This window comes from Sesamum indicum, linkage group LG5, assembly GCF_000512975.1.
Source record: "Sesamum indicum cultivar Zhongzhi No. 13 linkage group LG5, S_indicum_v1.0, whole genome shotgun sequence".
Classification (NCBI taxonomy): Eukaryota; Viridiplantae; Streptophyta; class Magnoliopsida; order Lamiales; family Pedaliaceae; genus Sesamum; species Sesamum indicum.
In genome coordinates this window covers 6,673,780-6,724,416 of record NC_026149.1, presented here as the reverse complement: position 1 = coordinate 6,724,416, position 50,637 = coordinate 6,673,780, and the positions used below count along the sequence as shown (strand labels likewise).

General features: G+C 37.7%; 2 protein-coding genes and 1 pseudogene across 2 annotated transcripts; 1 reads left to right on the top strand and 2 right to left on the bottom strand.

Moving 5' to 3' along the window:
* LOC105162215 lies at nt 16,349-21,048 on the bottom strand (annotated as a pseudogene).
* Nucleotides 35,835-40,179, bottom strand: LOC105162184 (probable xyloglucan glycosyltransferase 12). Its single transcript, XM_011080151.2, has 5 exons — nt 38,168-40,179; nt 37,735-38,043; nt 37,154-37,444; nt 36,957-37,070; nt 35,835-36,823 (listed from the first exon to the last, which is right to left on the bottom strand). The coding sequence occupies exons 1-5, from the start codon at nt 38,921-38,923 to the stop codon at nt 36,200-36,202; spliced, it is 2,094 nt and encodes a 697-aa protein (XP_011078453.1). The 5' UTR covers nt 38,924-40,179; the 3' UTR covers nt 35,835-36,199.
* On the top strand, nt 47,944-49,801 carry LOC105162214 (berberine bridge enzyme-like 18). The gene has a single exon (XM_011080207.2). It carries the CDS (start codon nt 47,981-47,983, stop codon nt 49,592-49,594), a length of 1,614 nt encoding a protein of 537 aa, XP_011078509.1. The 5' UTR covers nt 47,944-47,980; the 3' UTR covers nt 49,595-49,801.

Here is a 50,637-nt window from a genome sequence, read left to right as displayed (position 1 = left end):
GGGGGAGAGAGAGAGAGAGAGAGAGAGAGAGAGAGAGAGAGAGAGAGAATAGGAAAAGAGGAAGAGGGAAGATGAAAAATCAGGCAAGTGTTGTATATATATACAATTTTGGAACGGCCATGGTCGTTTCAAAAGTTGGGCCAAGAGAGTTACAATATTTGAAAAGCCGTTAAAAGAACCGTTACAAAATATGCAGTCTTATGTAAATATTTCAAAAATGTCGTTCCAAAAATCGTTACACAATAAGGATACGACGTTGTTTGGGTTACTTCCGTTACAACCGCTGTTACAAAATTCGTTACAAATAATTAATTAATCTAATTGAAAATATTTTAAAAAATAGATGCCGTTTTTAATGATTTAATGCTGTGGAAACGTATCATTGTAATGAAACAATATAATTGAAATACATTAAAATAATAAAAAACTTTATTTGACGTTGATACATGTATGCAGTATAAAATAAATTTGTATATTCATAAATATTAGTATTTACATTGATGTAACTGTCGTCTTACAATATTAAATTGCATGTGTTAATTGGGCTGTCAAAATTAAGATTAAACCATAAGATTGAAAGGCACCGCGAGGTGCGAGTGGATCGGCCCGGGAACGCGCAAGAGGAAGCAAAGATAACAAAATGCATAAATGAAAACGGAAACACAATAAAACAATAATTTCAAGGGGTGTACCCTTGGAGTTCCCGGGCGTTCGATGTAGTTAATAATAATAAATGACAATAATAATATTAATGGGCTAATGGTTGAACGAAATACGAGAGTTACTAGAACGTAAATAAAGAATTATCTCTTTCTTTGATTTACTTCGAACCACCTTCATTTGATCCGTTCATGCAAGGCTTTAATGTAGAAGCCCTCTAAAGTTGCATCCACACCACATCGGACTTGGGATCCCTCAATTCTCTTTGCTAGAAGAAGAGAAAAATAGACACCAAGTGTGGATGCAAGAGAGGTGTTCGGCCGTGTGGTGGAGAGTCTGTAGAAAATTATTTTTTTGTGTATTCATTTATTAGTTATTCCAAATAACTAATACACATATATATACCTTGAATTGATGCATTAAAATATATCTAGGTTCATTTAACCATTCATAAGGTAATAAATTCCATTATTCCAAATAAAGGATGACTAATATGACACTTTTCAAAAGTGAATTTGTTAGTCAATAATTTCCACCAACTTAGTTAATGGGCTTGGGTCGATTTTGATTAATTAAAATACAAGACCCAATTAATTAAAGCTCACTTAATTAAATCAATCATATATTTAATTCAATTAAATATATGAGCCCAATAACCCTTTTTAAATAATAAGTCCAACTTATTAAATAACAAGGACAAGCACAATATAAATTAATTCAATCAATTTATCCTTGGGCTTATCCATCTAATGGATCCATCTCATATATAAGTAATTTAATTACTTACGGAATTAGTTCCCAATTAATTCCTCGTCCCTTCTCGGTGATTTGTGTGTGACTCTTTAGATTCACCTTTCAGCTAGACTTGGGCTAGTGTCCAACACTATTATTAATTAAACTCAATTTAATTAATAATTCTCGATCAACCCTTAATCAAGAAAGCTCGCTACCATGGGTAGTCGTCTAGCAATAGTCTATGGCACTAAAGACTAGGCGAATCTCCATTTGAATTTTTAGGCTCTTGAGTCCATACGGGTAAGGTCCTTTTGCCTACTGTCTCCCAGCCATAGTTTAGAACATGAAATTGTGCGTCGGTTCCCATCATGGACTAGGCATCTATGCTTAATACTTGAGATTGCGTTATGCCGAATTGATTGACATAGGAACCTCTTCTTCCTATTCGACCAATGCCTGTGGCCACAACTTTATAGAGCGTAGACGCATCTCTAAGTGCATAGGAGATACCTCTTTCACATTTTGACAGGGGACAGATCCTTTTCTTGAAACTCACTGTCCTCACTACATACTTTGACTACACTAGATGAGGTTTACGATGACCATGTCTGAGACACGATCTCCTCTAGCACACATTTAAGATACAGCCATCGCATGCACGTGACTGCCATGATTCTTCAAGTCTGAGGACTGCTCTTGTACTATCAGAGCCTGGGACTCAAGTTATACCAGCCAAGCCTCCAAGGCTTCTATATGACGATCCCCGCAAGTTAGTTTCGTCGATTCGACACCTAGCCAATTGACCCATTAAGATTGCATAGACATCCCACATTTGTCGCTGATGAAACGTGGCAGTTATTAAATGAATGCGACTCTTAATGCAAGTCTTAGTAGGACTCTCGATGCCTAGTCTCGACGTCCTCGACTTGGAATATTTCAGACCCAACCCTAAACAGTTGGTTTCATGATCACCATCCAATGCACAGTCCAACTGTTGCACGGTTGTTAAAGTGGTCTATGGGCATCTATTGTGACGTCCAAGCAGTGCTGGACGTAATTTGGTAAGCACAACAAATACGTGTGCCGACGACGAATTCTTACCACATTCATCAGGACAACATTGCTTAAATAAAGATTGCTTGAATGGTTCTCAAAACCGCTAATCCAATGGGCTTTTGGTCACCCATTCCAACAATCTCCCATGTGACCTTAAAGCCAATTTATCATGTCTTCCAGACTAAACTAATTACGAGCAATTTGCGATATCGGCTAGGTCTTATGGGTCTACTTTTTGTTTCTACCGATGTCCTGCGGTCTAACCGAACGCTACATCTTTCTATCATCGCTCCAAGCAGATGATGGTGTCTAAGATCTTTTTTTGGACCTATGATGAGATCTCGAGCCTTTTACCTTGTGCCATAGCCCAGTTGTCATCCTCCAAGGTGACTATTGGCACGGCTATGCTAGGTAGCACATCCAACAATTGGGCGTTGTTTTTTGGTCCAATTGTTTTTCAATATAATTTTAAGATTGCCATGCATTCGATTTTTTATGATAAGGTTCCTTGTGGTATTCCATTTGGATCATTTTCAATTTTACCACATTATCATAAATCTCAAATGTATGTTTGTTTTGAGATTAAATATTAATCATATGATCCTGAAAGCTACTATCGCTATAGCCTTTCAGAATCAACTCTTCATTTATGTGCATAAATGGTTTTTCTTCAATCCTTATTCAGGTATTAAAGATAGCCTCTCAACAGATATTTGTTGCCTCATCGGTGCACATTTGATATTCGTTGTTATGCTCAAAACGCATAAGCAATATTGGTTTTAGTGCACTAAACAATATTCCATGCTGCTTACAGCGAAGACGTAGGGGATCATCATCAGTCTACCATGACTGAATCTTGGACAGCTTATCCCTATATAGGAATCCAATTCCTATTATGGAGAATTTTATGAATAACTTTCATGTTTTAGACTTCCACAATATCTTTCTATCATTCTAAATGATCAAAGACGTTTAATATCTAAAATACTTGAAACACAATTGAGCTCCCACTGACCTTCTACTTTGTTCTTGACCAAGTTATGTACCTTATGATCTTGTCAAAACAAGTATGTAGGATGTTCAAACCCAGTTTGAACGCTATAGCGGATTTTATGTCTCCAAATCATTTATCCGTATCGATGTCCTATATCGCTTCTCCTTGTTTGATATTAGAAACTCGTACAACTCGGGTAACCGGAGCTTTCTAATCATCCTTTGGAGAACTAAGACATGGTCAGTTAAAGTTTCGATTACAAGTGATGTTCACATTATTCCATAATGAACCTGTATAAATCAGACTCCAACTCTAACTTTCCTCCCACTAGTCCTTTGATGTATGCAGGAGCATTCCTCATACTCAAAACTTTTTTAAGTCACAGGTTATTTGCATTGTTCCATAACTAACCTGTATAAACTAGACTCCGAGCCTAATTTTTCACCTACTAATCCTTTGACGTATGCAGGACCATTCCTCATACTCAAGTCTTTTGTAGGACACAGGTTTGCCAATTCATATCAAATATGTTATCTGGATTGTGACTTAAGAAAGCGCCACATTTTACAACTGGATGATTTTTCGATAGTCCACATCCAAACGGTCCAACTAAGTCAGTGAAGCACCGATCGAAGCATGTCCATTCAAAGTTCGATATCTTTCTTACCAGAGACAGTTCAACATCGTCTCTTCCTGAGGAATTTCACTAAATGAGAATTCCATTCTCATTTTGGATGCTTCAAGAACTCTCATTAAATACGCACCTCCTCGATTACATCGAAGGGTTTATCTCCATAACCAGTTTGGTTCTCCACCTCAAGTCTAATTTCTTCAAACTTCCCAGAAGTCCTTAGACTTGTGAACCCTCATTTTGCGTATTTAGTAACTTACAGATAGATGTCTATTTTGGATCCAATCCAATAGATCCCTTTTTGACATACATTATTTGTCCCATAAAGTGCTTTCATGTCTTTCTTTCTTCTCAGAAAGGATTCAAAAGTTAGTAAATTCAAATTATCTATTACAAGACTCTTTGAATCCACCAACCAACTCATCCTAACTAAAGGGATATGCATAGCTCATGCATGTTATTCTCTGTAAGTTATGTTCTTGACCATCCATCATTTGTTTTGAGCCTGCATAATCCAATTATGCAGTACGACAATTTAATAACTCAGTAGACTCATAAGAATTTTTTATTGATCAAGCTTGTAGTCCAATTTGTCCAACAATTGACTAACAACTTGATCATGCTGGGTTACATAATCATATACTATATGAATACTAACATCTAAGTTTACTTAGTTTTATTGCCTTTCCAGTAATGGTCTAGCCATTCCTTAGCTTTAAGACTACTTAACTTAGCGTTCTATTCATTTTCATTTCTACGAATCATTTGTAGAAATGCTTTTGGAGAGTAAGTGTCCAACACTTGAGAATAAGAACAGTAATCATGTTTGCTCAACAAAAGCCATAGTTGGTTGAAGGAGAGTTCACGACACCCCCTCTTCTAATGCCCTTTTGAAATTTCATGCAAACATCACAAGCAAATTTTGACTGCCGAATCATTATTCTATTTTTTCTTTTACCCTCACCCGTCAAGGCGACAGGAGCACTCAACGTGCTTGCAGCGGCTGACTTTGCTTCATCCTTCTTTCTCATTCGGCATCCGAATCCCTTACCTTTCGCTTTTGAGGTTGAAGCCTTCAAACCAATACCGACGGCGCAGATTTTTCAATCATTGCCTCGTATTGGTCCAACCATTTTATCAACTCATGAGATGGTCTTCTCAAGCCCATTTAGAGTTTATGACAAATAGGTTGAAGGAGGGATGAAAGGGACCTGAAGGATCACGTCAATGTACATCTCCTTTCGAGATCAATATTGAGGTTGCCGATACCACAAGGGATAGCATCTCAACCCCATGTTTATGTACATACGATCCTCAATCATCTTGGCTTCAAAAATACTTCCGTCGTGGCATATCCAATATGCCGGTTCGACGCCGCATAAAGTTGATTTTATGTAAAGCATTTATTGAACCAAGAACGTCCAGCCTGTCATATTGCTCATGAGTGACAGAAGCAGGCATCACGCTACTGAGCTTGCAATTGTCCTTATGCCTTAATCCCGAACGTCAAATGTTCCTTAAGCAAGGGCTTCCTTTCGCAAGTCCGATGGAAGTGGTTTTTCCATGAGATAAGCCTAGGATTGAAAATCAAGGACAATCCTCCGATTTTCATAGTCAATTTTAAATAATTGTGTTCCATTTAAATGAATCTCAAAATAAAAAAAATTAAAAAACGGTATCCTAGACATACATTCTAAACGTAAAGCAGAAACAACAAGTAGATTATAGCAATATTGAGTTGAGGTAAGGCTAGGTCTTTAGTAATTAACTTCTCCCACTATTTCTACGAAATCCCACCACTCTCAAGTGGAGTTTCATAAAATCCTTTTTTAGTGGACTTGGGATCCACAAGTAAATTTGTTATGCCCCGCTTTCACAATTCACAAGGCAAAAGCCTCGTGGGAGGTATCTAATATCATTCTCATCCCATGATATTTTCAAAGTATTTTGCCTCACCTATTCACATAATCCCGAGGTCTCCAAGTGAATCATGCTACTCGATGTTAAGCTCAACCCATCAACCAAATCATACCTCAATTGTCGCCTAGCACGACTCGTGAGACAGGGAAACAATGAGCATATTCCTTTGTTCATAACAATAATACAACTTGCCTACTATGCCGAATATGTCACGACTTGTGAGACCACATTTGGATAGCAGTAGCTTCCTCATGATATTGCTATGGATGGAAGGTTTGGACAGATTGAAATGCCTTTTCGATCCAAGCCCATTTATGGGCTTAATATTTTTTTAGTGTTGGGCTCAACCCATCGATCAAATCACACCTCAACTGTCGCCCCCCCATGACTCGTGAGATAGGAAAACATTGAGCGTATTCCTTTGTTCACAATAATGGTGCAGCTTGCCTTTAGTCCAAATGTGCCATGACTTGTAAGACCACACTTAGGTAGTGGCAGCTTCCTCACCATATTATTGTAGATGGAAACCATTTTGATCCAAGTCCATGTTGGGCCCCTAGCACTTTAACTTGGTCCAACCAAGTAAGAGTTAATTATGAGTTGTTTGACCCAAACCTTATCACATATGAACATTGCATGCATGAATATCAAATATTAAAGCATTAAATAGATGCATTGCATGCATGAATATCAAATAATAAAGCATTAAATAGATGCATTGCATGCAATGAAACCTAGCATGCCTCTGTTGGATGATCAAGAGCCCAGCCTATGCTACCACTAAGCTCGTAGTGAGTCTATGGTTAGTCTAGGGTGGCCCTATGCTATTACAAAACTAATTTACCCATCAACATATAAATGGACTATGTGATATCTCCATGGCTGCCTTCTCCGTGTGCCTCATACTCCCTGGGCTTTCTTCTCCATGAATCTTTTTCTCCATGGGCTTGCTTAAAATAAAAACCTCACAAAAAATGTCCTACACTACACTCATTACAATTGAATAAGAAATCCCGATCAGAAGTCGGGGGGAGTACATTAGGAGAGAGATAGCAAGCCTTGTTATTCCAAGGCTAAAAACAAGGAGGAGGAAGAACCATAAAATCACAAGGGCACACGGGCCCACCCAACAAAAACTAAAAGACATATATGCGGTTTAGGACTCTGTGGTCATCCATTCACATTCATTCTAGTATATAATAACAACTAATCATGCTAGACAAGATATGAACATCACAAAAATATCGCAATATCCAATATCACCATAAATAATTATATGCAGAAAACAATAAGCTTAAAATTTGCAACTCAAATGGATGATCAAGCCTCGTGCATCCAATGCACGCAAATAAACTAAATTAATTAATTAAGACTCGTCCATCCAATGTACGTAAATAAGCAAAATTAATTAATTAAGTCTCGTGCATCCAATGCACACAAATAAACTAAATTAATTAATTAAGCCTCGTACATCCAATGCAAGCAAATAAGCCAAATAAATTAATTAAACCTCGTGCATTCAATGCACGCAAATAAGCCAAATTAATTAAAGCAATTTAATTCTAGAAAAAATCCATTTTTTTTCAAAATTAAATCAGCAATAATTAATATCTTTCAGAAAATGTGCAGAAATTGAAAAATTCAAATTTTCGAAAAGATGGTGAAAAATGGCCCAATCGTCGGCCTCACGTGTGTGCGCCTGGTCGCGCTGCCTGCTATCATTTGAAAGGCACTGTGACGTGCGAGTAGATCGGCCCGGGAGCGTGCAAGCGGAAGCAGAGATAACAAAATGCATAAATGAAAACGGAAACACAAAAAAACAATAATTCTAAGGGGTGTACCCTTGGTGTTCTCGGGCGTTCGATGTAGTTAATAATAATAAATAACGATAATAATATTAACGAGGCTAATGGTTGAATGAAATATAAGAGTTACTAGAACGTAAATCAAGAATTACCTCTTTCTTTGATTTACTTAGAACCACCTTCATTAGATCCATTTACGCAAGGGTTTAATATAGAGAGGTGTTGGCCGTGTAATGGAGAGTGTGTAGGAAATTATTTTTTTATATATTCATTCATTAGTTAATCCAAATAACTAATACACATATATATACCTTGAATGGATGCATTAAAATATGTTTAGGTTCATTTAACCATCCATAAAGTAACAAAATCCTTTATTCCAAATAAAGGATGACTAACATGGCACTTTCGAAAAGTGAATTTGTTAGTCAATAATTTCCTTTTCTAACAATTTCCACCAACTTAATTAATGGGCTTGGCCAAATTTTAAGTAATTAAAATACAAGGAGCAATAATTAAATCTAATTTAATTAAAGCCCACTTAATTAAGTCCATCATATATTTAATCCAATTAAATATAGGAGCCCAATAATCCTTTATTAAATACGAAATCCAACTTATTAAATAATAAGAGCAAGCCCACTATAAATTAATCCAATCAATTTATCCTTGGGCTTATCCATCTAATAGGTCCATCTCATACAAAAATAATTCTCAATTAATTTCCCATCCCTTCTCGGTGATTTGTGTGTGACTCTTTAGGCTCACCTTTCAGCTACACTTAGATAGTGTCCAACACTATTATTAATTAAATTCACTTTAATTAATAATTCTGAATCAACCCTTGATCAAGAAAGCCCATCACCATGGGTGGACGTCTAGCAACTATTCATGGCACCAGAGACTAGGCTCCCGAATCCATACGGGTATGGTATTTCCATCTACCGTCTCCCGACTTTAGTTTAGGGCACAGAATTGGGTATCGGTTCCCATTCTAGACTAGGCATCTATGCTTAATACTTAAAATCGCATTACGTCAAATTGCTCAACATAGGAACCTCTTCTTCGTTTTCGACCAATGATTATGGCCACACCTTTATAGAGCGTAGACACATCTCCAAGTGCGTAGGAGATACCTCTGTCACGTTTTGATAGGGGAAGGATCCTCTTCTTGGAACTCACCATCATCGTTAAATACTTTGAGTACACTAGACAAGGCTTATGATGACCATGTCTGAGACACGATTACCTTTCGCACAAATCTAAGATACAACCATCGCATGCACGTGACTCCGTGATTCCTCATGTCTGAGGATCCTGTACTATCAGAGCGGTGACTTCAAGTCATACCGACCAAGCCTCCAAGGCTTCGATATGATGATCCCTGCCAGTCAGTTCAGTCGATCGGACACCTAGGCAATCGATCCATTAAGATCGCATAGACGTCCCACGTCTGTTGACGATGAAGCATGGCACTAATCAAACGAATGTGACTCTTAATGCAAGTCTCAATAGGACTCTCGATCCCCGGTCTCGAGGTCCTCGACTTGGAGCATTTCAGATCCAACCCTAAACAGTTGGTTTCATGACTGCCATCCAATGCACAGTCCAACTATTACATGGTTGTTAAAGTGGTCTATGGGCATCTGTTGTGATGTCCAAGCAGTGCTTGACATAATTTAATAAGCACAACACATACGTGTGCGGACGATGAATTCTTACCACATTCATCAGAACAACATTGTTTAAATATAGATTGCTTGAATGGTTCTCAGAACTGCTAATCTAATGGGCTTTTGGTCACCCATTTTAACAAATAGATGATCACACTTATGAAATAATCAATTTGGCCAAGTTGAAGCCTTATTGGGTATATGAATTTCGAGATATCGTTCCTGGAACGTAATAGTAAACATTCAAATCGATGTTTTTCTTAATCGGGCCGTGTGATTTAAAATCATACAGTTTGATATAACTCAAGTTTGGACCCTCGTAGACCCACATAAAGGTGTTAAGTCTGTTGGGTGCAAATACAAACATAAGCTTATAGCTGACGGGAAGGTTACTGCTTTCAAAGCTAGGCTCGTGACAAAAGAATACACTTAACGACCAGGGGTCGATTTTGAGAAAACCTATTCGCTCGTAGCCTGACCGAATCCATTCAAATTCTACTTGTCATAGCAGCATCGTATGACTATGAAATATGGCAGATGGACGTGAAAATGACTTTTCTCAACGATTTCATTGAGGAAGGGATCTTCATGGATCAGTCGGAGGGCTTCACTTCTGTTGGAGAAGAACAGAAAGTCTGTGGTCTCTAAAGGTCCATCTATAGCCTCAAACAAGCTTCCCAAAGCTAGAACATACGTTTTGATGAAGTCATACGGGGTTATGTAAATGATTAATAGGAGCGCGGTTGCGTACTTTGTGCTTTATGTAGGCGACATCTTGCTCATTGGGACTGATGTCAAGATGTTGGGTGACATGAAAGCATGATTGTCCATACAGTTTTCCATAAAGGATATGGGTGAGGCCTCTTACACCTTTGGCATCAAGATCTAGAAGGATGTTAAAGTTGACCCAATCTTCGTATATTGAGAAAGTCTTGAAGAGATCCAAGATGGAGAACTCAAAACAAAGATTCATTCCCATGAGGCATGGGATTAAGATATCCAAGAGTAGTCTCCCAAGATTGATGAGGAACTTAAAAGGATGTCGGACATCCCCTATGCTTCAGCCGTTGGAAGTATTCAGTATGTTGTCTAATGCACTAGGCCCGATGTCGCGTACGTTTTGAGCGTGATGAGCAGATATTATGTGTGCGCCGGGGAGGCACACTGGAGAGTAGTCAAGACCATACTTAAGTACCTGAAACCAACTAAAGATATGTTCTTGATTTACGGCGGTGGAGAATTGATACTAGAAGGCTATCGCGACGGTAGCTTCCATTCGAACGATCATGATGCAAATCCCAATCGAATTTTGTATTCAAGCTGAATGGTAGTGTGGTTGCTTGAAAAAGTTCGAAGCAGGATACCTTAGTGGATTCCACCACGGAAGTTGAATACGTAGCGGCTTCGGAAGCAGCTAAGGAAGAGATTTGGATGAAAAACTACATCCAAGAGTTAGGTGTGGTACCTAGCATTGTTGAGCCCGTAGTTATCTTCTGCAATAACAACGCGGTGATAGCACGAGCAAAGGAACCGAGATCTCATCATCGTTCCAAATATATTTTTAGACGCTACCATCTGCTTAGAGAGATAGTGAGCAGAGGTGACATCAGTTTAGACCGAGTCAGCTCAGCAGAAAACATAGCAAATCCACTTACTAAGCCAATGTCGCAAATTGCCCAGGCTCGACATCTAGATAAGATGGGATTGAGGTCGATGGTTGAGTGGCTTTAGGTCAAGTGGAGATTGTTAGTATAGGTTACCTGAAAGTCAATTGGATTGGCATACATGTAATCTATTCTGACAGAACTCGATTTTATGTAATATTGTTAGTGAATAAAATGAGTATTCGTTGTTGGCATTTCATTTGTTGTGCACATTACATTTATGTTTACATTTCTTTCAAATATCACAATAAAGCCCATAGACCACTTTGACAACCGTGAAATAGTTTGACTACGCACTGAATGGCGGTCATGAAACCAACTGTCTAGGGTTGGGCCTGAAATATTCCAAGTTGAGGACCTCGAGAATGGGCATCAAGTATCCTATAGAGACTTGCATTAAGAGTCGCATTCATTTGATGAGTGTCGTATTTCATCGGCTACAGACGTTGGACGTCTGTGCAATCTTAGTAGGTCGAATGGCTAGGTGTTGAATCAACTGAACTGACTTGCAGGGATCGTCATATGGAAGCTTTCGAAACTTGGTCGGTATGACTCAAATCCCCTGCTCCGATAGTACAGGAGTAGTCCTTGGACTTGAGGAATCACGACAGTCACATGCACACGATGATTGTATCTTGAATTTTTGCGAGAGGTGATTGTGTCCCAGACATGGTCATCATAAGCCTTATTCAGTACAGTCAAAGCATGTAGCAAGGATGGTGAGTTCCAAGAAGAGGATCTGTCCCATATTAAAACGTGATAGAGATATCTCCTATGCAACACCGACGTTCGTGGAAAGCTGGTCCAAGGGCATCCCTAATTTACTCTTGTCTAGATTTGGATGTCTCAGTATTTTTTCTTTGATTTCTCTTTAGGTCTATAAGTTGTATCTTCAGATCTGTAAGATCCTTGTGTAGATATAGAAGGATCTTAAGGATCTTCACCACCATTTAGCTCAAAATTTTTGTTTTCATAGGTATATGGATTAACCTATGACCATACTCTTAAACAGTCTTTTGCATCTCTCTTAGATATTGAGAGATTTTTTAGGTATCCGGCTCAAGTTCTTTCCAATCAGTTCCTTTAATCATAATTTTTAGAACTGTATTGGTCACGAAATTTACCCGTTTCATTTCTCTTTGCTAGTATTCTACAAGTATTTCAGTGGAGTGTAAGCACCTCACTGCATTTTATGATAGTATCTATCGTACAGGGAAATTCCTCATCCATTCTTGTTATTCTTCTAGCGTGAAAAGAGTCGTATCGATCCTATACGGACTGCTTTCACATTTTTTAAGAATTTTCAAAACAAACTCCCTTGTTTGTATTTCCAGAGTTTGGAAATATTCCCTGTTATCATTACAACTCAAACTTTCATTCAGTTCCATATTTTTAAAGAGTCTCCTCCGCTAGTGGATAAAATATCTAAATGCAATATAAACAAATATTTTTTCAATAAACCTAGACTTTGATACCATTTTACGCGAGCATGGGAATCAGAATTCAAATAGGAATGAAGTTGGACTAAAAAGCTCATTCTAAAGTAATATAGGGGTAAATTTATCCTAAATTTGGTTTCAGGACTAAATATATCGCTCCTCAAAAGTTATAGGACTAAATTTATCGGTCCGAAGGATAAAGGGCTAAATGTGCCAACTACCCATACTTACAGGACCAAATCTTTCATTTCCCCTTACTAAAATATATCCGTCAATGAAAGAAGAGCATAATATGAAGTGACTATTTTGCCCTTGGAAGATACATTCCAATGAATTATCCCCATCACAATATATCACGAGGAGTGTAGTGCATAGAAAAATTCTAACTTGAATCGAATTTGGTCAAACATGAAATAATTATATGATAATATAATACATTTGTCATGTGATTGGTATACAACTTAGAAATAGTGATCAATTACATGTCAAATATACCACACTTAATTGTATGATCTATTGTATTTGATTGAACCCAATTTAATTGAACTTTTTTTGTTGTACATATATACAAATTTGAGTTCTTAGATGTGACAAATCATCATTCTACAAATCTAACTTCCCTTGTTTAAAATGACGCTAATTTCAAGTTGACAACTTACAAACTTAGAAACTAAAGTGATGAAAAAGAAAAACAAGACTAAACTGATCATTATCATCAATTATAATATGGTCAGAGCAATCAATTTGAGACAAAACTAAAATTTAACAATGCTAAAGTCAAAAAATAAACTTGATGTGCTAAAGTGGTCTTAAATGAAAACTTAGGGGATCAACGATAATATTTAATTTTAACAAAAAAGAAAAATATATGGTATTTCTAATTCCTCTAAACTACATAGAAAAATATTAATAATATATCTCACTAAAAGATAAAATAGGCAAATATTGTAATATGCTTAATTTGCCAGGAAAGATCTTAAATATTTATAAAAAATAATTTACTAGGACACAGTAAAATTTAAAATAAATAGCATATGAGCAACGCGTAAATATTAATCCAAACTTCAAAAAAGAATAATACAATATAGAATAAATATCCTTAATTTTTTATTAAATTTAAAGTGTTTGTGAAAAATTTAAATCACTTTGCTTTCGACTAATTAATTTTATTTTAATATTAATATTAAATAATTATTTTTAGATTGTAAATATTTTTCATAATATAATGGACATATCATTTTGATAATAGTAATAAGTGTAACTTATGATTAAATATAAAATAGTGAGAATCTCTTGAGTGTTCATTCTTATTGTGAGAAAATATCTGCATCTTTACTGGGGTATATTTTAGATTGTACCCTTGCTGGTCTATACTGTTAATTGTTTATTATCAATGAGATTTCTTGTAAGAACAATCCAAGGTCTAAACCCAAACATTTATATGACAAATTCTCTAAACTAAATAAGAACTACATGATAGGATGAAAGAGAAATAAACTTACTTTAATAAACACGTATAAAACTGCTAAATTTGGATGTTTTATAATTCCACAAAATTTGACTCAAAAAGTAGGCCTCAAACCTAGCATTTGTATGGTAAATTTCTAAGCTAAATAAGCATTACATGTTAGGATGAAAAGAAATAAACTTGTTTTAATAAAAACACGTAACCCTGCTAAAATTTCGACTGTCCCAAAATTTTTCAAAACTTGACCCAAAAGTAGACCTAAATCCTACCATTTGTATGGTAAATTTTTTAAGCTAAATAATAATTACATGTTAGGATGAAGGGAAAATTAAGAAGCTTTGACTTATTATTTTTGTTTTTACTATGGAATTTTTTAATATTATTATTTTTATTTTCATATTAATGCCACGAGATATCACAGTGGGGCTAGACTAGAAGAGTCCTTTGGCAGTAAGTGCTTTAGTCCGGGTTTCACCAGCGGAAAGGGATGTCGAAATCAAGTTTGCCCCTTCTTTAAAAAAAAGTAGGGACATGTAAAGCTAGTTAGAGAAGCTCTTAGGCCCAGATCACCCATTTTTGTCCAGCTTTTGAGGAGTAGCTCGCAACCAAAATGAAGGTATGATTCAATCATCTATCTTTGATAATGCCTTTGATAGTGCGATAGTCTCTTTAGCAAGTAGGCTACCTTACCGCCCGCAGCACTAAGGTAAAACCCTTAAGAGGTAGGAAGAATTGAATCATAAATTGACTTATGATGCGAAATAAGTGGTCTTGGAGGAAGAGCATTGATTAAGGGAGAAGCTCTGATTGTTGTTCTTAACTAATGCTAGAATAAAAAGCTTATTAATCAGTATGTCTCCACCGTGGGCATAGTTTAGCTGTACTTCTTTGGTTTCCCTTTGCCTCTCATCTCACACTCTGAGTAAGGCATCTATTCAACCTGAGCTCTACGAAAGTAAAGTAAGTGTGCTATTTCCTACTCACCTAGATCTACCCTCATATTTGAGCATATTTCGTAAAAGCCGTGTATAGGGGGTACTTTTTCGAATACCCTTCTTTATAATTCAAATTTCTTTTAAGTACCCCTTGTAAGAATTATCTCCCCTGACTTTGTTTTGTTCTCGATCGATCTTGGTGAGAGAAAGGGATCTCTTGGTTAGGCGTCTGCCGATGCAGATGCGAGGGAATCGGCTCCCTAAAAGGATCTAACTAATGCTAGAATAAAAAGCTTATTAATGAATTTCATATAAGATAATAAAAAATAATCATTAATGAACACAAAATACAAAATTTTAATTTTGGCGAATATCTTTTATTTCATTGTACCAATTAAATTTAGAAAGTGAATTACAAATAATAATAGAAGTAAATAGTTTTCTTATCAATTAAAACAATTATTATCAATTTATTTGAAAAATATAGTTATACAATACTAATGTTTCATGAACTAAATATTTTTATGATTAACTATAAATGATAGATAAATTTGTCACTAAAAATATATCTGTACACGTGCATAGTACGTCATGCTTTCTAATCAATAAAAAATTATAACAATCAATTTTATTTAAAGAAAAAATTTATTTAATTTAACAGCGCTAACAATTAAAAATAAAATAGGACCCAGTTTCTTCAAATATGAAATATATATATATATATATATATATATATATATTGATTTTACACTAATGAAATAAAACACAATATCATCGTCTAATCCAAACATATTCTTATTTTTTACAAGAAAACTTATACTAAATTTTTAAACAAAAGTTCAAAATGAAAAAAAAAACAAACAAACAAACAAGTAATTCAGGGAGAACCCCGTTTTACCAACTGAACAGAAACTCATCTTAGAACTGCATTATTTGGAGTGATTAGGAAGCCAACATATATATGTATATATATGCAAATTCATACATCTAGTAAAGCTTGAAACCGTTGAGCAAGTAAAAGCTCAATTTGGAGCTCGAAAAACCAATCACTTTCCCCTAAGTTAGGGATTAGTTCATCATTCGAGGTAAAAACAACTGAAACCCGTGTAGATTGTTCAATGGCAAACCTCAATTAAGAGTCAAATGACAGGGGCTCGGCTCAGAGGACTTAAAAAACAATGACATACATATGCAAGTATTCTATTTTCTGAGAAATTAGAGTTCTTCAATTTCTACAAATGAACAACACATATCAGTGCATGGATTTTTGTAATCAGCAGGGTTCTCCCACAATGAAGGATGCATCACTGCACATTTTTACTTTTACCAGTTGGCAGAGAATAACTTGAACTTGAATCGCCAGAGCAATTTGGATAAACTATTGACTGTTAACTCGTAATCTTTCAGAAAACAAACTTGTCAAGTTGACAACATTTTACAGAAAGAATGCTACATCACAGCTATATAGCTACCTGTTCCATCTTGTATAATTAGGTTCCGACTTTCGGAATCTTTACATAAAACCAGACAGCTTTGCAGGAGAGGCAAAAATCAGAAATTAGTGAAATTCCCAAAATTGTCGATTTGTTGATACAAAAAATTCTGGGATTTCAGTCCTTTGAATGAGGAAAAACTTACCGATCTACTCATTTCATTGAATTGTGGTGCAACTCCCTCTTGCATTTGATATACTTACGAAATAGAAAAATTGTTAGGCATTCACACTCACCACCAGCTGATGGGACAGTTAGCTCAAAATGTATGATGTTTGAGTTGGAGGGAAATCTCGTCGGTGCTTGTGAGATAGTTGAGCTGTATGACCAGAGTGCCACATTGAGTGTTTACTATGCTTCAGCTCCTTCACTGCCGCTAACAAGGCCGTAAATGTCACTGCAGATTGCCACAGTGCTTGAAGACACAGCCAAAAATATCATAATCCATGAGACTACTCTGTCATTTTTTGTTGCAACTCCACGTGTATCCCTGCATAGTAAAATACATTGGAGATCAATATAATTGCAGTCCACAAATCATTGATACAACTTGGAGTTGACTTTGGAGCCTTTCATGCTCATTCAAAAATTACGAGAGAATAATGTGCATTTTGTGTAACTGCTATGATATAAAATGTGAATGATCTGGAACGACATGCAGTCATCCTACTTTTGCTAAATTCGTCCTTGCCTAAGACAATAATGACTAAATTGAAACTAAAATTGTTGGGCATGAATTCAACTAAATCAATTTATGTTGGCCGTGGGCTTTTCATCATTTGAACAGAAAAAACTGAAACTAGAAGGAAATGCTCCATCACTTCCAATGCAACTTGGAGGAGCAGTCCTATGTTTCTGACTTTCAAATCTTGTAACATTCATTTGATGGGGTGGATTTCTTTAGACATTCAGAAGGCGTTGTCCATTTTACTCTGGCATGACTTCATATCCAGGAAGCTCAACAGCCAAAATATGGCTACACCTTTTACAACATTAGAGTTATTTGAATCATGCAAACAACCATTATGCACTTTCTTCGCACTTAAACTGTGTACGAATTCAAGCTCCACACACCTGAGGGCAATTGCAGCTGGGAAAATGAAGCCGACAGATACAGTAGCTGTTGCACCAGTAAATTGGAAAGCATCCCATATACTAGGCACAAAATTTGCTCCCAAGAAGATGAAACCCATGAGAGCTGTTGTTAGTGCATAAAATCTCCGATCATCATAGGCAATAGGTATTGCATATGGGAAAAAGATACCGTCAACATTAAGGCGAAGGGAGTAGAACACGATTGGAAATACAAGCATCAAATGGATGGCATAGCTTACTCTCACAATGTCATTAAGCAATGAGCTAAATGGGATGCCAAGTTCTCCATCGAAATTGGCCAGAACATCATCCATTGTTTGATTACCAAAGAGGAGAAATCCAAAGAAGCTAGTTGCCACATATACAGAAGTACACAAAGTGATTGAGGTCCGGACTATGGATTTCATTTGCGAGGGGTCTTTCAACTCATTCTCTATGGGGTGAACTATGAGGCAAGTTAAACAAAAATGAAAAATCAAGTCGGAGAAGAAATAAGAAATTGCATAAATATAACAATTTAGACATAACTCAAGAGTACTTTGATATTGGCAACCACTACTTGGCCCTTCCAATCATCAATGAAATATGTACAGATTCATGTAGGTTGAAGATGATAATAGTTGTACATTGTTTTCTTTTATTTTTGTTTTTATTATACAAGAAGTCATTACAAGAATGTTATGATAAAAGTAGAGTACATTCTTAACAACATTCCAATATTTCCATATATAATGTTATAACATCTTCCCGAATATGAAAATTATCCTGAACTGTGCAATATTACAACTAATTGAACATTCTAGCCAATTTCAGATAAAAGAATAGAGAAATGCATCCCTTAGAGTATCAACTCTTTCATCAAACATTGTTAGACAAAATGAACAATTGTATACAAGACAGGTGAGTCCAATATATGAAGCAACAGAGTTTCGGCTTCAACCATATATCGGCATTTAAGGCTTTTTTGCTGTTAACCAAACAAGTAACTAGAGAAGTACGATTTAGGAGTTTCAAGCAAACTTACTATTATGGTGACAAATATAGGCAGTGACCAGTATAGGAACAGTTGTGAAAAGTTTCCAGAAAGACGCTTGACTGTCAAGGTCAGGCAGCAACTTAGGCATTCCGATGCTTCCACTTATCAACTTGGCAATTGCTATTCCAGCTATGATCACCACGAACACAACAGCCAATATGACTGACAGTGCTGAAGTGTACCGCAAAGAATCTGGCACCTCAAACATTAAAAAGATTACCTATAGCATCCTCTTACCTTTCAGATGTACAAAAAATAGAAAAGCTGACTATTTTAACTAAAAAAGCATGAAAGGAGAGACATTATGAAAGCATCAACAGAAAGAGCTGTGGATTTAATACCAAGGATGAGAAGAGAATAGCATAACATATGTTTAATAGAGTTCATCCTAGTTATAATTACCGCATAAAGCAGTCCCGTTCAATCAAATAAGCAAGACTAAAGTATATTCTCTAAAAAATGGCTTGCCGGTATATCTTGATTTGGACTGCCCAAAATAAATTCTAATGCCAATCAATAAAGAGAATGAATATCTGGATGCTTAGGAAAGTAAATTGTCCAAAATTGCACATGCAAGCAAACAAGTGGATCCATCCGCTCAATCCTAAAATAAATAGTGCTGCATATCAGAAGAATAAAATGCTGCTCAGAGAAAAGTGACAAATATAATGGCAAGTTAGCAAGTTTTCTACATCTTATAAAGCAGTCATTCCTTTCACCTCTCTCACTAGAGTAATGGAATCTCATTAAACATCATTTTCCATTCTAAAAAATGCTAACTTCGCTCTCTGAGAAAAGTGACAAAAATATAATGGCAAGTTAGCAAGTTTTCTACATCTTATAAAGCAGTCATTTCTTTAACCTTTCTCACTCGAGTAATGGGATTTCATTAAACATCATTTTGAAAAGACAAAGGCAGTCACCTTCTGTAACTTTTAGCATAAGGTTCAATCCTCCACAGGTGCCCGCGCACACGTAGATACAGAGATAATGGAACTATTTCTTGTGGATTGAATTTGAAACGAACAAAGGATAACAGTTTCTTGTAGATTGAATTTGGTTGATCTCCCTATGAGAATCTGTCCCCCTGGGTTCACAATTGCCTTATAAATTCTGGATACTTCACGTTACTAAACAGTATAAACTTAAAAGACTAAACCTGTTAGACTAAGCAAATCATAATCTTTGGTTATATTGTCATTGCCTATCTCTTGGTATACTTTGAGGGGCACTTGGTAGAGAAAATTTCCCACAGCAATCCAAAAACACGAAAAATCTTGTCTTCATCGGAGATGATTTATTTCAAGAACAATCTTGATTATATATAGAAAATCTCAAGAGAGGTGGAGTTGGTTGAATAAGAGATGCATTTGCTCACCGACACGCTTGAACGAAATTAGCGGTGCAAAAATGAAGATGGTCGTGAGTAGCAGTATGGAAGAACGTGTAGTCCACCAGTGAAGACCAAACCATTCTTCCATCACACCAGTGTGGTGCACCCCCTGTGACCATGTCTCCGATAGCACATCACCTGGAAAAATCAAATAGACAAAACCAACATGGTACGATCAACCAATAAATCAAATGCCGACAATCCAAATAATGGTGAATTAAAGAATTAGAGCCAGGGAGGCCACACATTATCCACTTGCCCAAATTATAGTACTGAATTATGAGAGGCTCTAATTTTAGTAATCAAAACACAACTATCGGCTGAGTTGTCACGCGTGGCCTTGCTTTCCAGCCACCCAATGTCAAAACCACCAAAAAGATAAAGATAATTGTTGCTTATTTACGAAGAAAAAAACCTATCTTCATCCCACCAGAAACGGGACTACTCAAATCGCAGATGGAATCCATGTCATAGCCTAAATGCTGCAAAACTGAATTGGTTTCCCTCAAATCATAATCACATATACATATGATTAAAAATTACTGATAGCCGAGATCAGAAAAAAAAAAGAAAAGAAAAGAATTCTGATATTTCAAACGAGATTTAACTAAATTATTAATAAAACAGGATTAAAGAGCTATACCAATAATAATCATGTAAACTACAAGCATGCCGACATTATTCATCACGATACACATCTGCAGAATATTCCGGCCGGCTCCGGAAAAGGCGTCCGCCCCGTCAGCATTCCGGCCAACAAGATCGTGATCAGGCCTGGAATCGCGCCGAGTTGCTTGAGCGTGGCAGGGAGGGCCATGATCCCCGCACCGACTATGGTGGTGGAGAGGTTGAACACCGCACCGGTGAACGATGCACCGTCGAACTCTCCGCCAGCACCGCCACGGTCCTTGGGGAGAAGTGGGGTCGCCCTCTGGCTCCGCCTGTACTTGGGGTCCGAGTAGGGCATTTTTTCGGTTTCGGATTTAGCAGAATGAATCAATGAAATGGGATTTGATATAGAGGAAAAGCTTTGGCCGTATGAAGGGAAATATATGTATTTATTAGAGCGGTGCAGGCGATTTTACGCGGGAACAAAACAATTCTACTATGTAAACAACCAATAATCTGCGGACACGTAGGACATAGGTCGATCCGTTGGGTAGAAATCCTTAATGCAAACCTTATGAAGGTCTTACAAACTACAAAGCCACGCAAATGTTACGGGCCTCAAGAGGGGCTAACCCAAATTTGAATCAGGAGGAGCCCAGCAGCCTATGAAGGTTTTCAATTGGATCCAACAAGGTTAAAGGGAGTACTGGGCCGAGCAGCCCGATGTTGAGATAATCAAGCAGAATTACTTCCAGGCTTGATAAGTTACTTAGATTATTACTAAGTAAAAAATTGGTGATAGTAGGGAGGGCAAAAGTTGTTAGAAATATTGGATGGTAGGAACACTTGTTTATTACCTTATGGATAGTTAAATGAACTTAAACATATTTTAATGTAATCATTCAAGGTATATATAGGTGTATTAGTTATTTGGAATAATTAATGAATAAATACACAAAAATCATTCCAAATAACTAATACATGTACTAAATTCCAAGTGCATAGGAGATACTTCTATCATATACTGACAGGAGATGGATTCTCTTCTTGGAACTCACCGTCCTCACTACATACTCCGACTACACTGGATAAAGCTTATGATGATCGTATCTATGACATAATTACTCTCGTACAGGCCCAAAATAGAGTCATCGTATGCATGTGACTGCCGTGATTCTTCAAGTTTCAAGATTACTCCCGTACTATCGGAGCTGAAAATTTGAGTCATACCGACCAAACCTTCAAAGCTTCCATATGACGATCCCCACGAGTTAGTTCAGTCAATTCGACACCTAGCCAATTGACTCATTAAGATCTCATAGACGTCCCACGTCTGGCAGCAATGAAACACGGCACTCATCAAGTGAATGCGACTATTAATGCAAGTCTCCATAGGACACTCGATGCCCATTCTCGAGGTCCTCGACTTAGAACATTTCAGACCCAACCCTTGACTGCTGATTTCATAAGCACCATCTAATGCGCAGTCCAACTGTTGCATGGTTGTTAAAGTGGTTCGTGGGCTTTATTGTGATATTTAAAATAAATGCAAAGATATATATAATGAACACAATAAATGAAATTCCAATAGCGAATACTCATTTTATTCACTGAATAATATTACATGGAATCAAGTATCGTGAGAATGGATTATAAGTATGCCAATCTAATTGGCTTTCAGATCACCTATTCTAATAATCTCCCACTTGACCTAAAGCCAATCACCCATCGACCTCAAACCAATCTTATCTATGTCGAGTATGGGCAATTTGCAACATCGGTTAGTAAGTGGACTCAGTCCATCCTGACGTTACCTCTACTCACCGTCTCTCTAAGTACATGGTAGCGTCTAAGAATATGTTTGGAACGATAATGAGAACTCGTTCCTTTGCTTGTATTATCGCTCTATTGCTATCACAGAAGATAACTACGGGCTTAGCAATGCTAGGTACCACACCCAACTCTTGGATATAGTTTTTTTTCCAAACCGTTTCCTTAGCTGCTTCTGAAGCTGCTATGTATTCAGTTTCCGTCGTGAAATCCGCTGTGGTATCCTGCTTAGAACTTTTTCAAGCAACCACACCACCATTTAGCTTGAATACAAAACCTGATTGAGACTTGACACCATCATCGTCCGATAGGAAGCTAGCCTCGCTATAGCCTTAGAGTATCAATTCTCCAAAACTGTAAATCAAGAACATATATTTAGTCCTCTTCGAGTACTTAAGTATAGTCTTGATTGCGGTCCAGTGAGCCTCGACGGTGCATGCCTGATATCTGCTTATCACACTCAAAACATATGTGACATTGGGCCTGGTGCACTGGACAATATATTGAATGCTTCCTACAACTGAACATAGAGGATGTCCGATATCCTTTTAAGTTCCTCATCAATCTTGGGAGACTGCTTCTTAGACATCTTAATCCCATGTCTAATGGAAAGGAATACATAGTATCTTAATCCTTGTTTTGAGTTCTCCATCTTGAATCTCTTCAAGACTTTCTCCATGTACGAGGATTGGGTCAACCTTAACATCCTTCTATATATATCCCTATAGATCATGATGCCAAAGATGTAAGATGCTGCACCCATATCCTTCATCAAAAATTATGTGGACATCCATACTTTAATGTTATCCAACATCTTGACATCATTCCCAATGAGCAAGATGTCGTCTACATAAAGCACAAGGTATGTAACTGTGCTCCCACTAATCTTCTTGTATACACAAGGATCGAATTCGTTATTGATGAAATCATAATCCCATATAACTTCATCAAAACGCGTGCTCTAGCTTCGTGAAACTTGTTTGAGGCCATAGATGGACCTTTGGTACGATAGAGCTTCTATTCTTCTCCAACAGAAGTGAAACCCTTCAGCTGATCCATGTAGATCTCGTCCTCAACGAAACCATTGAGAAAGGTCATTTTCACGTCCATCTTCCATATTTCGTAATCATACCATGCTGTTGTGGCAAGTAGAATTCGAATGGACTTGGCCATGGCTATGGGCGAATAGATTTCCTCAAAATCAACCCTAGGTCGTTGAGTGTATCCTTTTTCCACGAGCCTAACCTTGAAGGCTGTAACCTTCCCGTTAGCTCCAAGCTTACGTTTGTAGACCCATTTGCACCCAACAGGTTTAACACCTTTACGTGGGTCTATGAGGGTCCAAACTGGATTTGAACCCATTAAGTCCATTTTGGATCTCATGACCTCAAGCCAGTTATCTGAATTGATGTCTGACATCGCTTCACCGTATGTCTTTGGATCATTTTCCGATTGACTAGTCAGTCCCAAGAATCCGTACCTATTGGGCGGTCGTGATTCCCTGGTCTACCTACGGAGGACTGGAACACTATCAGTGAAAACTATTGGCTCAAATGATGTTCCTTCATTCTACTGAGGTGTCTCACTTATTTTCTCAAGTATCACTTCATCGCTTCTGCCATCCATAGGAAAACCCTTTTCCAGAACACTGCGTTTCTTGAGACAAAAACCTTTTGCTTAGACGGATCGTAGAAGTAGTATCCCACAGTTTTTTTTGGATATCCGAAAAACCTACACAGACTAGATCTTGAATCTAGTTTGTCTCCCACTAGCCTTTTGACGTATGCAGGACTACACCATACTCTCAAGTACTTGTAACACGCAGGCTTGCCATGCCATATCTTATATGGTGTTTGGGGCACCGTCTTAGATGGCGCCATGTTAAGTAATTTGGCAGCCGTCTTAAGAGCGTGACCCGAAAAGAGGGGGGTAATTCTATAAAACTCATCATGGATCGAACCATATCCAATAGGGTTCGATTCCTCCTTTTAACCACGCCATTAAGTTGTGGCGTTCTGGGGGAGTCCATTCAGAGAGAATTATATTCTCTTTTAAGTAATCAATGAATTCACCACTTAAATACTCTCCACCTCAGACTAACTGAAAGGTTTTAATTTTACGGCTAGTTTGATTCTCGACTTCATGTCTGTATTCCTTGAACCTTCTAAAGGCCTCAGACTTGTACCTCATAGGTAAACATAACCATACCGTGAGTGATCATCGGTGAAGTTTATGAAGTACGAGTATCCTCCTCTAACCGGAGTATATAATGGTCCACAAATGTCCGTATGAATCAAATCAAAAAGGCGTTGGCAAGCACACTTTGTCCAATAAAAGGCTTCTTGGTCATTTTCTCCTTTTAGACAAGATTCCAAAGTTGGTAGATTGTCCAAATCGTCTACCCTAGAGTTTGTGAATTTACCAACTTCCTCATCCTATCTTTTGGGATATGGCTTAGCCTTACATACCATAACTGTGCGTTCTCATGATTATCTAATTTTCGTTTGCATTGGGCAGTCATAATCCAATTAGAGTGTTATAGAATATAAAGACCATTTACTAATGTACCAAGCAGATGAGGGTTATTACCAATCATCAAATAAAAACTATTTTTATTGATTGCAAATTTATAATCATCATTGTCTAAAACAGGAATGAAAATAATATTCTTGATCATGCCCGATAGATAATAATATTCTTTTAATTTTATTTGAATATGATCACTAATAAATAAGTTGAGAAATCCCACGGCTTCCGCAATGACGACCGTCCTATCGCGTAGCCTTAGAATCATCTCGTCCTTACTTATTCTTCTGCTTCTTTCCAACACCTGCAAGTTATTGCAGATGTAAGCTCCACAGCCGATATCCAATACCTAAGAAGCAGAATTAGTTATCATATTCACTTCAATCACAAGCATACTTGGATTGGAGAGGAATTATGCGCACCCTCTCTTCTAATGCCCCTTTTCTTGGCAATGCATGGATACATCATTTGCCTTCGACCTCTGAGAATCGCCAACTTTTCCTTTCCATTTTCCCATTTCCACTAGAGTAGTAGGGCGCTCGGAGCACTAGCAGTGGCTGCGATAGCTTTTCCCTTGCTTTTCTTCCTCTTCCAACGTCCGGCTCTTGCCTTTTGCTTTGGAGGTTGAAGTCTCTCCTACTAGTACCACCGGCATAGACTTGTGGGTCATGAGAAACATATTAATTAACTTATAAATAAACTTCTCAAGTCCGTTCATGTTGTAGTTAATAATAAACGGGTTGTAGGACGGAAGAAGTGACTGAAGGATCATATCAATGTACGTGTCATTGTCAAGGCCAGCTTTGAGGTCTTGAGTTTCTCCACTAGGGATAGCAATACTTTTGTGGCGGCATATCTAATATGCCCATCAGGAACCGCATAAACTTCCTTCATGCGGAGCATTATCGAGGGAACATCATCCCATGTATCATATTTCTTTTGGATGTCATTGGACATCGAAGCCAATATGATACTGTGGACCTTGCAGTCAATCCACTTCTTGAACGTGACACGTACTTCTGGCGAGGACCCTTTTGGCAAGGCCATTGGAAATGGCTTGTCCAAGACATAGCCTTAGTTCTCGAAATCTAGGACAATCCTCAAATTTCGCAGCCAATCGTTATAGTTCGTGCCATTAAATTTGTTAGTCTCCATTATCATGGTTAAAGGGTTTTTAGACATTTTCTAGAAAATATAAAAAATAAACAGAAATCAGCGAATGATTGTAATATTATGAATTATGCTTAAAGACTTGGTCTTTAGTTTTTAACCCTCCCACTATTTATACGAAAGCGCACTACTCTCAAGTGGGGTTTCGGGAATAAAGTTTTCTAGTAGGCTTGGAATCCACAAGCGAATTTGTCATGCCCCCCGATTCACATGGCAAAAGCCTCATGTGAGGTATCCAATACCATTCTCATTCTATGAGATTTTCAAGATCTTTTACCTCACCTCTTCACATGATTCCGAGAACTCCAAGAGAATTATGTTACTCGATGTTAGGCCCGACCCATCAACCAAATCACATTTCATTCATCGCCCCCACAACTCGTGGGACAGGAAAACGGTGAATATATTTCTTTGTTCACAACAATGGTGCAGCTTTCCTCTATCCAAAATGTACGACGACTCATGAGGCCACGATTAGGTATCGTAGCTTCCTCACCACATTGCTGTGGATGGAAGACTTGGATAGATCAAAACCATTTTGATCCAAGAGCCTAATATTTGACTTGGTCCAACCAAGTGAGAGTTATTATTGTGTTTTAGACCGAGACCTCATTACATGATAGCACTGCATACATAAATATTAAATATTTATAATATGAAGTAAATGCATTGCATGCAATGAAACCTAGTATACCCCTGTTGGATGATCACGAGCCCAACCTATGTGACCCACTAAGCCCGCTGCGAGTTTAAGAATTGTGTAAGGTGGCCCTATGCTATTACAATAGTGATGTACCCATCAACATATAAATGGGCCTTCAAACTCCTTCCTTCTTCGCGGGCCTTCATCTCCATGGGCTTGCTTTTACATAGAAATTGTAAAACCTCACCAAAAAAACTATGCTACTCTCATTACAATAGAAATAAGAAACTCCGATCAGAATTCGGGGAGTACATATGGGGGAGGAGAGCAAGTCCTATTATTATGAGGCATAAAACGAGAGAGAGAGAGAGAGAGAGAGAGAGAGAGGAGAAAATAAATCACAAGGGCACACGGACGCACCCAACAAAATGAAAAGTCATTCATGCGGTCTAGGGCTCCGTGGTCACCCATTCAAATTCAACTAGCACATAATAACAATTAATCATGCTAGATAAGAAAATGAACATCCCAAGAAAAACAACGTGATATCCAATACCACGACAAACAATTATATGCAAAAAATAATAAGTTTAAAATTTGCAATTTAAAAGGATGATAATGTTCCGTGCATTCAATGTACGCAAACCAACCAAATTAATTAAAGCAATTTAATTCTTGAAAAAATCCACTTTTATCTAAAATTACATTAGCAAAATTTAATATCTTTCTGAAAATGTGCAGAAAATAGAAAATTTAGTTTTTTAAAAGAAACAGCGAAAAACGGCCCAACCGTCGGCATTAGTGATAGCAGCAGCCCAGCGGCCGCACTGCCTACACGCAGCGCATGCGCGCAGACCACCACCGCGGCATCCACTGCCTGCGCAAGCGGGCTCCCGCCCCTTCGGCCCGGAGAGCCCGCACGTGCCCAACCGCATGCACGCTGTGCACTGCTGGTCGCAATGCAGTGCTATAGTATCAATTTTTTTTTTATTTATACATATTAAACTGAATGTAAAAGCAAGAATTTTACCAAAAAAATCAATTTTCTAAAATACTTAAATCAACCAAAAATCACAAAAATTAAATAATTTAATTTTTTCATATAATCATTCAAGAATAAGCAAAATAAATATCATGCTTCAAAAGCAATGGGATCACGTGCTCTGATACCATTTGAAAACAATAAAAATGCGAGTGGATCGGCCGGGAACGCACAAGCGGAAGCGCATAAATAAAAATACGTAAATTAAAAATCAAAATAAATAAAACCATCATTCCAAGGGGTGTACCCTTGAAGTTCACGTGCGTTCGATGTAGTTAATTATAACAACAATAAAATTAAAATGAGGCTTATGGTAAAATTAAAACGAGATGTGCAAGAAACGTAAATCAAGGATTACCTTTTTCTTGATTCACTTCGGACCTCATTTGTTGATTCGTTCGCAAGACTTTAACGTTTAAAAACCACTGAAGACACGCCCACATCACACCAGAATATGGGATCCTTTGAATCCATTTACTAGAAGAGAATAAAGGAGGAAAGAACACACCAAGTGTGCTTAGAGAGGGACGGCCGATTTTAGATATTCTAGGGTAGGAAAAAAAATTATTTTTGTGTTATGTTATTAGTTATTACAAATAACTAATATATATACCTTGTACGGATGTACTAAAATGTATCTAGGTTCATTCTACAATCCATAAGGTAATGTATACTTTATTCCACAATAAAGAATGTCTAAAATAACACTTTTCAAAAGTAATAATTGCTACTCAATTATTTCCTTTCCTAGAAATTTCCAACAAGTTTAATTAGGGTGCTTGGCCGACTTTAGGGAGATAAAATGAAAGGCCCAACTAATTTTAATTAAATCTAATTTAATCAAAATCCACCTAATTAAGCCCATCATATATTCAAACCAATTAAATACAGGAGCCCAATAAGCCTTTATTAATTAATAAGTCCAACTTATTAAATAATTAAGGGCAATCCCAATATAAATTAATCCTATTAATTTATCCTTGGGCTCCTTCATCCAATGGATCCCTCTAATTTGTAAGTAATCTAATTACTTATGGAATTAATTTTCATTTAATTCTTCGTCTCTTCTCGATGATTTGTGTATGACTCTTTAGGTTTACCTTTCACCTAAAATTGGGCTAGTGACAAACACTATTATTAATTAAATCTAATTTTATTAATAATTCTCGATCAACCCTTGATCCAAAAAGCCCGTCACCATGGATGGCCGTCTAGCAATGGTCCATGGCACTAGAGACTAGGCGAATATCCATGTGAACTTTTAGGCTCTCGAGTCCATACGGGTACGGTCCTTCCATCGACCGTCTTCCGACTTAGTCTAGGGCATGGAATTAGGCATCGACTCCCATCCTGGACTAGGCCTATGCTTAATACTTAAGATTACGTTACGTCAAATTGCTCAATATAGGAACCTCTTTACCTATTTGACCAATGATTGTAGCCACAAGTTTCTAGAGCGTGAACGTATCTCCAATTGCATAGGAGATACCTCTGTCATATATTGATAGTGAACGGATCCTCTTTTTGGAACTCACTATTCTCGCTACATACTTCGACTGCACTGGATAAGGTTTATGATGATCGTGTCTGTGATGCAGTCACCTCTCACACAGACCTAAGATAGAATCATCGTATGCACGTAACTGCCATAATTCCTCAAGTTTGAGGACTACTCACGTACTATCAGAACAGGGAATTCGAGTCATACTGACCAAGACTCCAAAGCTTCCATATGACGATCCCTGTGAGTCAGTTTAGTCGATTTGATACCTAACCAATTGACCTATTAAGATCATGTAGACGTCCGACATCTGTCGTCGGTGAAACACGGTACTAATCAAATGAATGTAACTCTTAATGCAAGTCCTGATAGGATATTCGATACCCATTCTTGAAGTACTCGACTTGAAATATTTCAAATCGAACCCTTACCAGTTGATTTCATGATCACCATTCAATACGCAGTCCAACTGTTGCACGATTGTTAAAATGGTCTGTGGGCTTTATTGATGTTTAAAAGAAATGCAAACATATATATAATGAGCAATACAAATGAAATGTCAATAACAAATACTCACTTTATTCACTGAATAATATTACATAGAATCGAGTTATTATCATAATGGATTACAAGTATGCCAATCTAGTTAGTTTTCAGGTCACCTATTCTAACACCAGGACCTAGTGGAGGAGTATTGGAGGGGACAACTCCTCCAACATAAAAGGGTTATGGCCAAGGACAAGGACTCTTAGAGAGCATATTTTTTACAAACGCACAAGGAAAATTATTGAAATTTTCGTGCTCTCTCCCTCTCCTCTCCTACACTCTCTCCAAACCACCTCTATAGTCTACACACATATCTTCTCAAGCTTTCAATTAGTTTTAAAGGCTTGAGAGTTGAGATTGAGACACTAATCCAATTATTCTTTTTTATCCTGTTCTAGGTTAGAATAGTTCTAAACTCTGGGTGATCTCTGATCGTCTAGCAAGGAGACAAGAAATCTCCTCACTGGTGGTGGTGTGGATATTGTTAGAGGAGACGTTCATTCGACCCTCTACGTTAATGCATCGAAGGAGAGCTCAACTGTCAAAAACTCCACACTCTTCAAAGTCATAATTTGTGGTTAACTTTCAGCATTTCCTTAAATTAGCCACACGTCTATTTGCCTTCATGTTTGATTACATGGTCAGGAAAAATGGGATTTGATCCAGTTGGCTTTGGATTATCATTTTTTTTTCATTTCCGCTACATAGCCTTAGATTCCTAGACTCATACTAATACTTCCAAAATATATAGTATTTGCTCTGTAATTGATTATATTTAATGAAATCTAATTTAGATTTAGAATTTTTCAACAAAACATTTGTAGAATTCTAGGTACGGGGCCAATTAAAACCCTCAATATGTTGGGATTTAGTGTAGCAAGCTGATCCCAATGATGCTAGCTCCAGCTATAGAGAAGCTGCAGTACGGTGAAGATGAAAAAGCTACAACAACCTGTTTATCTCTGTAGCTGCAGTATAATAAAATCATGTTTTTGCTTTCTTACACTTCTATAAGTTATTACATGCTTGTTAGTTAGCCTTGTAGTTTTCCAGCTGGAGTCCACGTAGGTTGGTAGTTAAAGTAGTTAACTTCCTCTTCTTCATCCTATCAATGTATATATACATCACAGACTCTGTAAATTAGCTCTCAACTTACTGAAACTAAATAACTACACTTTTTCTCTTGATTCCGTTTTCATGGCTGCACTACTTTCTTTTGGTTGTTTAGTTTTTCTACATGGTATTAGAGCCTTGTTTGAAGGAATCTGCATACACAAACTTGGCAATACATTGTATCATCTATGAGCACCTATCAATGATGGCAAAAAGATTAGCCATCTCAAAAACATGAGAAGTTTTCTACCTGAACGACTACAACTTCATGGTTCTGACCATCCTGGGATGGTGTTGGTAAGTGCACCTCTTACTGAAAATAATTACCTAAATTGGAGCTTAGGGACTAAACAAGCCTTTGCGTGCGAAGATGAAGTTGGGGTTCATCAATGGAACCTCTATCAAACCAAACCAAACACGAATAATCCGCACTTCTAGCAGTGGATTAGGGTGGATAGTATGGTTACTAGGTGGATACTAAATTCCATATCTAAGGATATTGTAGAGGTCTTCATGTACAAAAAGTCCTCTAGGAATCTATGTTGGATCTTGAACAACGATACGGTGAATGTAATGGACCACAATTGTACCAGCTTGAGATACAAATATGTTCTATGACACAAAGTAACTCATCCTTATCAACATACTTTACAAATATGAAGAGACGATGGGATGAAATGGGAGAATTGAAACCAATGTCACAATGCACTTGCAATGGATGCACATGTGGTGCCTGGGGAGCAGTAGTAGAGACAGCAACATTTACACAACTCATGCAATTCTTTATGGGACTCAATGAAGTTTTTGATGGCGTGAGACACCAGTTACTAGTCATGGACCCTGTGCCCTCTATTAATAAAGCCTATTTTATGATACAGAGTGTAGAGAAACAAAGGCAGACAACATTGAGAACACAACCTTATCTGTAAAAGCAGGACCAAGATATGACAAGAAATGTTTCAGCTCTGATAAACGTACTCAATATTGTACGCATTGCGATAGAACAGGACATAACAAAGAAACCTACTTCAAACTTCATGGGACCCCTGAATGGTATAAGGAGCTTGTGGACAAAAGGAAACATGATGCAAATGCTACACGAGGATTTGCTGTGGACGTAACCAATAAAAGGGAGAGTCAATCACAGTTTGATACAAAGGAGGAGTTGCTGCAGGAACTAATTAAACTTGTGAGAAGCAGCATACAGCCTGGTGTGCAAGGCAACCTAGCTCATGTGGATGATTTTGAAGGTATGAATACTGCCATTACAAGTTCTGGAGCTAACATTTTATCCTCTTGGACTGTAGATACAGGGAAAACTAATCATATGTGTGGTAACTCTTGTCCCCTTGAAAATCTGACCCCTCTCTCCTATCCTACCCTATTACATCTTCCTGATGGTTTTACTAAACCTATTACACATTCTGGAACCATCACTTTACATAAGGGCTTTACTCTCACCAATATATTACTGGTACCTTCTTTTAAATTCAATCTGCTCTCGATTCCTAATGTCTGTCCTCACTGCCTATTGTGGTTGTGTTTCATGCTTCTTGTTGTGCGTTTCAGGATCAGAACACTAAGGAGACTATTGTTGTGGTAAAACAACTTGGGAACGTGTACTTCATAGATGATTCATCTTTCAATTCTCTTGTCATGGATTCCTGTCATTCATCTCAAATTTGTAGCAAGTCACTATGGCACAGGAGGCTAGGCCATCCCTCCTCTAATGTACTCAAACATATTCCAGATATTAAAGATAAGATCTCTTCAGTTGATGCTACCTGTGATGTATGTCCCATGGCCAAGCAGCATCGCCTGCCCTTTATTCCTAGCACCACATCTTCTACTAGTATCTTTGAGCGTCTACATACTGATCTATGGGGACCTTATTCCCTTAGTTCATTGACTAGGTGCCACTATTTTCTTACAATTGTTGATGACTTTAGTCGTGCAACATGAACTTTCTTACTCAAATATAAATCCCAGGTTCCTCAAACAATAATCGATTTTCTGAATATGATCAAAGTTCACTTTCAGGCCTCAGTTAAATACATTCATTCAGGTAATGGTTTTGAATTTAACAATGCTCAGTGTCATTCCTTGTTTCAGTCCATGGGTATAATCTGTCAAACCTCATGTCCTTATACCCCAAAACAAAACGGGGTCATCGAACGCAAACATAAGCACGTCTTAGAAATGGCTAGAGCCCTCCTCTTTCAGTCACACTTACCCAAACTCTTCTGGGGGGGAAGCCATTCTCACAGCCACATTTCTCATTAATAGAATACCTACTTCTCTCCTCAATTGGAAAAGCCCATTTGAAGTTCACTATAATAAATCTCCTGATCTTACACAGTTTCGCACATTTGGTTGTCTATGCTTTGCCACTAATACCTTACCCCTAAAAAAATGAATTCGACAAAAGGGCCTCCAAATGTATCTTTCTTGGGTATTGTCAGTCCAAGAAAGCTTACAAGGTGTATGATCTTGATTCCAACACCTTGTTTACTTTTAGAGATGTCTTTCTTCGTGATCATTCCCTCCTTTATCAACGTCTTTCCTCACCCTCTGCTCCCTTCACCTTGCCACTTTCTATTACTGACTTAGATCATCCTGCTCCTATCCACGCCTCTGTTTCTCCTTCACTCACTGTTACTCCATCCTTTGATCCTCCTGTGCCTCCCTCTTCTATCTCTATTCCTCTATGTCGTTTCAAAATGGTCTATTCCAATTTGTTGCCCACTTATCTACTTTGTAGGAGCCTAAGAATTATCTGTAGGCTTGTAAGGACAAGAATTAGGTGGAGGCCATGTCTAAAGAACTGGACGCTCTTGTTGCGAATAAAACTTGGACCCTCACTTCTCTACCTCCTGGTAAGTGCACCATTGGTTCTCGTTGGATTTACAAACTGAAGCTTCATCCTAATGGGTCTATTGATCGGTATAAAGCCCATTTATTGGAAAAGGGCTATAATCAAATCAAGGGTGTTGATTACTTCGATTCCTTTTTCCCGGTTACTAAAGCTGTTACTGTGCGCATTTTCCTCTCCTCAGCAGCTTCCTCTTAGCCCCTTTTGCAGCTTAACGTAAATAATGCTTTCCTCCATGCTTTTTTGGAGGAGGATGTGATATGGATCCACCTGAAGGCTTCCTTGGTGTTCCTTCTAGCCAGGTCTGCAAACTGCAGAAATCGTTATATGGCCTCAAGCAGGTCTCTCGGCAATGGAACTTGGAGCTCACTACCCAGTTGCTTGCTTTTGGATTTACCAGTCCAACTATGAACACTGTCTCTTCATCAAACGCACCTCTACTGACTTCACTGCCCTCTTACTTTATGTCGAGACATCCTCTTAACTGGGTCTTCTTCCTCTGCGCTGAATTCTGTCAAGGACCACCTTGATCATCTCTTCTCCATCAAAGACCTTGGCCCTGCCAACTACTTTCTTAGGCTCGAGCTCGCTTGTTCTTCTCATGGTTTGCAGGTCACCCAATGCAATTATTTGCAGGATATCTTGGTTGACATCTCACTGCTTGATGCCAGACCTGCTTCTACTCCATTTCCACCTGGGCTGAAATTGGTTCTTGATGATGGCTCTTTACTCCCCGACCCCAATCATTTTAAACGTCTTGTTGGTCGCCTTTTGTATTTGGGATGTACTCGTCCTGACATTTCTTTTGCCGTCCAATAGCTCAGCCAATTCCTCCAAGCTCCTCGCTCTTCTCACTAGGACGCTGTCATCCATGTCCTTCGCTACTTGAAGGGGACACTCAGCTAGCTTGTTTTTCTCCTCAACCAATTCCACCACTCTCAGTGCCTATTCTGATGCATCTTGGACATCTTGCCCTGATTCTCGCCGCTCCATCACTGATTTCTGCGTCTTCTTTGGCACCTCTCTTATTTCTTGGAAAACCAAGAAACAGGCTACCGTCTCCCGTTCATCAGCTAAGGTGGAATATCGTAGCATCGCCTCTGTTGTTTGTGAATTTCTTTGGATTTCCTATGTGGTGCGTGACCTCCATGTCTTTGTTCCTCTGCCCATCTCTTTCTGGTGTGATAATAATGGCATCACTGCCAACCTCGTGTTTCATGAACACACCAAATACCTCGACATCGATTTCCATATTGTCTGTGATCAATTTAAACTTGGTTTCATCTCTCCCTCTCACATTCGTGGTTCTGATCAAGTCGCTGATCTCTTCACCAAGTCCCTTCCTGCCACTAATTTCAGCCGTTTCTTGTGCAAGCTGGGCCTTGCTTCCTCGGCTCCATCTTGAGAAGGGGCTGTAGCAAGCTATGGATTTCAATGATGCCAGCTCCAGTTGCAGAGAAGCTACAGTATGGTGAAGATGACGAGGCTACAGCAACCTATTTATCTCTTTAGCTGCAGTATAATAAAATCGTGTTTTTGCTTTCTTACACTTTTATAAGTGATTACACGCTTATTTGTTAGCCTTTTAGTTTTCCAGCTGGAGTCCACGTAGGTTAGTAGTTAAAGTAGTTAACTTCCTCTTCTTCATCCTATCAATGTATATATACATCACAGACTCTGTAAATTAGCTCTCAACTTATTGAAACTAAGTAACTGCACTTTTTCTCTCGATTCTATTTTCATGGCTGCACTATTTTCTTTTGGTTGTTCAGTTTTTCTATAGTTAGACATGTCCAAGAGTGAATTATTATATGCGTAATGAAACTAATGTCAAATACAACCCTCAGCTACGCATTTGAAAAATCAAGTCATAGATAGAGAACTAAATCTCCTACAAACATGATCGAGAACAACACAAGACAAGTGAATTGTTATTATGTTGAGAAAATGTATGACATCTCGATCTATCCTCCTAACACCTCAGCTCCGACCAAACTCCCTTTTGGATTCCAAAGAAAACAATTCTTCTTACAAGAAAACACATAAAGAACAAAATAATCCAAAACGGAAGAAGGAAGTAGAAAATAAGAAACCAAAATGAAAACCTAGTACCACTATTTCTACGGTGTCGGCATATGCCATGCTGAAGTGCAATCGTTTCTCATGCATAGTTTCCTAATCTGTGTTTTATGTTCAAGAAGTTGGGTGGAAGGCATGGGCAAAGCAACTCTTTCATCCTACTATTGGGATTCCACAAATTTTTCGTGTCCAGCCTTTGTTCTTCTCGTGTTGAGTTTATAGCTTCAGTGTCCCCATCTGCTCCAAAGACATGTCGACTTTACATATTTATTTACGCCACCTGCTCACCAATCAAGTCCAGCCCCACGAGCAAAAACGATATCCCTTGAAACAGCAAGAAGTAAAAATGGATCCCGTGAGCGGACAAGAGACTTCTTGCTGAAGCCGTCAATAGAAGGAAAGCTAGCGCCAACTCTTTTGTATATATCCTATTGTACTTCTTCTTGTGAAAAGCCTGGTGCTCCTGTTGTATGATTTCCTCCCGTATCCCATCCAGATTAGGCTCTGAGCAACCTCGCTGGTGCTTTGGCTTCTCCACTAAGGATATGAGATCGCCCTCGGAGGAGCGGCCGGATTTCTTGGTGACTATCCACTCATATGCACTCCCTAGTTGGAAAAGGCCGGAAATCATAGCATTGAATTTCGTCACCGACATGGTGTTCTCGAAGAGCAGGTAAGGTACTATGAAGGGGAATGACTTCGGTGCTGGCAGAATATTGAGAAACGACATGGCAGCAGGTACATAAGAAACGACCCATGAGGGGAGGGTGGCCTCTGGAATAAACATAGTCATCGGAAGAATGATACAGAAAAGGGTGAACGAGTAGAATGGAAGTATTAGTTTTCTTAGTAGGAAGAAGAGAGAAATCAGGTTTACTTTCTTCCAAATGTTGATCTGCATAGACAATATTTACAAATGAAGTTAGTACTTGAACTACATTTCATTTCAGTTCACCAAATTCATAACATGGGCTTAAACTTAAGTTAAAAAGAGAGAAATACTCCTCTAAGTATCTCTCTCCACACACCTTTGATCTAATAATTGATGGCAAACAGAGTCGGAATAACTGCATTGGCCCAGAGTGCCATCTGTGTTGTTGCTTTCGGTAAGCTTCATAAGATTCCGGCAGTTCACACTGGCACTGTAAATTCAAACAAGAAAATTCACTTTGTTCATAAGTGCATAGCGTAAAAGCCATTCGTCCGAAGTGTTACAGTGAAGTACCTTGACATCATTGAGAAAGATGAATTTCCATCCATGGAGATGAGCGCGTACAGCAATGTCCATATCCTCAACTGTAGTCCTCTCCAACCAACCACCCGATTCTTCCAATGCTTTTATCCTCCACACACCAGCAGTCCCATTAAATCCAAAGAAGTTGAGGAAAATCCCATTAACCTGTTGTTCGACTTCAAAATGAAACGCTAAGTTAATTAGCTGCATCCTTGTGAGCAGATTTTCATCTTTGTTCACAAATGACCACCTTGCCTGAACCAATCCTAGTTCCTCGTTTTCCTATGATACAAAATTAAAGCACATTTTTATTTGCTTCACTAAACTCGACATAATTATATTGATAAAACAAGCACAAGTGCTGGTGGGGTTTCATGCATCTGGAAAGCATGCATGAAATACAAATCCAAGAAAACTGCCAGGCTAAAGAAAATTCTATATCAACACTAGCAATAAAATGGGCTAAACAGATAATAAGAATATGGGATGAACTCTTTACAACACAATCTGTCAATGCCAATTCAAACTCTAATTGCCTCATACCAAATGAAACCTGGGATCGCAAAAAGTACCTTGAAGTAAGGAACAGTTTGCATGAGAAAATCGGGGCTTGGCTGGAAATCAGCATCAAAAATGGCAACAAACTCATAATCTTTAGCATAGCTACAATTCATGGCGGACTTAAGATTGCCAGCTTTATAACCCTCCCTAATCACTCTATGTCTGTATATAATGTTGGCACCATTCTGCTGCCATTTGTACACATCGTCTTTAATCATCAACTGCGTTGTCGAATCATCAGAATCATCCAAAATTTGAATCAGTAATTTCCCCTTAGGCCAGTCCAATTTACACACAGCCGCAATAGATTGTTGATAAACCTATCACAATTTAAGACAAACCAACAACGCACACCAATCAGTTCACACCACTGGCCAGTATCTTATTTATATTTCAAGAAAGACCGAAAATTTAAGAACGAAAAGAAGGAAATAGAGCTATTACCTCTTTTTCATTGCACATGGGAATCTGAACTAATACCATTGGGAAATAACCATCTCCATCACCGGACTCTAGGTCTGCAAGATCTTGGTTGGGTACGGGTTTAATGTTCCTAAGCTTGATCCAGAAGCAACCCAAACACAGAATAAACCTGTCCAGACTCTGGATAAGGAAGAGGACGATACACACATTGGCCAAGAACTGAAGCGGTGGAGCAAGATACCCCACCCTGATCAAAACCCAATTCGAATAAAGCGAATCAAACACGGTCTTAACCATGAAAGGATTTGTTAAAGTGTAAAGGCGTTGTAGCTGAAGATCCGGTGTTCCAAAATGCCACCCTTCAAAATAAGCAACAGTTTCAAAACAAAGCAGTACTAGAGAGAGCCAAAGGAATACCCTGATGCAAATGTAGAATCTCGACTTGATGGTTGGATTTTCTGTAGATGACTTGTCGGTGGAGTCAGTGCGGCCGGAGGCAACACGACGGCGGACGATGGCGGCAATGGAGAACAATGCCGCGGCAAAGGACGTGAGGCAGCCTGCTGCTTTGTGGGCTTTCAGGAGGAGAACCCAGGTGAGTTGTTTCGCGTTCTTGTTGCGGCAACCTTTCGGGATGGCGTCATTTGGGTAGATAAAATCTTCCTCCGAGGGGGATTCTAGCTCCACCATAGACCAATTGTTCGGGTTCTCCATTTTCACAACTACAGGTGTGCCCCTGTGAGGTTTTTTCGCCCACCAATATAAAGATGGAGCCATTGTTTAAGACTATGGTTGTCCAGGCGACCTAAGTGGGGAATATTTCAGGAGTAGATTAGAGATGGACTTTTTGTGTGAATTTCAAGATACTGTGTAAAACCCAGATAGGATTACTACTCAAGGATGGACCCAACTCTGATATTCTGAAAGGTTTCAACCGATGAAATGGATGAAATGCAGGAGGAAAACCAAAAGACTGAAAGAACGGAAGCCTATTCTTGCGGATTTTTTTAGCTAAAGATGAACTGAACATTAGATAGGAAGAAGATAAAGGAAGTGGTTCAACAAACAGTCAGAGAGTGTTACAAAAACATCACTTATGGATGAAAATGAGAAACAAAAGTAAGTAATGGGAGGAAAAGGCGCATGGGATAATAAGGAAAAATAGAAATTTTTGCAGCAGAAGGGAAAAAATGCTATGCTATTACCCTGCACTGAGAGAGAGGAACAAGGACAGGGAATAGGGATGCCTATTACTGAGAGGAATAATAGGAAAGGTGCTCTACATTACATTCATTTATAGCTTGCAGCAAGAATGATTGCTTCAAGAATGAGGAGGGAAGAGGATGGTAAGTAACAACTTAACACGTCTTCAAGAATGATTCCGTAACCAAAGAGAAATCGAAAATCAAATTTAGAAACACAAAAACTAAACCCAACACCAATTTTTTTTGTCAAAATCACATTCTCCTCCTCCACCACCAAACCTCTCCTTTCGTTTTCCAGAAAAACACAAGCCGGGAATATGATCTTTTCCTAATTCCTTTGCATGAAGAAAAGAATAAAAGCACCTAAATCTAAATGCCAACAAAATCGGATGCTTTTTCTGGGCTCTGATAGGGATGAAAAATTGAAAGCAAATGATAGACCAATCAATGAGGGTTGGAACACGGAAAGGCAGGATAGGAAATAATAACCAAGAAAGGTAGATCTCAGAGGGAAGAATTTGAATATACCGACAAGAATATGGTGGGCATTTGAGAGTCTTTTTTTGGAGTAGTGTTTTTCCCTCCCCACCTTATACTGCTGCTTTTTGGACGGAATACAGAGCTACAACCAAAGGGCGCCTGCACAAAAAATTATCTGAGAAATGTATGTATATATGTCCCCAATCAAGAATTCTTTAATGTTGTTAACACAAATTTACGTGCAGTGAAAAAGAATTCAAGAGAAGGCATAAAATACAATGATGAAAAGCAAGATTTTTCTGAATTGAAAAGGTAAAAACTATTTAACGAGGGAAGACGGAAACTTAAATCTCCCTTCCTCTAAAAAGCTGATCTTTTCTTGTATGGGGATAGATTTAGCCTGTGTTGTTAATATTTTGAATTTAGTGAAAATTAATGAACATAATTTTGGAAAATAAATATGGATTTAAAGGAACCTTTTTCTCTTCTTCTTCTTTTTGTTTTTATGGTTTGGGGTTGTCAAGATCATGCAACTTGGCAGCTTGCTTTTGCATGCAGAAGGGGGAAATCGAGGAAATTGATATGGTCGGATTCTTGTTTTGTTTTACTTTTTTATTTAGGTAAGAATAAAAGAAAATCAAATAATGGATTAGTTTAATTACAAAGTTCCTTAGTATAAGGTACAGCCGTTAACAAGAGATGGATTTCGAATAGATAGAATTTTCCAAACCAGCTACTTGAATATGTGTACTTTGACTAGATTTTTTGCATTATTCACGCTTGGCCAAAGGCAATATGTAAGCCAAAACTTGCCACTTCAAACAATTTTATCCTTTTCCTTGTTTTTGTTTTGATTTTGATCAACGAAGCACATATCTTCAATTACCAAAATTAAAAATGCATCACGTTTATTTACCAACATTAAAAATGCTCCAAGTTTATTTATTGGATAAATTGCATAAAATCTCCCGATATTTTAAAAATTTAGTTGAGTACTCCCTTATGTAAAAAAGGGGTAAAATATAAGGACTCCCTGTGATATTGAGAATGTTAAAAAAAAAAAAAAATCCATGTAAAATATAAAGTATCAATTATACACCCTATGATATGCAAAAAAAGTTCAAAAAATTCCTCGAGGCCAGAGTTGGTGGTACACATGCGTTGACTGCGATTATGGGCCTGAAAACTGCATTTTTTTATAATTTTGCCCTTCTCTTCAATCTAGTATTATATAACATATATAATTTAATAAATCTTAAAATAATGTATAAATATTTAGTAATAATAAAATAATATTTTATATGTAAATATATAATTATATTAATATTTATATATAATATTTTTTTAATTAAATTAATTAAAAATTAATTTTAAAAAAATAGCATCCGCCTCCACTACTAAAGAAGAGGGGCCTTCTACCACCCAGTAGCAAGGGCAATCGTCTGCGCCCATCGCAGACGAGGGCGACAGCGTCGCGTTTGCCCCCTATGTTGGGGGCAGGGGCGGGTAAGGGGTGTTGATTATTATTTTTTAAATAATAATTTTAATTTTATAAATTATAATATTGCATATAATATAATTATTTTCAACATATCATCCAATTCATTTTCTAAAACCACATAGGACTCAAAACTCCCAAAAAAGATCCAATAGGCATGCCATGTTATTTTTCAGTCAAAAATCAAAATTTCGATCACTGAAGGACTAAATTTCATCAATTTTGAACCTTAATGCACTTATAAAAAAATGGGCATAATTATTGGACTAAAATTAATATTGAGCATATTTAACGAACTAAAAAATAATTTTTTTCTATATAAAATTTAAATTTTATATATTATAGATATATATTATAGGCATATTTTAATAGGCCAGGTTGATCAGGAAAGGTATTTTAGTCATTGTCCCTAAAAGAATAGACTCAAGTTGATCAGGAAGCAGTGTGAGTTACTATTCATAACATCAGGGTAAATTTTTATAATTAAATTTTCACAGGGGGGTTTGATATTTTACCATATCATAGGGGGTCAAAATAAATTTAACCCGTTAAAAAAAGAGGCAAAAAAGCCCTTGTATTATACAAAATTGTGCACACTCTCGTCTTCTGTTAATTAGGGTTAACAGAGTTAAAATTTTTATTGAATTGCCCGTTATACCATTAATGACAACCTTTGATCTTAATAGTAAAAAATGAATGGGCTATGTATTCAGCTTCTATGGTGGAATTAGCTGTAGTATCCTATTTGGAACTCTTCAAGGCCACCACACCACCGTTAAGCTTGAATACAAATCCTGATTGTGATTTGACATCATCGTCATCCTATTGAAAACTAGCATCGCTGTAGCTTTTATGTATCAACTCTCTAGCACCTTAGACCAAGAACATATCTTTAGTCCTTCTCAGGTACTTAAGTGTGGTCTTGACTGCAGTCCAGTATGCCTCCCTGGCACATGCCCGATATCCATCGTTACACTCAAAGCGTAAGCGATGCCAGACCTAGTGCATTGCATAGCATATTGAATGCTGCCTACAACCGAAGCATAGGGGACGCCAACATTCTTTTAAGCTTTTCATTAGTCTTCACTCCTTCTTAGACAGCTTAACCCCATGTCTCATAAAAAAGAATTCTCGTTTGGATTGTTGCATCTTGAACCTTTAACTGGAACCACATGGAGATATTTTAGGGTGATGCGTACAAAGGCGTTGGAAAGCTACATAACGTGCCTTCTCAGTTGTATGGTAACGTGTTTGGTTGAAATGGGATTATTTCTTGAGTAATGTTGGCTGGATGAAAGACTTTAGCTGCAGATTCCTTTCTACTATACTTTATTATTCCTGCTAGTTAATGTAAATACTTGGTTGAAAAAATACCCAATTTATTTGTTGTGCAACAATGTTCCTTATAGTTAGAGCAATGCTACGTAAGATAAGATCATTCTTAATCCAAGTAGCTAAGCCTTTACAGCTACAAACCTATAGGTTTAGGCAACCTGTTATAGGGTAAGAAATGTTGACATGTTGTGCTCAACTGATGCATGTGTACTTGTTCCAGCTGCTCTTTTCATTAGCGAGGAAGATGTGATTTCGTTAGTAGGATAAAATATATCTCACAGTAAATGAGTAAGGATAGAACTCCAGTAGTAAGTTACTCAAGCAGGTTTTATAAGTATTATGCTGAAATAGATGTGCCAACAGAAGACAACTAGGAACTAAAGTGAGTGTTGTAGTTGGTAGCTGCTTGTAAGATGTATATGACAGCTGGTGATGGCTGAGCTTGATTTGTGTGCCGGCTAGTGACAGTTTATATTACTGCGTTTACCAGCTGGTGCCAGTATACGTAAGTGCATGCACCAACTAGGGGCGACTTATATAGAAGCATGCGCTAGCAAACGGCGGCTTATTAAGAGGATGCGCCAGCTAGTTGCTACTTATTAGGAGCGTGCGTTGACTTGTGGAAACTTATGTAAGTGCGTATGCTAGCTAGTAGCGTGGCTTATTTGAAGTTAGCTAGGAATTAAAAATTGAGCCTACGAGTAACAAAAAATGGAAAACAAGAATTGCCTTTTATTGATGTGAAATAATGGTTGATTACAATGATAGCAAGCTGTAAATAGAGAGTAGGGATCTTCTTGAGGTTATAAGTGTTCCATGGTTGAGAAAGCCTCATTCCATCAATATACCTGTGCAGCAAGATTGTGTTTCCAAACATATGGATATGCTAAGATGGATCCGTGGTACCATCATAAGTAGGTAGCTGCGAAGGTGCTCGAAAATGAACAGGGAGTTATTCCGCCATGATGTGCTCGCTGAATTGAATGCCACGCTTAATAGGCATGGTGTCTTTTCTCACCTACTGGCGAAGTTCCACTTTCTCCTTCTTCGTGGATTTCTTGATACCAGGGGATTGATGTCCAGCTACCTCCTTGCCTGCAAAATCAGCAGGGGTGGATAGATCCTACTGGAGTCCAATAGGAATCTACCCATCCATACCATGACTTTCTGGTGTTCCCTCTTTCTAGCTGGGAAAAGGGACCTGCTCCGCTAGTTGAGAACCACGAAGGATTGAGTTGATGGTCTCCATGATGAACAAATGAAACTGCTCATAGAAGAGCTGGTTTAGAACAGTAGGTCCAACTGTTCGCTCAAGAGCTGGAGTTTGATTCTTTCAGTTAGAGTGTTAGCCCCTAGTGTCGGGTCTGGACCGAGAAGTAGGATTTGCAGGTGGAACAATAGCTCCAAATGCAGCAGGGAGAGAAGAGTCTCCCTCTTAAGATCCATGGTCACCTCCGTTGTTGGAATTTATCATTTCTCACGCTAAATCTCAAATGTTCCATAGACGGCACTATTGATGCGTACCAGAAATTTGGTCACACCACAAGGCACGAAGGATCTTCAAAAAAATCCTAAAAATTATCAAAGAACTAGCCCCGCAAACCAGAGTTTAGCACCCTGATACTTAAGTTAGTAATGGATTAAAGAAGAAATAATAGGGAAAACTTGAATTAAAGTAAGAATAATGGTATAAACAATGATAAGGTATATATATTCGTATGGAGTGCAAATTATAAGCTTAAAATAGCCTAAGAATCAAGAGAGAGTAGTGCAAGAAAGTGATAGTTTGAGAATAAGTGTGATGAAGAGTTCGACCCAATGCTTTAGTTCTGTCCTAGTTGATCCTGATTCGACATTAGAAGTATATTGTTTTTTCCCAATAATCGAATACTTTTGTCTCTAAATACTACATATTTGATTCCATCCATAAATCTATTTTCTTTCCTATAAGCCCAATAATAATGCTAGTTCTTACTATTTTACGTATTATGATATGAATATACCACACCAATTTGTTATATATGGATGATGAGATTCCTTCTATACAGAGTAATTCCAATAGACTTATTGGAGGGTCCCATTGGCGTGCATCCAGTAGGAATTAAACCTACGAATTTGCCAATTATGAGTTGGGCGCCTTAACCATTTAGCCATGGATGCTCAGTAGGGATCCTCATACATGGTGAATAACCAAATTTCAATTGAAATAAAGTCTTTAGGATAAATCAATACAATTTAGGAGGACATCAATTCAAATTCTGGATTGTTACCAAATGACTGCATATGACCTATATTTATAGACGTGTATAGAGTAGGATACGAGGGTGATCATGGAGTGTCATATGTCTCTGGAAAGATCTTTGAGTTGGCTATCGTTCGGATCAGACAGTTGGTGATTTGGATAAATATTAACCGAGATACGTGAGTTGGACTATACCTGTCAAATCTGCTTACATTTTCAAGAATTAGTTATTCACGAATTTTCTAACTCGTTTATCATTAATTGACCTCGAACCACCTAGAGATATTTTAAGGCAATGGGTACAAAGGTGTTGACCAGCTACATGACGTGTCCAGTTGAAATGGGCTTATTTCTTAGGTATGCTGGTTCAACAAAGTAGCAGGTAAGCCTGTGGGCCTATCTTCCCTACTGGTGGGCATCATCCGTCCTACCAATTGAACTAGTATGCCAGCTTATGTACTTAGCCCAATAATTTTAGAGGCCATCGTATATCATAATTGAGTGGCTGAATTTATAGCTAAAAAAGAAGACATTGGTTTATAGGAAATGAAAAAATGAAAGAAAATAGGAGTAGGGCTTCAGACTATAACAGCTGCTGTCATCATCAGATCTTAATGTAGTAATGGCATCACTGAGCATTCCCACCGCACCTTAGCTGGGCTAAGTTGCTGTGATCTCCTTAGAATTTGTTTGGATTTTCTTTTTCCTTTCCTTTCTGCTGATGCAACTCTGGCACATTACCCGCCGGCTGAAGCACCCCCCCCCCCCCCCCCCCCCCCCCCCCCCCCCCCCCCCCCCCCCCCCCCCCCCCCCCCCCCCAAACCCAACTTCCCCAATGCATTATTTCTTCTATATATATATACGGATAATTACAATCCGATTTCTTAAAGTATAGTCTAATTACATATAATTTTTTTGTAATTTGAAAAAAATTATAACACTTTTGATGTTTGATTTCGTATAACAAATAAGTCATTTATTAGTCAAAATTCACCGAATTTATAGATATTAAAAAATTATATATACCCTCAGTTGACTTATTACTGATTTGTCAATTTTTTTATGACTCAATCGATTAGATTTACTTGTCATTTAAATGTTATGCATAATTTGTTAATCATTTTTACGTATTGAAAAAAAATGCTAGAGTTTTTTAATTTTTATTTTGTATGCAGCGACAACCCCAAATTAAGATTTTGATAAGATTAATTTAAATGCAATATGATAGTTAGAAAATAAAAGAATATATAAAAATTAAAATTAGATAAGTTTGACAAATATATGCAACTGATAAAATTTGTCTAAATTTGAACTGTAATAAACTCATCAAATAAAAGTTGAATGCAATTTCGAATGGATGAAAATTTTATTGCAAAGTTAAAATATGGTATTCAATTTTTTTCTCCCTACTGGTTCTTCAGTTTTCATTCATCATTATCTATGTCGATTGTGTAATTACTTAATAACGATCTATTATTTGAACAAAGTCGATGCATTTGTTCATATTTTAACAATGTTCAATTTTCGTATCTTAAAAATTAATCAAATAGCTATTAATTATTTTATTGATCCCAGATTCACGAAATATTTTTACTAAATTAGTCCAATAATATATGATGGTGTTATTATTATAAAAAAGTATTTATAATTGCTGTATTTATTTAACATAGATAAGACCCAAAGAGTAAAACTCAATTATTTTGAGTATATCATGAATAAGACCCACCAAATATTCTATGTGTAAAGTTCGGATAAGATATGTAAGTAACATCTATTGGAATTTATTGAAGGATTAAAGACAATTTTCGTCCCCTAATTTCAAGCCATTCTCGTTTTAGTCCCCTAAGTTATTAGGGTTCCATTTTGTTCCCGCAACTGAAAAAATCTCAATTTTGGTACAAATGGTCTGAAAGTTGTGTCACTTGCCAGAAAAAGTCACATGCCAGGCATGTGACTTTTTAAATTGGGGTTGCATTGTGATTGGCTGAAAATAAAAGGTTTAAAGGCAATTTTCATCCCCTAATTTCAGGACATTCTCGTTTTAGTCCCCTGACTTTAGGCCATGTCTTCACCACATCATATTTTTCAGCCAATCACAATGCAAGCCCCAGTTTAAAAAGTCACATGCCTGACATGTGACTTTTTCCGGCGAGTGACTCAACTTTCCGATAAAATTTGTACCATAATTGAGATTTTTTTAGTTTTACGAGACCAAAATGGAACCCTAATAACTTAGGGGACTAAAACGAGAATGACCTGAAATTAGGGAACGAAAATTGCCTTTAAGCCTTTATTGAATTCGAGTCTAAATATGATAATACCTGTCCACAGACAGACAGATAGTAACTATTTACTACGACTATATGTTATTAATCATGAAATTAATCATAATTAAACTATATGTTATTAATCATGAAATTAATCATAATTAAACTATATGTTATTAATCATAATTAAACATTATAATTCATGTACCTACAATTAGTCGTCTCTTTGACATCATCAGATATATAGGACAGATATTTTGTGATTTCGTACACGCGGGAGCTTAAATTTCATTACAGAAGCTGTACCATATTTAATGGACCGAAAGTGTCAAACATGCGACTTTGAAACGATCAATTAACCCTAGATTATTTACGACTTTTGTGAAAAATCAAAGGCTTCCGTGAAACAACATCCAAAAAAAACAACCTCATTTCCACACACACACATATATATAACAAATATATATCCACTTGAAATATACAAACTTGCTATTATATATATAATCATGTGGCTGCTATCTAAACTTGCTTTTATATATATATAATCATGGCTGCTATCTATTTTTGTTCATGGGGAAAAGAATGATGTTCAAAGAAATGCATCTGCGGACGAGTTATTTTCAATCTAGATAATGTTCTTGAATTATGGTCTAGTCATCGACAATAAAAGTCACAGGATTTTAGCTCATGACGTTCACATTTCCAACTTCAAATTGCAACAAGTTTGCTCAGTTCCCCCTCAGTATGTTGCATTATAAATAGAGCGCAATTCTGCTCCCAAAACACAAACTACAAAATCTCAAAATCATGAAGACTCCATCCATTTCCACTCTTTTCTTCATTCTTTTTGTTATCTTTTCGTGCTCGTCGGCAGCTTCTGCTGACGACCACGATGATTTTCTCGAATGCCTCTCCGAAGAGTTTCATAACTACACCTCCATTTCGAGGGTTGTGTACACCCCAGCCAACTCATCTTACGCCTCCATCCTGCGATTTTCGATTCAAAACCTGAGATTCACGTCGCAATCCACCCCAAAACCTCTAGTGATCATAACTCCGGAGCACGAATCCCACATACCGCCTGTCGTCTATTGTGCCAAAGAAAATGACATGCAAATTAGAACTAGAAGTGGTGGGCATGACTACGAGGGACTGTCTTATGTATCTGAAGTCCCATTCGTGATCATTGATTTGATCAACCTTAGTGAAGTAACAGTTGATGCTGAGCACAAAACTGCATGGATTGGAGCTGGTGCAACCATTGGCTCGTTATATTATAGGATCGCGGAGAAAAGCCCAATACTAGGGTTTCCAGCTGGTGTTTGCCCAACTGTTGGTGTTGGTGGCCACATCAGTGGAGGAGGCTACGGCATATTGCTCAGGAAATACGGCTTGGCTGCAGATAATGTTATTGATGCAAGAATAATAGACGTTAATGGCAGGATTCTCGACAGAGAGTCGATGGGTGAGGACTTATTCTGGGCCATTCGAGGTGGTGGAGGTGCCAGTTTCGGTGTCATTCTAGCGTGGAAAGTACAATTAGTGGATGTTCCAGAAAGAGTCACTGTTTTTACAATCGACAAGACTTTGGAACAAAATGCCACTCAACTCATCCATCGCTGGCAATACATTGCACATAGGTTCGACCCAAATTTGTTCATCAGAATCCTCGTAAGAAGGGTGAATTCCAACCAGGATGGAAGGAACATGACTGTTCGTGCTTCCTTTAATTCAATTTTCCTTGGCGGGATCGACAAATTGCTCCCATTGATGCAAGAAAGTTTCCCTGAATTGGGCTTGCTAAGAGAAGACTGCATGGAAATGAGTTGGATCCAATCCATCTTGTATTTTGCCGGGTTCCCCATAGAATCACGTGAAGTTTTGTTGAATAGGACACAACCCAACGTAAGATACTTCAAAGCAAAAGCCGATTATGTACAGAAACCCATTCCCGAATATGGGCTTGAAGGCATTTGGAGACTGTTCTATGAACCCGAAGCCGAGGAGGCCGAGGTCATCTTAAGCCCATACGGTGGAAGAATGGATGAAATTTCTGAATCCGCAATTCCATTTCCTCATAGGGCTGGTAATTTGTACAAAATCCAACATCTGGTGTACTGGGAAGAAGAAGAGGCTCAAAATTCCGACCGATACATAAGTTGGATTAGGAGGCTTTACAGTTACATGGCTCCTTACGTTTCCAGGTTCCCAAGGGCAGCATACATCAATTATAGAGATCTCGACATTGGAGTGAATAACAATGAAGGGAAGATAAGTTATGAACGAGCAAGTGTTTGGGGCATCAAGTACTTCAAAAACAATTTCGATCGATTGGTTAGGGTGAAAACTGCTGTCGATCCTAAGAATTTCTTTAGGAATGAACAGAGCATTCCCCCAAGGTGGACAAAGAAAGATGACTAAGATTACATCCGGGACATGGTTTTATAAACATATACATCTAAATACGCTTCCCTTCATTTGATTTCGTTATATATAGTATTTGTATGCGAATAAGGCATTGTAGTAGATATTTGGTGTCATTTGTAGCATAATGATTTGTTTTTCCTGTCATGATATTGTACTAATAAATTGATTCATTGGTGAAAATAAACTCTGTGATTTTGTCAAGGAAAGGGAGTTCGATATCCCAAAACTGTACAAATTCAGTCCCAGAACGAAAAATTGTGCCATGTTTCTTTAACCCACAACTTTCTAATATGTATGCACAAAATATCTCTTATATGCAAAATTCTAGTTCATCCAAATCTTTTTCTTATCTATTATTTTATTTTTCAGTTGGAAAGTACTATAATAAGAACTTATATATATAAGTCTTTTTGCTATGGTGGATTTCTAATTTCATCGTGTTTCTTTTTAATTATTATTAATGAGCAATGAAATTATATTAATAAATTAACAGCACATTGAAAGTCACCATGAGCCAACAACAAGCTCGCTGACCTATCAAAGAAAAATGGGAAAAATCCAGAAATTCCCTGTGATAAACAAATGTTTAAAAAATTTCCTACGAAAATTAAAGTATTGAATACCTTTCCTGTGATATAAAATAAAGTTCAAAAAATTCCCTCTGTGCAAAAATTGACCCACACGTGCTTTTGACTGCGAATTTGCTATAAAAATACTTTTGTTTTTTATATTTTTACCCTTTTCTCACATCTAATATATAATATTATATACTTATTAATAAAAAAATATTATTTTCTATAATAATTATTTAATTATTTATATAATAAAATATAATTTTAATTAAATTAATTAAAAAATTATATATTTAAAAAAAATACAGTGGCGGCGGCGTCTGAAGAAGAGGGCGCACGTGCGCCCTCCTCACCCATGGGCGATGATCGTAGCCCAATGCAGCGAGGGCGACTCCCACTTCTAGGCAACAGCGTTCGCCTACATTACGGGCAGTGGGGTGAGGGAAGGGGAGGGGGGAGGCTGGG

Coding starts and splice junctions, on each gene's coding strand:
- LOC105162184 (XM_011080151.2), bottom strand. CDS start 38,923: ATGGCTCCATCTTTATATTGGTGGGCGAAAAAACCTCACAGGGGCACA. Junction 38,044..38,167: donor CCATGTGCAATGAAAAAGAG/GTAATAGCTCTA, acceptor AAATTGTGATAG/GTTTATCAACAATCTATTGC. Junction 36,824..36,956: donor CATCAATTATTAGATCAAAG/GTGTGTGGAGAG, acceptor TTGTCTATGCAG/ATCAACATTTGGAAGAAAGT.
- LOC105162214 (XM_011080207.2), top strand. CDS start 47,981: ATGAAGACTCCATCCATTTCCACTCTTTTCTTCATTCTTTTTGTTATC.